Genomic DNA, 70,489 nt, shown 5'->3' with positions numbered 1-70,489 from the left:
GAATGAGTGTGAAAAATACGCTCCATTCTACACCACCGAGTGTGTCCAGTTTTGTGGTGGGACTGAGGAAGCACCGCGATTAAAAACGCTGGCTGTGTTCTTAAAGGGCATCGGCTCCAGTGTGGTCGTCATGGTGGCTGTCTGACAGTTCTGGGCTCTCGCCTCACCTCCACTGTCAGACAGGAGGCGTTGGTGCCGCGCGGCCACCTTCCAGTCACACGTGGCTGGGCACGCAGACAGGACTGCTGACCCATTCACACACTGGCATTACTCACGCGTCATTGACATGGTAGCAGAGTTCTCTCTCTCGGAAGCAAAATGGTAGTGGTGGTGGTGGTGAAGGGGCAGCAAACACAATGCAATACCATGGAAATATACAATGTGCCGTCATAATGACAGTAGTATTATATATACATATATATATATATATATATCTGCACGGCATGATGTCATGTGTCTAAATAATGCCTTTATATCATTTGAAAGTAGTCTGCATCTCCTCTGACAATGAAAATAAAGACCTATTCTAGTCTATTCTATTCTGATGCGCCTGTGTTGCTTGTTGCTTTCATTACCATTCCAAATATGGTTGCTGTACTCCTCTCCTGTGTGTCATCTGGTTAAGCACCATTGTGTGAGATGTTTGCAATGGTATAAAATGCATAGAGTGCATATACGGAGCTCTTGGATAATACATTGAGCTTTTGATTACATTGATTATGTTGATGGTTGATGGTTGATATTAGTGATAAAAGGGCCCTCTTGTGGAGCAACTGACACACTGACACAAGGAGTAAAAAGCCTCCCTGTCCAGCTAGATAAGGCTGGAATGTTCCAGATGGAGTCTTATCCAACGCGACTACCCATCTGCTCCTTTCCTCAGGCGTCCGTGGCGTGCTAGGGAACACCCTTTCCTTTCTGGGCTTTACACGTATCCTGCTCGCTCTGTGGGTGATGGACAGTAGCACGTAGTCTTCTACTGCAGGCTGATGTCATCGCTCCTGCCACCCACCCTCATCAGACTTGCAGAGGCACAGCACGGTAAACACCAGGGTGACAACGTGTCCTCCCCACCCGACAAGCAGCCCAAGCCAAGCGTATACGCAAGTTATCTGTCAAGTTTAGAGAGGAGAATATTGCTATGTGTAAATATATTCCTTCTCATGTCCAAGGAAAGAAGACAAGGGAGCTGCTTGACATGCCTTTTGTTGCAGTCACAGTGCATAAGGAACTACAATCCATGACAACTTGGGAGGAAAAAATGGGATCATAAATTTGTTTTATTGAAAATAAAACCAACAGACTGCTGCAGGATAGGAGTGGCATGGAAGATGAATGACTCTGGAGGAGAAGCTCTCCTGCGTCAGTTAAGTGAAGACAAACAAAACGTCAGCACAAGGCCATATGGGTAAACGTGACTAGTAGGTGCCATGTTTGCTCTTGGCCAAACTTAGCACCTAGACTCCCAACGGGTTTATGAAACCCAAACAATAGCATTTTGTTTGGACAAATGTTTGCCAGAGAACCTCAGACGTGGCCAGAAAAAGGTGTCGCAAAGTGCCACTTGAGCTCCTGTCTGTCCACAAGGCCTTCCTGGGCCATCTGTCAGAGGCGATAATGGAAGGCACTTAATTGCACCTCACGGCCCATTAGTCCCTCATAAAGCCAGGTGTGCAGTCTATAGATAGGTTTTACTGGACATCTAATGGCAGGCAAAACCAGGCAGATGTCACTTTTAACAGCCACCTTTTCCAAGGATTAATACAACTATGCTGTTGGCCTCCCAGAAATGGGGGCAACTCGGGGGGGTGTTGAAAAGCGGTCGGAAACACAGGGCACTCCACAGTGTCCAGTCTCAGCCTTGCTACCCGTGCACAGGCCTGGAATCTCAGGAAGGTCCAGCAGGCGCATGTCTCCGCTTTTCCCAGTGTCAGCAGGACAATGCGCACTCTGTGGCTGCATTTACATAGGGGCGCTCCCACAAAGTCTCGTTTGTCACTTTTGTTTTACGGCTGGGTAAACATTTGGAGTTGCGGAACGAATGTCAAAACGCACATGCACAAGATAGCCATAAAAAAACGTGGTCCAGGCGAGAGCCCTGGAGGAGTCTTTTTTTCCCCCCTGTTTGGTGACGCACACACTTTTTTCCCCCAGTCAATTCGAACGACTCGCCTCCAGTGCACTTCAGCAGTCCGCCTGGCTCAAATTAGGCAGCGAGCAATTTGATCTTGTCAGCAGTGGGAGCCGGAGTGAGGCGCAGGTGATTTGTCTGCTGCTGGTGTGGGGACGCTCGATGGCGTGGGCCCGGCGGAGGCCAAACGCCCCGCGTGATTGATGGCGCACTGGTGCGGGGCGAGAAAACACTCTCTTCCCACCATAAATCACAGACCCTCTCACAACACAACGACCACTCACAGGCTCTCTGCAGCACCGGACACTCGCTTGGAAGTCAGCAACTCGTCGCAACTGTCCTTGTCCTCTCTGTTGTCGCAAGCCTGATTCTGGACAGACACTCTGTTTGGTTGGACACTCCTGCTGTTTCTACTATTACACCTGTTCCGCCCTTGATAAACACCCTGAGGAACAGAAAACCAAACACACTCAAAAGGTCCATTTTCGGTTGTGTTATTAATATTCCTTTAATAAAGGTGTTTGCCATCATGGTTGGTTGAGTTCCAGTTGTACATAAGTGCACAGTCACTATATAAACATTAACATGGCATATTAATAAAAAATAAGATGTTATCAACATGTGAGTCCATACAATCGTACAATGTCATTGTCCTCAGCCCTCCAACAATCATTAACCAGTTGTGCCCTACATCAACAGATACTTGTGTTAACAAAGAGTATTAAAGATGGCTGAAGAATTTAAATCAGGCAGTTGAAACACTAATTTGGCAAAGACAGATGAAAACAATGATTTTTAGATGATTGTCAACACCAACTGTCAGTTAATGCACATCGAAGGAACATTTTTGAAAAATGTGCTTGATACAATTTCAAACTATTCTTAATTTTCTGTTACGGAACTAAAGCTTTTAGACAGTATGTACAGTTATTCATGTACCATTAACAGCAAGGATTGGATTCATTTTGGATTAATCAGACATTAAGCAATTGTTATGGTTAACATTATATTCTTCGATGAGATTAACGTCTTTTAACAATCTACATATTCATTGTGATGTTCATATGGAAACATGACAATGAGCCAAAAATACAGTCCATTTGACATTATTGGTATAGGTTTATTTTGCACAAAATATTATTGTATGCATAAGGATAGCATAAGGAATCAAGAGCTGAACACCTATTAATACAAACTGGCCTGGATCAGCAATAGCTTATTCTCTTTCTGAGAACCCTTACCTCAACTAACTCTTTCCATTAAAAACTATATTTCATTGACTTGGTTAGAAATGAATGACCTCATACAAAAATAATTAAAAAGAAACAATAGAGTAAATATATATAATAATAATATTTATACAATTTAACTGTATTTACAAAGACAGCCAGAGCTGTTGGCTAATGTATTATAGAAGACTTCTCTCTGAGATTTGGTCTCAGGTTTTTTGGGGAAAAAAAAAAACAGCATACAATTACTCTTTATAAAAGGTATGGTGATCTTTCAACTTGAGTCACTTATCGAATGCCAAGGGGAGGTCAATGCCTCCTTTGGTTCAATTCCTATTAGGCATGATGTCCTCTCTTTCATAACACCATTTCAAATGCCTTTCAGAGCCTCCATGTCAAATGCCTGCTTGAAAATGCACAGGTCCTTCTACAGTACAAGGCCAAAAAGATGAATGCGTTTAGAATGCAAAAGACGAAGCAACAATGTCAGCTGAATATGTAGTAGCTGTCTCTTCCAGCCTAAAGGCCTTGGGTCCTCCTCAGAACTGTGACAATTCCAGCCAAGAAATCCAGCTGCTTGTCCAGTCACTCGGTCACCATCAGTCATTCCTCACACAGCTGACATTGGCCAATTGTCCACAGTGAATGTGAATGGTCCGTCAGATGCGCACCCTTGTTGTCATGTGCTGGGGCGAGGTATTTGAACTGGAGAGAAGCTGCTCAGTGAAAGCAGTGAGCGAACCCTTCAGTTTGTTTTAAAAAATGTCTGATTTTCCCATGAGGCACTGCTCTAGAACACAAGTCTTTCCTCTGTATCAGATGGCAGGCCTGAGACTCTTGTCCATCTCTGCGACTCTGTGCGTTTAGCAAAAGGACACAGAGCCTTTGCCTGAAGATTAATGTGGAACCTGGGAGAAATGGGAAAATTCATTTGGCGTTCTCAGACGGGCCTTTAGTGCTTCCTGAAGGTCCGACTGGTGGTCTGGGAATGGGGAGCAGGAAGGCAGGGCTCTTCGACGCCGGCATCTTGGGAAAAGACTGAGTCCACCTCAGAAGAACACGTAGAACTACGGGTATCCAGGACGACCTGGGTGTAGGCATCCATATGCTCAGAGAGGTCCAGGTAATCCTACAAATGGAATCACAGACAAGGGCAACATTGCCTTAGTGAGACGGTGTGAAATTCAAACTGTCACTGGGGCTCCAATACCATGAAACATAAAGAGGGAGGGGAAATAATTTCCTGCCTTCTCTTTTGCCAGATGTAGGTTGACCATATGGTGTTGTCAGCATTTTTATTTATGGTAGCTAGGGTGTTTTTGTAAGACAACGATTCCAGTAAAACTAAAAGTCGGAGCCAAGATTTACAGAGCGAATGCCAATATCTATGACACCTGAGCCAATATCTACAACCGTGGGCGTGTGTAGACCCAGCATGCTCACCTGGTTGGCTGTCATAGACAGGATGCGGTCGAGGTCTTCCACAAGCTGTTTGAATGTGGGCCTGTAAGTAGGAACGGCGTGCCAGCAGTCTTTCATCATTAGGTACCTGAGGAGAAGAATGCCCCATTTATTCCAGCAGTAAAACGGAGCAGACCAGTACACAAACTCTTTTAGAAGCTGAGGTGGACGGTAGGAAAGAGTAAACAGTTGCTAATGGAAACACAAACAATGTCGGTAAAGACAGGAAAATAAACAAACAATCAAACAAAATACTGAACTAGACCAAATATACACACGCACAAATGACCAAATATTTATTGGCATATTTCTGAAGTGAAAGCTACAAAAATCAGCCTGAATGGTGTGTTGTGTGTGGGGACACCTACAGCTCCTGCGGGCAGGCAGACGGCCGGTCCATGCGATGGCCTTCCTTCAGGAGCTTGAAGAGCTCCTCCACGGGCACCCCTGGGTACGGAGACCCACCCAGGGTGAAGATCTCCCACAGTAGCACCCCGAAAGACCACCTGCGACAACAACCACGAGTAAGTAAGCGTTGGGGCAAAAAATCTATGGTGACATGACAGATTCAGACGTGGGTATATTAACCGCACGGGAAATAACGCGGAAGCACTTTCCGGACTAAGATTTATAGCAGTCGCCGAAGATTAATAAATTTGACTGTGAAAATAAACACTTCGTTTATCCCTCCCAGCCGACGCTGGCAAACGACCAGCTTGGTACACAGACCCAGGGAGGCATTAATTAATCACTTGAGCTTTAGTGATGACTCACACATCGCTCTGGTGCGTGTAGATCCGGTCAAACAAAGCTTCGGGTGCCATCCATTTTACAGGCAATCGGCCCTGGGAAGCAAAACAGAGCCTCTGTTAGCAATCGCTCACATCAACACAGCAGAGTACAGCGACCCCAAAGTGATGTATACTCTAAACAATATAAATGGCTAACCAAATCAAATATCATCCTAGCACACATAATGACTTACATCTGTAAAGGGATTGAACAATGATTTCATGCTCACATTTGTTGTCTTCTTGTAGTAGTCTATGTGATGAATGTCTCTGGCCAGGCCAAAGTCTGCTATCTTCATCACATTGTCTTCTGTGACCAAGACATTCCGGGCAGCGAGATCTCTGTGAATACACTAACAAACACAAACACACACACACACACATACACACACACACACACACACACAAAAAGTAAGCCCAGCTGCAAAACATCCACAAGCTTTTCAGTAAAAACATCCTTCACTTCCTTTACTTGAGGCAAAACTTCAGCGAAAAACAGGTCAAAACGTAAGCTAATTACAACAAGCCAGTCACAGCTCCAAGTGTGCTTGCCAGTCTCACCTTCTTGGATGCCAGGTACTCCATGCCCCGTGCCACCTGATAGGCACAGGAGACGAGGTCTTTGATGCACATGCTCTCCGATGGCACCTGGTCAGGGTTGTAGCAGTACTCCATGCCAGGAGGTCTACGGGCACGCAGGTACTCCCGCAGATTCCCTTTCGAGGCGTACTCCACAATCACGTACAGAGGCCCTGGGGACACAATTGGTAAGATGCCTACTTAGTGGAGACTCATTTTGAGGAGAACGCAAACCCTTCATAGGCCGTGGAAATGGGGTCCAGTGGAGGGGATTGTGTGGATGGACTGGATTCTCATTCACAGTGAAAGTCATTCTTATTCCTATTCTTAAAATCCTTCTTTTTATTCGTAGTCAAGTTCAGTTCTTCAAGCTCTCTCACCTTCTTGTGTGCAGGCTCCCAGCAGGTTGATGATGTTCTTGTGTTTCCCGATGATCTTCATCATCTCCATCTCAGAGATGAGATCCGAGAGGTCCTTCTCTGTGGCATCAGCTGAAATTAAAGTGACATAGTTACATATTATGGCAACCAGTGCTGGGCGGTTTGGTTGAGGGTTTGTTGTTTGAGTGATCGTAGACGCATCATTAAAATAACGTATTGTTGTTGTGGAATAAAAGAGCAACCAATCTTCTTACAAACAGACAAGTCCACTATTGTCTAAAACAATACAATAGAATAAAAGATTGTGGTAATACATTTTTCTGCTTGAGTCAAACTCCCCCTTAACTTACATTTGAGCATCTTGACAGCCACTTTGGTCACTCGGTTGGGCTTCTCCTTGTCCAGCCCCAGGGCCTCCCCCATAACCACTTGCCCAAAGCAGCCCTCTCCCAGGGGCTTCCCAAGGACCAGCCTGGGGACACAGCAACCCACACAGCAGTATGTTAGAGATCACGCAGCAGATTTTTCTTCTATCACACAGCGGATTATTTTCTATCACACAGCAGATTTTTCCTCTATCACACAGCAGATTTTTCTTCTATCACACCGCAGATTATTCCTCTATCACAGAGCAGTTTATTCTCTATCACAGAGCAGATTATTCCTCTATCACACAGCAGATTATCCCTCTATCACACAGCAGATTATTCCTCTAACACAGAGAAGTTGATTCTCCATCACACAGCAGTTTATTCTGCATCACACAGCAGATTTTGTCTCTATCACAGAGCAGAATTGTCTCAACCACACATCTGATTTCCCTCAGTCACACAACTGATCTGACTGTCACCCAGGTAAGTGGCGGTCAGGCCTTCACCTTTCCCTGAAGAACTCCCAGCGCGGGTCCTGCGGCAGCTCGTACTCGGTCACGCCGGGCAGCATGGGCGTCCCGCTGGACGAGAGGCGCGAGGGGCGCACCAGCATCGCCCCCGAGTGCAGAGAGGAGCTCGAGTCCACGGACACCTGCAGGCAGAGAGAGAGAGGTCAGACTCTGTGTGCCCAGTGACGCAGGGCAAACGCAGGGCGAACGCAAGCCAAAGCTGACAGAAAGAAAAGGAGAGAGTAAGCTGCATCCTGTTAGCTGTATTGACGCCATGCTTTAAGGCAGCTAGCAGAGGTTATTGTGATCGTATGATGGATGATGCAAAACCAGCTAAATAATCCAGATTTAAACCACAGGATGCTAAGGATGTTTACTTATTGCTTATTGTACATCCGCCTTCGTTAGCGCTTTTGCCTCAGCGTATTTGTCCAGAGCCTCAGCCTGAAGCGGTGCGGAGAGGAGAGAGCGGGTTAGTGAGTAAAGCTTCAAACCCCTTATCTACTTTCTGTTACCTGCTTGCGGAGGGGGATGCTCTTGGCCAGCTTGTGGACGGCCAGCTGGCCGTTGAACTCGCTCTTCTTGGAGGAGCTGCGGAGCTTGACGATGGTGGCCACGCCGGCCATGAGGGAGATGAGGAAGAAGCCCACGCAGTAGATCAGCACCTCCAGGTAGGTCTGAGTGGGCACGTCGGTCGGGGGCATGGCTGGGGGACAAGGGTTCAGTGAGGTCAAAGGTCAGACAGCTAGCCCCCACGTCAGGCACTCACAGAAGCAGCAGGTGTGACATCTCTGTTTACCCAGAGACAACTCCCAAGTTTATTTAGATCGTCGTGTCAACCATTCAGCTGCCACCCATTCATCGGAAGTGAACATGAACACACACACACACACACACACACATGCACACACACACAAACACACACACACACACACACACAGCAACAAGGGCCCCTGCTTTATTTTCAACCAGTGCATTTGACACTATTGGCATTGAGCAGGCAGCACAAACTCCTATTGTGGGCCCATAATGGCTCCTTTGTGGCATAGGATTTCGCCCCACATTCTCCGCCGGTGTGAGGCTGCAGCCGTTCCCTGCACAAGTATGAAACGGGCCCGTGTGCGCCAAAACACCCTGGGCGGCCACAATGGCTCCGGCCTCGCAGCGCATGGCTCCTTTATTTTACATCAAACGCAGGTCTACTGAGAGAGCTTTCAGATGTGCGGCGCAGAGGTAACCATGAAGGCTTAGATCAATTAAAGCTCTCGCTCGCTCTTTCTCTTGGGCACACACTCGTGCACACACACACACTCCTCACACACACACACACACTCTCTCACACACACACACACACACACACACACACACACACACACTCACATACTCATAAACACTTTGAACATTGGACATGTTTAAGACATTATGAATGAATATAAAAGTTGCATTTAGAGTTAATGGCACCTTGATAAATCAGAATTACATTTAGAGAAAGATCACACAAGTAATTTCACTTGTGCTTGGAAGAAGACAAGAAGCATGATCATTATGTTCATGTGTGGATCAACCAGGAGACTGACAACACATGCAAATGATCAGCTCAAACACCATACAATACTGTAATACTGATAGGACATTTCACAAAAAGAAATGCCATCAGCATTATAAGTAGATAGGAAAATAACACTTCAACTGCAATGCCAAAGTTGATGCTGATAAAAACAGTATCCATCATAGAAGTACTGATCTAACCAAATGTCTACTGAACTACTTTTGACATTTTAAATGATACCTTAGTATATATATCATTAAATATGTTGTTTCAGCCCAATATTGACAAGCAGTGAATGTGCAGACTTATGAGTCAAGTCTAAAATGACAAACAAAACAGAAAAATAAACAACGGTCAGACACAGGTGTCACTGTATAAGAGCCTAGTCTGTATGTTCAATTGATTGGTTTTAGAATATAAAATGTTTCCAGGTGTGCTTCATGCGACAGCCATAATGAAGTAATAATATAATGGGGAAAATGGGTAGGCTCGTAAATGAATAGCTATGAGATTCAGAACAGTTAGGTCCACCCAAATGTATTATATTTGTGTATGGCTGTGTTATCTTTAACACAATGAGTGTAACACATAAACTAGGCTCCACTGCAACACAAGTGTCCGACATGAGAAAACAATCACTGAGGTAAAGACCCAGAGTGGAAGAAAGGTAGAAAAGCAACAGAGGTCCAGAGGAACACAGGAAAGCACCGATACCTTTGACAACAGTCAACCATGCAGAGTGATGCGAGAGCCCGATAGAATTGCCTGCCAAGCAAGTATACTCCCCAGCGTCCTCGAAGGAGACGTTCCTCAGGAGCATAACCTCCATCTCCTTATCCGTGGTGTTGACGCCCGCCGCCTGCAGGAGAACAGAGAGGCAGAGCCCACAGACACCCACAATGTCAGGAAGAGCAGGAAAGAAGAGACCACAGAAAGAGAGGGGAACAGCACCTGGAGGAGACAGTGGAAAAAGGGCCACCCCATAGAGGGGGAGGAAGGGGCCCTTTCCCCCCCCAGCCCATCCTTGACCCGATCTCCAGTCCCAGTCCCCTCAGCTGAGAGGGGGACACATGAGTGGCATCAGAGAGCAGGAACAGAAGGAGCACCCACACCAAAACAATATGGCAACTCCCCAAAAAACACATAAGAGCACCTGCGTTGTCACGTCACCACCTAAAGAATGGAGGAAGCACACCTCCCCACCACCGAAAAAAACCCCACAACCACCTCCATCTCAACACACACGCGCCAGAGATGGACCACATGGAACTTTCCATCAGCAACCTAGAACATTCTGCTTGCTAGGTCTGCTGGGAGGTTCCATGGCACAGTCAAGAGTCGAAAGCGAACGCAAGGGTAAGGAACCGAGAGACAGGAAACATCAACCCATGCTCATGATCCAGGCCCACGAGCGGGCCGGCAACGGCCCATCTGAAAGGTTTACCTTGGGCCTTGTGCCTGAGGACCGTTAGCCAGGCCGACTGATTGGCCTCTCCTATATAATTGGACACTTTGCATATATACTCGCCCCCCTCCTCCTCAGTGATATTGTAGAGGGTCAGCACCTGGGTGTCCGAGCTATTGACCCCCGAGTGCTGGGGACAGCAAAACAAAAAGCAGCCATGAAAAACGGTGTTCTCCCATGACTCACATCTCTTCTTTTAAGAATCAGGAAAACATTAAATATCATTTAATATCTCATCTCTGTGATATGTCATGGTTCTATGATTATTTTAATGATTAACGCATTATCATCATCCATACTTCAGGTTAAAAATTAATACATAAAGACAGACTAACCTACTGTGCTACTCATAAAACATTTACTACTGAGGAATAATACTCTTATAACTTTCTGTTTACTGATGACTTGAAAAAAACTTTAACGCGTTTTACGAGCAAAAAAGGCAGTCCTTTGGCAAACAGAAGCGACCGGTTCTTACCTTGAGAATGCGGACGAAGGGCAGGCCGTCGGGGCCCACTCGACTCCCGTTCACCTCGATGTGCTTCAGCCACTGGATGTGCGGCTGCGGGTCGCTGAACACCTTGCACACGAACTCCACGTCGCTGCCCACCACGGCGGTGCGGTTAGCGGGCAGGCCCGCGTACAGGATGGGCCGGTGGGGCGAGCGCTCTGCGGGTGAGCACCGGAGAGAGGTCCACAGGTTAAGAGAGCGGAAACACAACCCAAACCCACTTAAAGAAATCCAATCGGACACCCTCCAACAAAGTTCACTTAAAGCGGACGGTGTACAGTTGTACAGCACTTTCCGCACACTCAATCGCAGAGATTGCTATGGCCAGAACATTAGTGGGACTCCAGTGAGAATTACTCACGAATTAATAACAACGAGAAAAAATACGTTTGAACTGACCTACTACGTCCAGTTGGTACGTATGGTTGATGCTGCCGTACTTGTTCTCCACCAAGCACGTGTAGTTGCCCTTATCTGAGGGCACCACTGACTCCATGATAATGGTCCACATATGCTCCCTCAGCTAGAGAGGTCAGTAAGGAAGAGAGAGAATTAGCACATGTGGAAAACTGAACGCTACATAGTAAACATTATATTTATGGTGGCTCTATGCGATAGTGGGTGAATGGACAGAGCCGCACTGTTGATACGTTTGTCTTTTTTTTCCAGCCTTGTTTATCTCAATCAAAATGCCCCTTTCAAAACATGCACACAGAGCTTGTTTCCTTTCAGAGAGGCAATCTATGATAACCTGTGACGGCTTTTCCTCGGTCGGCCAAAGGAAGAGAGTAACCCAAGCCTGCGGTGGGGTTTGTGTGTACATTCTAAACGAGGGGGGGGGGGGGGTGATGGCGGGGTGGGGGGACGGCTCAGGTGGCTTTCCCTGGGGGCATTCCCATTTAGCAGCTCACACCTGCCCATTGTGTGGCGAGGTGTCAACTTCTCGCCTCACAGTCAGGGTGTAAACCACCCCTCCCCCACCCCTTCTCCCAGACACACACACAACACACACACACAGAAACCCTGGCTGTAATTGAATGTTCAGCATAGGGATGATAAAATCGTATAACGTCTCTGTCAGGCCTGATCTGGTCAAGTGAAGAGAAGATTGGCATCTGTAAAGCTGTTGGTGGACGCACCTTGAAACCACCGATGCGATGGTCCCGTTTAAACTCCCTGCCGTTCTTCAGCCAGTGGAGAGTGGGCAAGGGGTTGCCGTTGGCCTGGCACCGGAACTTGACCGTTTTGCTGGCAGGGACGGCGTGCAGCTTCTTCTCCATCTTCTCGGGCTGAGCCCACCTAGGCGCCATTGCTGAAGAACCGGACAGGACGGGGAGGAGAGAGTCTAGAGATTAGTGGAGTTAACAGGAGGGTGCAAAAGTCACGAGCTACTCATGCCATGAGAGAAACAAGCTGCATAGATGGGATGACATTCACAGACGTGGATAATTTGTCCCACGCACAGAGATGCACATTGCACATGTGCATTTAGACTTACGCAGAAGCTTCTGGCTGCTTGACAGTTTGTTCTCTTCCGAGGAAGACTCATCATCATCCTCATCTTCAGACGAAGCCACTGCATCAGCTGCAGATAACGAGAAGAACATTTAGTGTTTAGTGAAAAGATAGTCAAGACTCATTACTACAATATATACACAAGATGCATACATTTGCAAGGGCAAAGCATCTGGACTAATGCCCATATTCATTTTCAACCACTAAATGTTTAAAAGACGTATTCTTCAGGAAACAGTAAAAAACAAACATTATGATCATTTTTCAATGAAATGTTTGCTTTGCAACACAGTGAAAAAAAAAGCCCTTTCAAACACTTCCTGCCTCCTCTCCCAGCTGTGCCCTCAGTGGAGAAAGGCCTGGCTCGGAGCACTGACCACTTGCGTCAGTGGCGTATACAAACTCAGACGGCGTGAGTCACCGCCGAGGCGTCTCTCCAAGACAAGTCCGAGGCTCACGCTCACACTCACGCTCACACGCTCGTGCTCATCACACTGCCTCACTGTGAGGCGATTCATAAGGAGGTGGCTGTCCAGGCGCTCAGAAGCTCAGAGGGGGTTCAGAGAGTACATCTCGGAGGGCTCCGCGGGCTCCCATGGTGCCTCCACACACGAGCAATCGGCGTGTTTCACAAACGCATTCCATGCAAAGGCTATTTAAGTAAAGTGAATTATGAAGAGCGACATCCAACCTTTTGTTGGCTGCTCTGGATAAAAACATCGGCTAAATGAATGAACCAAACATAGGACTCCTTACACACCCTTAAAGGGGCAAGCCAATACATGTCAGTGTTGTTTTTGAAATGCTTGTAGCCCATTCAAATAATTCCCTTTTTATCATTTCAATCCACCTGTGTCTAGATTTGGATGTGTTATGCCAACTTTGACATTATTTGTTTACCACTCATTCTCCTTTTAGCTGTTTACCATCCATACTCCTTATAGTTGGGGGAAGGGAACCTCTCCAAGTCTTTGTGCACTTTCACAGCCTTTGACCCCGTGACCTTGTTCATGGGCTTTCCTCCACGAGGGTCGTTCACACATACCTCCACCCGTGCGTGTGGCACATACCTGTGACGTTCACGGCGAAATAGGCGCTGTGGTTGCCCCGCGGGCCCTGGCTAAAGCAGCCGTACAGGCCGGAGTCTGCCGGCTCGGCGGCCTCGATCTCCAGCACGCGGCCCTCGCGAGCCAGCGGCGCCCCCTGCTTGGTCCACCTGACCTCCCGCTGCGCCTCCGCGGCCTCGAAGCATGCCAGCGCTAAACGCTCTCCCGGGAACAACGTGTACAGCTCCATTTTCACCTCCGACTGGACTGGTGGTGGACGAAACAACAAAAATGGCATGCATTTGGGTGTCTGGGGCTTTGGAGACAAAGAAAAAACGATTTTGTATTTTTTTCCCCTCCAAAGACCAGAGGGACAATGGCTGCTAAAGCGGGGGAAAGCCGAAAAGGGAAAAACCGCCACCAAATAAAACAGTGCACCCGCCAATGAAAAGCCACCGCTGACCAGAGACAGACCGAAGAATCCCCTAAACGCGACAGCAGAGGGTAAACCAACAAAGGCCGGAGAGGACAGGACACACACTTAGAAGCAGCCGCCACGTGAAATACATTCTAAAAATGCATCCATATTTACAACATTGAGGCCCATCTATGAATATTCCATCAAACTGTGCCACGGAGAGTTGCTGAGTTTAACGTGAAAAAGGAGGAAGACTTCAGAGGTGTATGCAAAAGTACCAAACAACTGTGGGCCACTGTGAATGGGGAAAGGAAACAGTTTAAAGATTAACTTCTCTTATTCATTAAAGGCATTTGAGATTGAAATGAAGTCGGCCTCTCTTCATGTAGACACAAAAGCCAGAGAAAGCTCTGATGCTATAGAGGGCCAAGCACACATGACTTTTGTTTCTCAAAATACTCATTCAAAACCAAAGCAGCCGCCCCCTGCTTAAGGTCATCGTAATTGTCAAACAAGCCAATCCCCTTCCTTTTGTCTCTGCAAAATGTCTAACAATGCAGGAGGGTCCCGTGGCAAGTGAGGGGGTTGGTGGGCTAGCCAGGGAGTGGAAGGTGGGGGGGGGGGGGGGGGGGGTACGTTTAAAGACATGCAGGGAGGCCTGTAGCAGCAGGTTACCCCTGCCAGTTGTCATGGAAACCCTACTTGAGCCAAGGGGAGGTATTTCCTGGATCACAGGCCCCTTAATCCCGGCAGGAAAAAGGGCTAAGGGGGGTAGGATCAGCTTTCTGCTTAAAAACCCAGCCCTGAGTGAAGTGCAGGAGGCTACGGAGGGAAGCGAGCTGCGTGAGGGCACGTCTAACCCCCAATACAAATTTAGATCTGATCTGAAAACAGCGGGACCCCCTCTACCCCTGACCAATCCTCCACTTTCCCCAGCTTAATCCCCCGTACGAACCCTCTCCCTGGGCTGATCTCGAGCCTGTTACCTTGTTTCCTCCAGACCTTCCTGCTGATAGAACCTCTGGTAAACATTCCAGCGACTTATCAGAGCAGAGAAATCAGTGACGGGAGTGCGCATGCTTGGGTCCACACAGTCCTAGTAGTTTTGATAAGCACAGTCAATAGTGCAGTCAAAAATCAATGTGCTTCAATGTGAACTTTTGTTCCGTTTTATTTACTTGGCTAAAACCTCTTCCGATTTTCTCTTTATCTGTGTGTCTAAGAGCCTGAGCAAACAGGACAAAACACACGCCCTAGTCCGGAGAATATAACAAATGCATCTTTTCACTCACAATGTTACACTGACTTTTTGGGTAGCAGACATCTAGAGCTATGGGGTCTGACCTTTAAGGAACCAAAGCCTCAGCCCCTCTTCATAAATTACAGACAAAGCATTGTAATTAAGGGTGTGAATGGGCAGCAACCCTCCCCGTCGGTCTGTGTAGGCCTGCATTCAGAGCATATCTCCGAACATAAGCACAGACCACTGGAGATTGGACCAAGACAAGAGCAGCCACGAACAAACACAAACTGTTCTCTCTTCAAAATTGGAACCAGTCAACAACACGCTGGGAAAGAGAGAATGGTGCAAAGGGAAGGGCATAAAATCTCGAGACGGGTGGCAGAGGGGTCGGAAATTTGTAGCAGCTTTTGTTTCTGGAGCCCTGCCATTACTTAAAAAAACCCAAGCCTAAGTTCAATTTAGATGTTTTTGTGCGCTGACATAAAACAGGACGTTGTGGGATGCAAAACAAAAAAAGGTATTATATACATGAGTTCTTTTGACAGAAAAAAGGCAACAAAAATTCAGCTGTAAAACAGATGGTTGCATGTGTGAACCAGGAAAAAAATGCTTTCATGGTAGGAAAAGGGGAACTCGGTCTGAAAGGAGTCAGGTTTTTATTTGGGCTGGCATGTCATTCCAGAGCCAGTCTGACCAACCAAAATATTCTGCTCAAATTCACAGACAAACATCACGTCATCCCTGCCCGAGGTTCATCCTAAAACTGCAGCAGGTCTCAACTAGTCAGGCCCTGAAAAGAGAGAGGATTGAGTTTCAGCCCCTATTCAGCAGGGATAATTCAGACCATCTGATTTCCTAAAACTCTTCTCACAAAAAACTCCCAGAGCTATGCCTGCCATGTTTTTTTTTTACGCTTTTGTTTTTTGTTGCTCACAGCCCCCCTTGTGAGACTTAACATTTTCGGACGACGCTGCACAAACTGCGCTCCGCTGCAAAATGCAGCTAGTCAAATCGTGTGTGACAGCGTAGTTAATCTACCAGATTTGGTGTTCGGCATCGAACTTGGCCCGAGATTCCACAGAGGAAGCAATGGGCCTAGTGGACTGCTGTTGGGATTTCCTGCCCGAGCAGTAAATAGTGCTGTGCACTGCCAGACTGCAGCGTCCAGGTCTCTCACTGAAAAAGTATTCCACATTGCACTAAGAGCAGGAAGGAGAAAGGACTGAGAGAGGGAGAGAGAGGGAGAGAGAGAGAGTGAGAGAGAGACTGAAAAAGAGACTGAAAAAGAGGAAAAGCTAACAAAAACAAATCAAAGGGGAAACATGTGGAAAGTCCGCGGCTGGGTTATTTCCCTGCCAACCCACGAGTCATGAAATTAGGGTGCTCTGTCACTCAAGCTGTGACCCAGTAAGTGCAAAGCACAGCATGGCATCTGTGCATGTGTGTGTGTGTGTGTGTGTGTGTGTGTGTGTGTGTGTGTGTGTGTGTGTAGGCTGACGTGCCACCACTGCAGTATATGTGCCAATACGTTGTGTGAATTAAAGCCACAAACACTCACATAACGACTGCAGCGTGGACAGGAGAGGTATCGGGCTCAGGTGATCCCAGAGAAAGACTACACTTCTTTACACTAACTAGTTTGACTACTCCCTGCGCCCTTGGAGGGGGGGGGGGGGGAAGATTCCCATGATAACTAGCCAGGCTGCTCCCATGGCCCAAGCCAACCATCAATCCCTGTCCCTTTGCTCATTCTGCCGAAGAGAACTCCCATGATTCCCAGAAACATGATCTCCAAGGTGAACATCGGCCTGAGGGTGGAGACCCAACCTTTTTTGTTTCGTTCTCTTTTTTTGGCCACTGGTACGTTAATTTATAGTTTCCCTGGCAGATAGCTCTTCCCTGCCTGACACCAAATACCTCGACAAAACAAAGGGAGGTGCAAAGGAGAAGACCCCCCCACACACACACAATCTTCCACAAAAGACGGCCAGATTCCTACACTTCCATATCACTGACTTATGATAAAGCCCTTCTTTCAGCTATCACACACACACACACACACACACACACACACACACACACACACACACACACACACACACACACAGGTGTGAGCGCATAAAGACATAGGCACCCTCCAAACCCAGACAGAGCGACCTGCCCCAGAGACGGATACTTAAGCGCAGGGTATAATTCTCTTGGGCTTTGTTTAGGCAATTGCACTCGCTTAAGTTTCTTAATTGCAAGCAATTTCAGCCACGCAGACCCTCGCTAGGCTGTGCTTACAGGCCCATCAGACATTCTTAGGAGTGATTAAACCCTCCCATTTGAATGAGAACACTACATTTGACTGAATGTGAGGACTCTGGGGGTATGGCCGCTTACCACCATACTGTGGAGCCAGTGTAATGCTAATCGTGTCTGCATTGCTCAGACAAAAAAAAAAACAGAGGGAGAGACATGGAAAAGGCATTACTGTAAAAATCTTGTAAAATGGGAAGAGCAGGGTGTACACTGTGTGTCCACACAAAAGAATCCGAGGCCTTATTTCATCTGAGACCCAGACGCTTTCGCATACTGAGCGTATCCTTTCAAGTCTGTCGTTCAAAGATTACACAGTCTCTGTAATTCATACATTACAGGAGGCAAACAGAGAACCTGTCCAACGTCTCGAGAAAAGCATGCACGACAACAAAAGCCAAGGAACGTGTGAGACAAAAAAAGAGAGGGAGAGAGAGAGAGAGAGAGCAGGAAGAAGAAAAAAAGGAAAACTGCAAGTCATTAGCATCTGGAACGTGAAAGCGTAAAGGGGCCTGATGAGTTCCAGCCATGCTAGTTAACTCCACATCAAAACAGAGCTGGCAACAGCCGAAGGAGCCAAGACGCCAAGATGGCTGCCTTGGGAGGCGGGGTCCTCTGTTCGCTTCACATCAAACGACCCCCATATCACTTTTGACCAAAGTCATTCCAAGTGAGAGCCAGGCCATCAATCACTCATGAGCCACTCCATGCTCAAAGTCAAAGATCTGGAGGCTATGTACTGTATATATACAGTATAAAAAAGACTGTTTATGTGACACAGCTTAGTATTAAACACCATATCTATTACGGGTCCTAATCTTGGCTTAACAAACAAATATCTGAGCATCATTGGCTTACTGGAGAAAATTAATGTTTGGATCAAATTTACTGAAAGAGCTGACAAAGATACTGTCATCGTATACAAGTGGAAAGACAAACAAGAGGCCCTGTGTGGAATAATGAAATCACGGCACCAATTCCAAGTTTCCAGCCGATTCTGATCCAGAAGGTTAAACCACACAGTGGATGTTAACCAAATCATGAAGTGGAATAATGATGCCAGGGAAGGCAAGGATAACAAAGACGTCATTTCTGAAGCGCCCGCAAACTCTTGTTATGCTGAATTGTGTGTGTGTGTGTGTGTGTGTGTGTGTGTGTGTGTGTGTGTGTGTGTGTGTGTGTGTGTGTGTGTGTGTGTGTGTGCGTGTGTGTGTCTGTGTGTGTGTGTGTGTGTGTGTGTTTATGCACTTGTTTTCAAAGAGACGGAATCCTACACATTCACATCTGGCTGATCCCATGGAAAACAAGAAGAAACTCCAGGCAAAAGGTAACAGACCAGCACCAGAAAAAAACCCCATCCTCCCTTGCTGTACTCTCTACAACACACCTTTAGCCCACACACACACACACACACACACACACACAGGCGGGCATGCAGGGATGCGTCAGCGGGTACCTTGATCGGTGACGGCCGGTCTCGCTCGCGCCCCCGTCGGCAGCTGGGTCAGCACGGCCCACAGGAGGAGCAGACTCCATGACAGCAGCATTCTGTGGGCGCCCATTCCGCTGGCAGAGGCAAGGCACGGGGCGACGCGTTCAGACAGCTGGGGGCATCAGCACAAGGCCATGTGCTCCGCTGCAGGTGAGCTTACCTGTCAGGAGGAGAGAATACGTAAGCATCAAACAGCCAAAGAGACCACATCATAACATCAGACTTTGGAGAAGAGTGGTTTGAGCCAAGCGACCGATTCTTTTTTTCCCCAACCATTGCTTCTCATGATGCATTGAATCCAGAATGCTTATATCGCAACTAACATTGAGTTCAGTGACCGTTTATTTTGAAGGGTTGTGTTCCCTCAGACAGCTGACCCACTGACCCTGGGATCAAGTCTGCTGGCTGATCTTAGGCTACAGTTTTCCATTTCCCATAACTCATAACTAGGGTGCAGTTCATGTCTGTCCAGCCACTCCTCGAGACAGCCGCAGTGAGCGTCTTCTCCTGACCACGTCCACTGACAACCAGCGGCCACAACAGCAACAGCAGCAGCAGCAGCAGCAGCAGCAGAATTCCCCTCGTCCATAAAGCTCTTGGTACAAAGACCAGATCCACCTGATTGGCTAAAACCATAAAGCCACCCCGTTATAAACTCCATCTGCTGGGCACTAATGCTTCCTCTGAAACCACAGACCCTTTCAGTGCTTATTAAAGCCGAAGAAGATTAATGAGTTTTTTACAGTGCATCTTTCCAAAACATACACACGAGGGCTGGACCCAGAAGTGAGTTCCATTCACTGTGTATAAAAACACTCTCACCGCTAATAGAAAAATAGACGTGGTTTCAGGCATACAACAACCGTTTTTTCCACAAAGAACACTTTTAAAGGAGTTATTTACATGTAGAAGTTTATTTCTATTCTGCCTGAAAGAGCTTATAGGAATAAGTAGACCTACTTGGGGGGAAAGCTCATAGTGAAATAGCTGTTAGCGGAATGGCTAGGAGCAGCTGTGAGGAGGTGTTGAGAGGTGGTCTAAGAAGTGTGAAGCACACATCTGTTAATGTTATCCCCCCCAGGGATTGCCACTTGTCACTTGTTTCCTCTCGGAGGCCAACAACGCCTCAGACCCAGCCAAACGTCCCACAACAAAGGGCTGGCCATCCCAGAGTTGTTTTTAATGCCACCCTCCTCCGACCATTAGGCAAATGACCATTTGCTCCCACTTGTTCCCTACCTCTCCCAACTCCCCTGAGAGAAAGCAACACACAGAACTCCAATTAGATCCATTTGTTATGCTTTCTAAAATAAGGGCAGGGCTGCTGACTGGCATCTGGGCCACTTGTATCACTTCCATAAGGTCTCCTCCAATACCTACGGTATATATATATTCTATATCTAAAACAATACTTTTCACATATCAAATTGTCATGCCTCTCAAATCCACGTGGAAGAAAATGAAATATCTTTAGGAAAATGAACATGAATGCAGAAGGTCTCTATATTTCCATGTTTTCTCCTCTATTTAGCTAAATATATGAGCTTGTCTCTTGATTCTGATGTCCTCTCACCAAGAGTATGCCCGTGGCCAGGGCTAAAACAGGCAGGCTCCTGTCAGTGCACTGCATGGCGCTTGGCTACTCAAAGTCTACGAGGCTGTAAAAAGATACAGGACCCTCAGGTCAGCTCTCTTTGGGGACGTGCTCCAATTGACATACGTCTTCATGTGCTATCAGGTTTTTTCCCTCAGTCCATCCCCTACTGCTTCTGGATGGCAAGAGAGAGGGGAAAAAACACACTTCCTCTTTCTCTGCTGTGATATCAAGACCGTGTTGAGATGGACTCATAAAAGTGATGAATGAAGCGTGTCCATACATTATTGGGGCCTGATTTTATGGCCTCAATGGCAAAAGTGTTCATCACGCTAAGGTCTTCGTCCTTCAGGGTTTTTCCTGCAAAGCGATAAAAAATGCCAATGCAGACTCCGACCCCAAATGAAAAATGCCAAGTGGCCACGTGCGTCAGGTTTATGAAGATATCATTAATGCAGTTCACTTCACCGAGGGAGACCATAACTCTCTCCCCAGCAGTAAACTTTAAAAATCTCTTAAATTAATGAGAGCCTCCACAAAGATTTATGAAAACAAAAGTTACTGCAGCAGTGACTTTCCTGAGAGAAATCTCAGCACCTTATATGCATTTCTGGCAACATGAGAAACATTAAAACAGACTCTACAAAAGTGAGACTGCGTTAAGCAAAGTTATGGGAATGGCAATAAATGATTTAGCCAACGAGCCTGAGGACAATCAGACATTACACTCTGTCTTGCCCTGATTTGTTTACCTCTCCCAAATGTACACTCAAATTATGTGTACATTTGCACACACACACAGTCCCTATGTTCTAACACCAATGTGACCTTGCACAATGGGCGTGTCAGCAGGAGAGAATGCGGAGATCTTTCTGGAAGATGATGAATTTCTCTATCATACACGAGGGATTAGCAGAGGAGTGCCTGTGCCCAGCATTTGCGAATAGGAATATTTTTTTCCCATTCGCGACTGGCCTTGTCCCATGAACCCCCACAGATGGCTGCCGTTTCTGGGAAGCAGATCCGATTTTTCGACCCAAAGGCCCTCAATGTTTTCTTCTCGGAATGAGATTCCGTCTTTCCTGAACTTCCTTTCCAGAGAGCCTCACCTACGCACCTACAGCTACAAACACACACGCAAACAGACAGAGACACACAAAGACACACACACACACACACACACACACACACACACACACACACGACTCAAAGTAGGCCTCCCACTCCTGCTGTCATAGTAACATAGTCAGCCCCACCTGTACAGCTCTCTGTCAAAGTCTATTACCTGTGAGGTGGAAAATACCACAGGAGCTACCTCACAGCTATGGATACAGAAAGGTTTACTGCTTCTTTTTACTACGGATCTCAAGCCAGAAGTGAATACTTATCTGTCCAGGACCTGAGGGACATTACACTGAGACAATGATTGCAATATTGAATAATCTAACAGACCAGAGGAGGAGAAATTCTGCAATGGAGAAAACTGAACTGCTTACACCACCAAAAGAAGCTTACAGCTTGACGAAACTTGTCAAGCACAAGTGAGAGGCTATAACACTGCACACCATGCGGTGTGCAAAACCCTAGTCCCTATATGAAAACAATAGGCATGTTAGGCCTGTATTTTGCCAAATATTGGCCACCCAGGCACACTGAATCCTCTTCTTCCTACCTAGGCTTTGGTGGGGGTAGCTGGCGGTAAAGCCAGTGAATAAGCCCTTTGTGATAATTAAAGGTTTGGGTCGACTCTCTACCCCCCTGTGAGCTGAGCCCTTGCTCTTAATTACTGAGCTCCTGCATCCATGCATGACATTCCTCGGCTCTGTGTTTGTTTTCCGAGACAGGGACCCTGTCTCTGCTCAGTCTCAGTCTTTCCTCGTCTCATCCATCCTCATCCTCCTCGCCTGTGATGATAATTCACCCAGGCGCCTTTCACCTGGAGCTGCTAAGATTCCCACGGAAGTTCCCTCAACCCATCCATTTTGTTTGGGAGTTGAACTCCTCAGAACAATCATGAAGAATGGCTCAAACAGGCTCGGCCTAAATGTCAATGCTAATGCATAAACAACTGACAATGTAGGCTATTTTATTCTACATTTGTGGACTGTTCTAGTAATCAACGACACTTGCTAATCTCTCTCTCTTTATCTCTCTCTGTATATCTCTATATTTATATATATATAATGCATGTAAGAATGTATAAACAGGTACATTTGTAAACATATGAATGGCAATTGATGCACATCATCTACAAAAACCCATTATAAACAATAACCATTGACTATTTGTGAGTGACCCAATGAGGTTAGAGACGTCTTCTCTCTCTCTCTCGGCAGGAGCAAGAGAGCCTTCTTGGAACTACACAGCCAGCTCCCTGAGCTTGCCCAGGAATGGCATCCCATTCCACTGCTCTTATCAGAGCCCAGAAAATGACACGGAGGCAGCATTAGCAGTCCCAGGAACCGGCAGAGGTAGTCACAGTGGCTGCTCTGGGGAAGGGGAAGAGGGGGGGTTGACGGAGAGATGGTGGAGAGCAACACAGCCTGACCAGGTGCAGAAACCGAGCGGGATCCTCTTTCAGCACAAGGCAAAGTTAGTCATTCAATTTGGCCTCCCTCCAGATGCCAAGGAAGGGTATGCCACTTAGCTATAACTCACAGACTGAGCAGTGCTGAAACGGCCTGGGGCTTGTGCCAACACTTTCACCTGAGGCTGCTAGAGCTCTGGAGACAAAGAAAGAACGCTGCCTACTAAATCACCAGTCCCAAATGATTAAGTCCACCAAAACTCAGCGTCATTACTATATTTAGAGACTTTAGTCCGTTCGCTGTGCAGCAACACTGGAAAATATCAATCAATGTGTGTCAGTGAGGAAAATACTCCTGACTAGAGGCAAGCATCCCAAATTAGTATATCAAACATTAAACACATAACCAATAGAGAGTTTAACTTAAGTTTGAGACCTCTGGAACACTGAACTGTGACCTCTGATACTGAACACCAACATTGTAGCCTGTGTGAACTGTGCCTGTATGACCACTGAGAGATACAAGATTTTACAGATACAGTATGCCTGCCAAAATAATGAAACTACATTCCAAACCATAGTTACCCTTCAGCTTTGCCCCCCCCCCCCAAAAAAAAAACATTAAGGCACCTAGACCTATATCGACAACCCTCGCATATTTAAAACGTCACGAAGGCCGAAGGGCCATTTTCATTTACATTGGTATGCAAAATAACCACACATGCCAAAACAATGAGGTATTCTTATGCCAGTCCTCAAACTGCGAGAGGACCTAATCTAGTTTAATCATTTATGTCGAACAACTGATTAAAGGAGAAAAACTCGGAGTATAGCTAAAATTAGAGTAATAACGTCAACTTCAAATCAAACTCTCCAAAGATGGGTTGACCCTCATGGCAAGTGGTGCAACTTGCGACAAAATGTGGCTAGAGGTTTTATTTACTAAAACTTTTATCAGAGCGCATTCTACAATCACCAGCTGTTTGAATTCATAAACCGCCTCTGTATGAATTTTGATGTTTATGTGGGGAAACCGCTGGGACCGCATGCAGCAGACATGCACACCCTAAAACTACCAGTGACCTAAATGGTTCATTATGCTATTTCATTACAACCTGAGAGAGTCAAAGCTATGAAACATATTCGGAAACAAACTGGGAGTTTGTGTAGGATACAATGTATCTCCATTAGCCCACTAATGTAATAGTAGTAGCCTACACTAGTTACATAGTAACTACAACGTTTATTTGCATTCACCGGGTAGGCTATATGGATGGATGAATCCAAGGGCGCATTGGGGAAAAAACAGCATACAGAGTAACATTGGATTTCTGATATTGATGAAATGTATATCTTCAGCGTAAGTTTTCATTCGAGGAAGAAAGGGCGATCAAATGCAAGACTGGTAGCCTACAACATATCACATCAGCTCTGATCCACCTTTTAAAGGTAGCCGCTATTAGAAAATAAATGTTTGCAACAGTAAACCCACAGCATGGTTGTAAGATGAACATAACAGCAGACAACTTACCCGATTATTCCACGTATATTTACTGACAGGAAAGTGGAGCGTTTTGATGAAGTGCTGCAGATCCTAAATCCTCCAATAGTTTGAGTGGCAGAAGCTGGGCGCCACAATGCGTCCAGGAATGTCCATAGAACGAAAATCGAGTTGAATCTAAAGTCACCGTTCAAACATCACTCGTGAATGCATGTTAGTGAGTAATCTAACAAAGCAAAATGGTTCCCTAACCAGATAATACAACAGCATAAATTAGCATTAAACCGCAACTATGCGTATTTCGACGAACCTGATCTTAACTAAACCGTGGGAAACTCTGCGTTATTGTCTCGGAAGGGGGATGGCGACGTGTTCCCCCTCTAAACAGACCAAAAAGTTATGTTTTTCTTAATAAGGCTAAGACCTGTCTCTTTCGCTGAACAACTCAACAGCACGCTTGCTTATATATTGGAAAATGAAAAGAGTACAGCCTGCTATTGCTTGTCTTCCAGCTTCACTCCGCTTTCAGTCTTTCGTAGTGTTTCTATCCTGCCTCATGCGCCTGGCTAACCGTGTGGTTGGTACACTGAAGAGCGCTGCTGTTAGCCTGCACGAAGAAACCTCCCACTTGAAAGAGTTGAAAAAGTTTTAACCTGGCCCCCTCTCGCCCCCATCCACCAACACCTCAGCGACAATAGGCCTACCCAGCCATCTGAGTATGTTGTCTCCAATGTAAACACACATATGCTTACAAAAAAAGACATAACGGATGCCATGATAACAATTCATTAATAGAAATGAAATAAGTTAAAATAACATTACATGTAAGCCATGTGTCGAATGCATAAGGCTTAACATTAATTTTCAGTTTCAGATCAGAACAGTCGGACAAGGATGGAATAATTTCCATCAAACACTGGAAGATCTGAGCCATAATGAAGTTGCCTGACCGCGTTTGGTTAATAAGTATCGATAAAACAATTAGACTGACCCACAGTTTCTAGTAAATGGATGCCGATGCCTTGCGGAGGTTAAAATTATGAACCGCAAAAACCACTAAAAGGTGCATTAAGGATAATTAGTAGACTGTGCTCTTATTAGATATAATTGGATTCATCAATATCCCTTAAGTGGCACATAACCCAATTGTTGACAATAATTGCGAGGCTCCTCTTTCCCTAAATAAAACAGTTCCCCTCAACATGGGTTTGAAACCCATAACCAGACTTGCATTTACTGAAAAAGAGGGTTTAACCCTGTAAATGATAGCCTGTTGTAGGAAAACAGCGATTCCATTGCTTTTGAAAGCATGTTGGAGTATTTTAAAACCATCCTGCAGGCTAATGCTAAAGTTTGTATTTTACTGAGAAGAATTCTACTAATGCCTAACACAGCATTTTACCACAACACTAAAATACATTAAGACAGACCTGCTCCTGCTAATTGAATATGGAAACTAATAAAGTGCATGGACAATGTTTTTTTCTAATACAATATTGTATATACATTGAATTCAGCAATCTTGAAGTAGATGTGCATTTTGCAGTTGCCAGTGTAAAAGGCATGCTTTTAGGATGTCTAATGTGTAGTCTTAAACCATCTTTTCTTATTGTCTATAATTTCAAAGAGAACAGAAAACGTGGTCCCCCCACAAATTGATGTGATCCAATGTTACAGAAAGATAGCTTAAAGCAAATGTATTGTTTCTGTGCATTACAGGCTTCCAGTGCAAGCCCTATCACCATGTCCTCGGACCACCATCTCCTATCTGAAAGCCGTAATGGGGGTCTGATACCCCCCCCCCCTCCTCCCTCCCCCTTCCGCCAACCTCCTGTATGAGTGTATTTGACTTCCTCCAGTTCCAACAGCTCATGTTTACAACTTGATACAGAGATACCTGAGGTGAGCCAACGCACGTGAAACCCAGGACAAATGGCGCAGCAAAGTCACCTGAACTTAAGGAAGGAGATATCAGGTGCCACAGAGTACCAGCCACCCTGGTTAATGACAGGGCAGCTAGCAAGATTGCATTGCTCTTAACTCAAGTCGCAATTTGAAAAGTAATTTATGGAAACATTAGTTAACACTGCCACGGCACTTGACAAGGTCTGATCATCTGGTAAAATAATCTATCCTAAAGGATCCACACCACACAATAAGTAAGCCACCTGTTTTTTTTTTGCTTTTTTCTTATGTCGAGTTTGATGTGGTAAATGGACGTCTTTGAAGGCAAAAAAGCTCCTAGTCGGCTGTTTTGGGAGACGCCAGTCGTTCACATCTGCAGATCAGCTTTGCTGTTGCTCTGACAGGCTGAGAATGTGGGGGTGGGGGTTATTGGGGGGCCCTCAGCATGATTTTGTGTTAATGGCATGAACATTTGAGAAATCTCTGGCCCCAATTACACTGTGTCCTGTGAGAAAAGTGTGCACGTGTGAGCTATTAATTGCATGTGAGAACGGATCGAGACTTGACAGAGAAGCAGCCACACCATGGCACAGTATATTGTGCTAAACTGCTGAATCTATACAAAAATAAAGTTACCTGCATTACTTAATAGGAATTCATAATAAAAAAAGAATACCTTTACGAATCAGCATAAGTATGACACTGTTGGCCGGACACAGTTAAGTCCAAGTTCTGGTTCTTATTGGTCATGCCCAGATGGTCAACAACAGTGGAGTAAGTGCTGGTTTGGAACAAGCTGGAAGCAATCTTGAAGGAAAGGGGTCAGAATATGAGCTTATTCAAAATGAAAATGAATGCAACATGCATATCTTCTACACTTATACTACTTACTTCAACAATAATCCCAAGCAAGGACACATTGTGTGAAAATAATAACCAAATTCCTGTGCATCTTGGCTACAAAGGCCCTTTATTTTCAGTTTATTTGCATTCCCATGTTAAGGAAGACACAGTGTAAAGCAATTATAAGGGCTTTTTCCTCTCGATTTCCTGAAATCAATAATGCCTGTAACTCTACAACTTTGGACAAGCTCCCACTCTCCATTTCAAGAGCAGCTCAGGGACATTTATTGGCTCGTGCAGCTGGGTTCAAATGCTGGTTAAAATATGTTGGCCTGCAACACTGATGTCCAAACAAGTATAATTCAGTTTCAAGGTAACAGTGACATTGACTACACATTTTATGCAAGACTATACTTGAGAGGTGATGATGTTATTTCAAAAAAACACCATAAACAGAGGTAATATAGCTGTGTCACATTGTTGAATAGTCTCTCATTCTCTACACTGAGACATTTATTTGCTCATAGCAATAAATCGGCACAAGTGTAAATGCACCTTCTTGGCATAAATATAAGGTCTTAAGTTCAAGACTGAAACCATAGCATGGGTGAAAGAGGCCTGGTATTCTGAAATAGAAATATGCCCCCAGGATTCTCCCAAGCCCCAGACAATGGCTTGGTGTCAGTCCACTGCACCTTCCATGGTATGGCCTTACGTGTGAGTGTCAAGACCGGTAATCTGTTTTTGGCTCGGGGCAGCCGTGGCTGTTTCAATGGGGGGTATTTTGTTGGCGGGATTCATTTCCCAGTCCACAGTGGTGTCACTACCTGTCTGTGCATCTTGAGTGTCAGGGTGTGGCGAGATTCGATCTGCGCCCTGACCGTCCACAAACTGGAGCGCCGCAGTGAGGGTCGGGTCGGACATCACCGTCGTCGTCATCCCGAACATCCAGCCTCTCCGACAGTGTCCATCCAGGTCCTCTAATTTACACTGACCACTGATGACATGACATTTTGGTGTGGTTCCCCTCCTCTGTCCCAGATGTTTAATTTGAGAGAATGAAATGTCTCTCTTGCTTTCCAACAACTTTGTTTTGCTCCTCTGGAGCCACCGGCACGCCATCGTTATGAGTTTAATTTCGATTTTTATAACAAGCTGTTTATTCATCTTGGCAAGCTAGTTATGCTTCTGAAATTAAATTATGTACTGTATATATAACCCATCCCACCCAGATGCAAGCCAAAATAAAATAACAAAACAATCACAGAAAAGTCTGATGCAATGTGGAGAAGTAACTGGAGGAATGGGAACATCCATACCAGAACACCACTCTGGACAGAGCACTTGCCCTTGCGACCACAAGCAGCAGCATTAGGGCTCTGGAAAGAGCAGAGAGGTGTTCATGTCGCCATCTGTCACCAAAATACATTTTCCTTAAGCGCAGGCTGAGTGCATTTAAGGGCATAATGGCTGACATGATGCCTTGATTGAAACCAGCACAATCTACCATCAGTTACAGTGCAAGAGCCGGGAAGTTCAAATCACTGTTGTGAAAATAGGGAACTCGGACTCTGACGGTGCTTCGGGGAAAAACTCACTTCAATTTGGGTTAGGTCATGTCTAAAAAAAAGAGAAAAGAAAACAAATTGAATTTATTTCATTATCCGAATGAAAAACTGCACTGGAGATCCATACAGAAGCCTGTGAATTAACTGCAGTGCAGTATGCATCATATATAAAAATGCTCACCCATCAGCTAGAAAGCTACAGTAAGGAGGGAGACATTTAGAATGTTCTTGAGAATCTTTGAAGCTAGATTAAGGGCTAAGAATATCAAAGACAGGACTAAATAGAGGGAAATTCCATTTTATAACAGCTGTTGACTCAGTATGAACACCAATGCATGGGCATGCATGTCCACACACTGTCCAGACCACATATGTTGTGCCACACAACTTTTATATACAATTGCTGGTCGCGTTTCGTGAGTGTGTGTCGAAATGTGACATGTAAACCCCTTAAAACTCTTTTTTTTCCAGCTCCACTATAATTCTCACAACTTTATTCCTTTGCCACAGACCAAGAGGAACATGTCGACCTCAGTGATTAATCGGTAAGGTTTCAAATGTGGAAAGTTTATTACACGTATCCTCCCATGACCCCTAGGCATATGAATGAGGTCTCTGGACGTCATCAGCATGCGGGCTAGCATGTGTGTGTGTGTGTGTGTGTGTGTGTGTGTGTGTGTGTGTGTGTGCGTGTGTGCGTGCGTGTGTGTGTGTGTGTGTGTGTGTGTGTGTGTGTGTGTGTGTGTGTGTGTGTGTGTGTGTGTGTGTGTGTGGCAGAGGACACGACAGGCCTTCAGCCTCACCCCTTCAGCTTTCTGGAGACAGACAACATCTGACAAATGTTAGCGTACTGTCCCCTCGAGACAGACGAGACAGGCATCAGCATACTATTGGAGTGAGGTGGAGGAGGACCACTAAGCCAATGCAGAAGCAGAAAGCCGCACAGACAGGGAGTGACAGAAGGTCATGACGGAGAAGACACCCAACACAAGGGTCTCCCCGTCCGTCACTGAAGTCATTGAACAGCATCTGTTTACAATCTGTCTCCAGCAGGAGAAAAAGAGCTCACACACAAAGTTTTGCATTTGATTTTTTCCTTGTGAAATACCAGCACGAGTCTATATCAGTGGGGGGAAAAAAAGCCGTCAGTGTGCGAGGTTTCCAGATGCCATGTTAAGATCGGCTTCACACCCAAGTCCCAGATCAAGAGTGCTCAGCATATGGTTCCAGTATTGATGATGGCGTGTTTATTTCTACCACACAAGCGGTGTTGTTTTGCTGGCTTTCTCTTTTTCTGTCTGACACATTTCTTCGGTTTTAATGCACGACGCCCACACTAAACCAGAAATGTGACCTCATGATCACAAGGGAACAACTTTCTCTCACTTGACACATGATTGGTATCTTTAACCGAAATGTATTCTGTAGCCAAATGTTTTTGTGTGTGCAGTGTCATAGAGAAAGTAACATTTACTATAAGATAAAGATGATCATAACCTTGTTGATATTCACTGTGATAACACAATCTAACATTAGAGCTTTTCATTTGGCAACAGCTTTTGGTTAAACCATTTCTTGCAGATTGTTGACAAATTATTATGCAAAACAGGCTGAAATCAGGTTAGCACTGTTAAGTGGACTGATGTAAACAGCCTATGTTGCAGTATTGTAATAGTTTGTATTTCTATGTATTACATGTACCATGCACAGCCCAAAATATTTACTTGCTAATCACCCTGAATTTGCACCTTCTTTGGCACATATACTGTACACTTAAATAGTGACAGCCTACTGAATAATGGGTTTAAAAATTATGTGCAAAATCTTGATGAGCAGGCACGCACATCCAGAGGCTAACAGACAGGTGTTGGATTCCAAAGGTTTAAAGCATTAAAAGAACAAAGCTGGGTCCGCACACTGGGCTCCTCCTTTATAATCAAGTAACGTTTCGGGCAAACGCCCCTCATCAGACTTTAATAATTATGTCCCCTGAAGAAAAGACATTAAGGGTCAACTTTTACCAGAATTATTAGTTCTAGTGGGTCAAGTGCTTACAGAACTAGACTAGTACGGCTTACAGGTCTAATTGAGAGGAAAATCCTGTGAGACTCTGGGACAGGACGGCCAAATTATAGCCTGTTGCCCTTTACTTACACCCAAGCCAAGGTGAACATTTCAGGACATAAATGAAGTCCCTTGCAATCTGTGTCTGGGTCTCCACCTATCTGGTTTCCCTGAAATGAGCAACCTCCTTGATGTCTTAATTCCTAGCTCTATATATAAACTCCCCTCTCTGCACCCTCTGCCCACTTTCTACCTTACACACGTATCTGGTTCCCTATTATTTCCCAGGACCTCCAGAGGTAAATCGTGTCCCAGGGTGCATTTGCATTAACAAAGAAAGAGTGACTTCTCTGCCACAGAAATGAAGCCCAGGGTGGGTAACATAAGGGCAGGGCTCGGTTTAATTTGAGTCTGAGTCCCCATATGAATATACCCTGAACAGACTGCCACTGGACAGGACAAGCATGTGTGCAAGATGTGTGCTTGGATTTGGTACAAAGGATACAGATCTTGTATGGCATCACAGACTAGATCTGCAATCTATATATTCCATGTCGGCCTGCATGTGAGTGACCCATCTCGTCAGAGACGGTTCTCTGTGAATCTTTCTATCTAGGCTTCATCAGACAATAATGTGCATGCATTACATGAAGGGAAAAAAAACAACCTCACAGGCCAGACCACAGCTTACAAAGTTGTTTTACCATGCCTGCCTTTCACAGAGAAGAAAATAAATATGTGCCCCGTCATTCATGGAAATCCTGACCTTGTGTAGGAAAACTGTTGAAATGTCCTTTCTATCCCTTGTGATGTAATGCCTACTGTCTGTGGGATTTGTTCAGCAATGTAGCTCAGGGCACATTAATAGTACAGAAATGAATGATAATGTGTTAAATAAATACCAATAAGTGTCTCTTCACAACGTTGACAAATAATGACGTCCAGATGGTCCCTTCATCTTTGTTCTTCACATCAAGCTACAGTTGATGTCTTCTGATCTTCATCGGTGAGGATAAGGCTTGGAGCCATTAAAATTCAGTAACCCAATCTGTTATTAATATTAATCTTCAGATTTAAATTGAAGATGGCGGTGTCAGTTGATATCATCAGGTCTTTTGATCATTTGTGAATAGAAACAGCAGGGATGGTCGTCTTGATTTGATTTTAATCTCACACCGGGAGTTCTCGTGTCACTACAAATATAGTCACTGGAGTGGCGAGTTCAGGGTTATGTAGGGCCAGATATGCCCACGTGTGACATCACGTCTGTGACCTGCATTGATCAGCTTGACATGGACTTAACATCTTCATCCAAAGAGCATATTTGATAAGGTCTAGAGCTCAACAAAAATGTCCAAGTAGCCAATACCAACCATTGCAAATAAAAGGTATGGTACATGAATTTTGTCGAATGAAATGAAAATGGCAAATGAAATAAAAGAACAGAATGAAGGCAACAGAATGCCTGAGCCCTATAATTACATCAATGGAAAAAGTGGAAAATGCCACGACAGGGCCCTGTGTTATGCAGTATAAAAATGAACAAACAACAACCACAACATCATCAACAACAACAACAACAACAACAACAACAATTCAGTCACGAAAGTGGCAACAAACAAGGCACTTTGCCGTTTTCAATTTCTTAGGATTTCCAAACATCCATACTTCAGGGCAGGCACATGTAATCAGCACATTTGCTCGACTCTAAATGTGACAATCGTTTAAAGATGTCTGCAGCGGAGCGCGCACCACCTCATCACACCATTCCTCCGCGCTGGCCAGGCTCGAGCTGTCTGACCACGGCTCGTTTTTCGGAGTGGCACAATATCCAGATGAGCCCTAACTAGAACTTCCTGAGAAGGAAGTGGGTTTTAGGGCCGTCTAAAGACTGGGAACATTCAGGCTTTTCTGTCCAAATAAAGTTTGCCAGATGAAATGGCATCAAGATTCCTCGGGCTTGTGGTGTCTCTAACGTGCTTTTTACACGGATGGACTGAACTCAGTTTGAAGGAGATGAGGATGAGGATTTTTTTTTTTTTTTTTTAAACCCGCCCCCCGTTGAGTTATTTCTTGATGCTATTTGAATGGAAACCGCTGTGTTTGTTCTCTTAGCAAATACTTTTTAATGCTCTGATTCACCATGAGGGATCATTCAGACAGTTCTAAAATAGACCTCTCTGCTCAAACACAGATGGCCACAATGGGCAAATAATAAAAGACAGAGGGTTGAGGTGATGGGCACACCACAGTCCCAATCCTCGCTTAATGTGTATGTTTTGAAAATCAGGGTATGACATGACAGGGTATGCGGAAACTCAATTATGAATGTGTCATGGAAAATGGTTTAGAGCAGCCTGTGCAGTGTTGAAATCAATTATAGTCTCAAGACATAGATTCCACCTAAAGCAAGAAATAGCCTTGTGGTAAATGTCATTGTGGTTGGTGATTGATTCAAGTTTGATATCCTTTCAAAAAGGTAAAGCCTAGTGCTTACTGTAAAAGGCCAAGGTATTCAAATGTCCTTTACTGTGACTATAGACCAAGAACATATAGCTGCAGGCAAAGATGGTGTCTCAGTGCTTATTTTGAAGGTCTCTATGCTGGCTAAGGCTAGGATCCAAAACTAACTTTCACAGACATTACTTGTGGATGAACCTGGGTGAGCCAGTTTGATGGTTTCCTCCCTGTCATTTTTATAACATGGCATGCCCTGGAGCAGTCGTGCTTTATTTAGGTATCGTTTGATGAGAATACCATCCTCTTCCAACCAACCCCTGTAGTCTTAGGATTTCAACTATCGAACAAGGAAATATGAAAGTGCAGGGAGTTAGGAATATTCAGAGGTTACATAGATTCAGTTACGCCGATATAATGTTCTGTTAGAGGCCTCTCATCACTGCAGGATCAATTGCTCTAAGCACCCTTTTGGGCAAAAGAGCCTGCAATATTTGCATGTGTAACCGGCAGAGTAACTGTTGTGTCCTCTTGTGCTCACCGTAGCTCTCCTTCCCTCAGTCACGCCCCCAGTTAGCTTGCCAGTGGCTAGTCACTCATTAGCGGCAAGGGCATTTGGTTTAAAACCGGCACATCGGGTGGACTAGTTAGTGATCCCTCTGCTCGTACGTCCTCCTCACACTGTTCGCTGCGCGGTCGCCTTGGAAAGGTGTTTGACTGTGTACCAGACGCTTCCGGGTAGCATATTGTAGATCTACCGAAGGTCTTGGCTGAAAGACGCCGTGCGAACGCTGTGCGAACGCTCTCACTGTCTCTTGGAAGACTCGTAAGGTTTGCGTACGGGGATGTAACCAGGGAGTCCCATTCCCATTTAGGTTGAGTGTTGTATTCGGAGAGAAAGATTGTCACTGCTGCTTTGCCTCCGGTGAATTTAATGTATGCGTAGCTCTTGCCTCATTTTGTTTTCTTTATTTTGTTATTTTGCTTGCTCATTTGATTCGGCCTAAACATAGGCGTGGCTCATGATTATATTATCTGCCCTCTTCTCTGTGTGTCAGTAATAGGTGTGGTATTGGCTGCCCCAGTAGTCTGCTGTGGTAATGTACGGTGTTAATGCTAACATCTAGTTTTGCTTATTCTTGACCCAACCAGTTAGGCTTAACTACAACACAAGTCTCTCCTTCTCCCTTCCAGAGAAACAGAGTGTTGAAGCTGTTCCGTGGGGCAGGTCGCTGATTCTGAGTCCTCCTCTTCGCGCATTTCACACAGTATTTGTAGTGGTAACGTGCACCTCACTATTTGCAGTGATCACTCTTTGTAGTACCTGTGCCTTTGAGTATGTGCGTGTGTATGTTTGTGTGAATAGGCAACAGCATCAGCAACACGGGTGGTGTGTCGGTCTCACTCCTCTTCCAGGACAGGTAACCTCTCCCTAACAGCTGATTCATTGGAACCATTGATTGCTCGTATTCTCATATATCTGGTGGCAGCCACTACCTCCCTCTTGCTGGCCTAATAGGCCCAATATGCGTATCCCTACGTATACTGAGAAATAAAACTCCATATTGCTTTTTACTGAACTCTTGTTAATAAATATTGTTTATTTTTATATTGAAATACCACGTCTCTGTCATTACTTCAGTATCTGTGTGTGGGAACCCTCTTGTCTAAATTAAGGTGTTGGAGGTCTAGCTTAAGTAAATCTTGGTGTGAGAGTCCCCAGGTGGCGTAGTCGAGCACCCTAGAGTCAAGACCTTTTGTCATATGACTGTGTAGGTCACAAACTGGCGTAGCCGGCAGGATTAGTATACAGAGACGTGTGTATTTTCAATTGTTTCGTTTTTGTTTCATGTGGTTATTTGTTGTATTTCTTTCTGAGCTACTGTTTAAGAGGCAATACACTTTCTAGTAGGTAATAGAGGCAAAGCAGCAGCTGGCACATCGGGGGACCCGACGACTGTACCAGGAGACGCCATATCGCCACACACTCTTGCTGCCAACCCAGAAGTAACCCATCCCTTCTGTTTCAGTTATGTCTGAAGAGTTACAGGAACTGAGGGAGCAGGTGCAGCAGCTTCAAGCGGACAAGGACCGATTGCTGTATCTCCCTAGGGAAAGGAAATGTCCTGTGTTCAGGGGCAGATCTGGTGTTGGTATTGATGAATGGGTGGAAGAAGTGAATGTGTGTGTGCGGGCAAGAAAGTTGGGTTCACGTGACGAAGCCTATTTTATGTTTGATCATTTAGATGGTGAAGCAAAAGATGAGATACGTTATAGGTCTAGGGAAGAGAGGGAAGACCCAAAGGAAATTATATCTATTCTTAAGGATCTTTATGGATGTTCAACCTCTTATGTTGCCCTACAAGAGAAGTTTTTCTCCAGGAAACAGCTTGATGGAGAGTCCCTGCAGGAGTATTCCCATGCTCTTCTCTCTTTAATGGATAAGGTGAAACAAACTTCTCCTGCTGAATCACTGCCCCAATCTGACTTACTGTTACGTGACCAGTTTGTAGAACATGTCATTGACTCTGACCTCCGTAGAGAATTAAAACGGTTGGTGCGCCAGACTCCAAGGATGTCCATGTTGGAGGTGAGGGCAGCAGCCATTCGGTGGGAGCGTGAAGGTAGGCCCAGTGATTTCAGTCGGGGTAGAAGTTATTCTGTCCCTTCCCTCTGCGCTATGCAGTCCTCTAGGAACCAGTATATTCCCCCTCCCCCTGTGAACCCAGCTAGTTCAGAAATGGCAGAGTTGAGAGCAATGTTGCTGAAACAACAGGAACAGATTAATGTGTTAACTAGCAGCTTGACTGCTTTACAGGGACCTACACGCTATGTCAGGTCTAGCCGCCCTTCCCCTGTCACCTGTAGGCGCTGTCAAAAACCCGGTCACTATGCAAGAGAATGTGACAATGAGCGAGTGGCCCCCTCTCCGACTTTAGATCCCCAAACCCATCGTCGGGCTGACTCCACTTCTCAGACGTCGGAAAACTAGCTCCCTCCAATGTGCAGAGCCACACGTTGGGTGGGGGCAGTATGGGCTCTCAGAGACAAACCCCGGCACGCCATACTGTGTCATCTCTTGTGGGACAGTGCCCCCAGGTAGCTGTCAGGGTAGGGGGAGTAATAGTTAACTGTTTATTGGATACAGGGTCCATGGTGTCCACTATGGTGGAAAGTTTCTTTTTAAACAATTTTCAAGACCAGCTCCAGCATTGTCATTGGTTGCAGCTTCGTGCTGCAAATGGTTTAGCGATACCCTACACAGGCTATGCAGAGTTAACTGTTGAGTTGCTAGGAAGAGTAATCCCTCATCGTGGCTGGTTAGTAGTGAAAGATCCCCCAGGTCAGCCTCTTCCATCTGCAGTGCCTGGTGTACTGGGAATGAATATAATTCGAGAATGTTATGATGAGCTGTTTGGCCAGCATGGCCCTGCCCTTTTTGACCTTCCACCAGTGGTTCACGCTTCACCTCCATGGCAGAGAGCTCTGCAACATTGCCACTTAGCCCAGTTCAATTTCCCTGGAACTAAGACCGGGGTGGTTAAAGTTCGGGGTCGGAGGCCCATCCACATTCCTGGCGGCACTGTCAAGTTGGTGCCAGCCACCTGTTCTCCCCAGTTCTGTAGCGCCCCTGCTGTTCTTTTTGAACCGGTTACCACTTCGTTACCTGAGGGCCTTCTTGTTTCACCTGCCCTAGTTCAGGTAGAGCAAGGTACAGCTTTTATTCCCATTGTTAATGTTGGATTTACCCGTGCTACAATTTACCCCCGTAGTTCAATAGGTGTAGTGGCCCATGTCACAGTTGAAAGTCTTCCTTCAGGCATTACGGAGGTTGCTCAGGGAGCTAATACTGTCACCGCCACCCTCAAGGCTCACACTGGGCAGGTAAACGGTGTGAAGGAGAAGATTCAGGCCATTGACCTGTCCGTGCTCTCAGAGCCTGACCAAGAGCGTGTGAGGGCCTTCCTGTTGAGGCATGAGTCTGTTTTCTCAGCGTTTGAGGGTGATCTTGGCTGTACCAACCTGCTGTCACACGACATTCCCCTGTTAGACGATCAGCCTGTTAGGCAGAGGTATAGGCGTCTCCCCCCTTCTGACTATGAGGCTGTGAAGGCCCACTTACAGCAGCTTTTAGACAGCCAGGTTATCCGGGAAAGTAGTAGCCCCTATGCCTCTCCCATTGTTCTGGTGAGGAAGAAGGATGGCAGCCTCCGCATGTGTGTGGATTACCGACAACTCAATCGCAAGACACGGAGGGATGCCTTTCCCCTTCCTCGCATAGAAGAGTCCCTAGATGCATTGTCTGGGGCACAGTGGTTTTCTACGCTGGATTTAGCTAGCGGCTATAACCAGGTACCAGTGACCGAGGAAGACCGCCCAAAGACTGCCTTTTGCACGCCCTTTGGGCTATTCGAGTTCAATCGAATGCCCTTTGGGCTATGCAATGCTCCAGGCACCTTCCAGCGTTTAATGGAGAGGATGTTTGGAGCCCAAAATTGTCAGTCCCTCCTACTGTACCTGGACGACATCATAGTGTTTTCGTCTAACGTCAATGACCACATGACCCGCCTAGACTTAGTGTTGAGCCGACTCCAGAGAGAGGGTTTAAAGGCTAAACTGGAGAAATGTTGTTTCTTTAGGAAAGAGGTCCAGTATCTGGGCCATTTGATCTCCTGTGAAGGCGTGTCTACGGACCCAGCCAAGGTGTCTGCCGTCGCCAACTGGCCCCACCCTACCAATGTCTCGGAGTTGAGATCTTTTCTTGGATTTGCTAGTTACTATAGACGATTTGTTGAGGGATTTTCAAAACTAGCTGCCCCGTTACATCGTCTGGTAGCTGAGCTGGCAGGGACTAAGACAAGGAAGGGCCACGGACCACGGCTAGACGGATCCTGGACCGACTCCTCCGAGCAGAGTTTCCAGGAGTTGAAGAGGAGGTTAGTGAATTCACCCACTCTGGCTTTTGCTAACTTCACTCTCCCCTTCATCCTTGAGGTGGACGCCAGCCATATTGGTCTTGGAGCGGTGCTCTCGCAAGAGCAGGATGGAAAAGTTCGCCCAATTGCCTACGCCAGCCGTAGTCTTAGTCCTCCTGAGAAAAACTATAGTTCCATGAAGCTGGAGTTCCTAGGCATGAAATGGGCAATGACGGAGAAGTTCCGGGAGTATTTGTGGGGCCAACAGTGTACAGTCTGGACAGATAACAACCCTTTGAGCCATCTTGATGCTGCGAAGTTGGGTGCAACTGAGCAGCGATGGGTAGCTGAGTTGTCTGCTTACAACTACACAATTCGCTACCGTTCAGGTCGGTCGAATAAGAATGCAGACTCTCTGTCCAGACAACCCGCTGCAGGGACTGCTCTACCTGTGCCCGTGCAGCAAGCTGCCCAACGAGAGGGGTGTCTTCAGGTAACCCAAGCGGCCATGTCTGTCTTTCCTGCTCGTACCACTGATGACCTAAAGTCTCTGCAAGCAGCAGATCCAACTATCAGTGCCTTCCTCCCATTCTGGCGGGTGCGGAAGTCCCCTACCACTACAGCCCGGGAACGTCTACCTGGACCAACCAAGGTACTATTCCGCCACTGGGATCGCATGGTGGAAACTGCTGGTCTGCTGTACCGCCGGATTCACCGGCCTGACGGAGGTGAGGAGGTTTACCAACTCCTGCTGCCAGGATGCCTAAGGGGTGAAGTTCTTAAACAGCTCCACGATGATCACGGCCATCAGGGCATCGAACGCACCACTGAGCTAGTGCGGCAGAGGTGCTATTGGCCAGGGATGAGGGACGACATCAAACAGTGGTGCCTAGATTGTGTGCGATGTACCCTCGCTAAGGCCGGTCACCTCAAGCCCCATGCACCCATGGGACATCTGATGGCAGCCCGTCCTAACCAGATCCTAGCAGTGGACTTCACCTTTCTGGAGCCTTCCAGAGATGGTAAGGAGCAGGTGTTAATAATAACTGATGTGTTTTCTAAGTTCACACAGGCGGTGCCTACCCGGGACCAGAAGGCGGCGACAGTGGCCAATGTGCTGGTCCGGGAGTGGTTCTTCCGGTACGGGGTCCCTGCTCGCCTCCACTCCGACCAAGGCCGCTGTTTTGAGGGTGCTGTCATCTCTCAGCTGTGCAGCCTCTATGGAATCCAAAAGACCCGGACAACACCCTACCATCCGCAGGGCAATGGACAGTGCGAGCGGTTTAACCGCACAATGCACGACCTGTTGCGCACCCTCTCGGCTGAGCAGAAGAGTCGCTGGCCTGAGTATCTGCCTCAGCTGGTGTTCAGCTACAACACCACCATCCATCAGTCAACTGGTGAGTCTCCACATCTCATTATGTTTGGTCAGGAGCCTCAACTACCTGTTGATTTCCTTTTGGGCAGGGTACCAGAACCAGAAGATGGCAGAGTGAGTGAGTGGGTGCAGGAACATCAGAGACGTCTAACTGTGGCTTTCCATGGGGCTAGAGAACGGTTACAGGCGGCTGCAGCACGGAGGAAGGAACGGCATGACCAAGGAGCGCAGAGTGTTCCATTGGAGGTAGGACAGTTTGTCTTTCTCAGAGACCATGGAGTGAGAGGGCGCACCAAGATCCAAGATGCCTGGAGCCCAACCCTACATCAAGTGGTCCGAGCACCACCTCCTGGTGGTGTGGTATACTCAGTAGCCCCCGTGCATGACCTCAACAGGAGTCGGCAAGTACATCGGACGATGCTGAAGCTTGCTCGTCCACCTCACTGCCCAGAGCCTCCCGGTGTACCCATGGAGCACCCGACAGCAGTCGCTCAAGAGACTGAAGATGATCACACCGGTCAGTGGGTCCTTGTAAGGGCACCCGGAGCCCAGATACCGCCTGCCCATCTTGACCCAGTTGCCCCACCTCCTGAATCGTCTGGTCCGGCCAGCCCCGTGGTGCAAGTCGAACTGCCCGCTCCGGTTCCATTGACCCCTACAGCAGCTAGCCCCGACCACGGCATCCTAGCTCCACGAAAGACCTCCCGGACCAATGCCGGAACACATGGAAATCTCCATCACCTTCCAGTGTCAGTGGTGAGTAGGGCAGACGGGGCTATGAACTCCCAGGTACCTAGTTCTAGTAGTGGGGTAACAGCAGTTTTCAGACCCTGGTGTTAACATGGCGATTTGGTTGTTGTTTTTCTTGTCACACTTTTGTCCGCTTTATTTTATTTCTTTTTCTTTGTATCTGCGGGACGCCGACAAAGAACGGGGGGGTAGAATGTAACCGGCAGAGTAACTGTTGTGTCCTCTTGTGCTCACCGTAGCTCTCCTTCCCTCAGTCACGCCCCCAGTTAGCTTGCCAGTGGCTAGTCACTCATTAGCGGCAAGGGCATTTGGTTTAAAACCGGCACATCGGGTGGACTAGTTAGTGATCCCTCTGCTCGTACGTCCTCCTCACACTGTTCGCTGCGCGGTCGCCTTGGAAAGGTGTTTGACTGTGTACCAGACGCTTCCGGGTAGCATATTGTAGATCTACCGAAGGTCTTGGCTGAAAGACGCCGTGCGAACGCTGTGCGAACGCTCTCACTGTCTCTTGGAAGACTCGTAAGGTTTGCGTACGGGGATGTAACCAGGGAGTCCCATTCCCATTTAGGTTGAGTGTTGTATTCGGAGAGAAAGATTGTCACTGCTGCTTTGCCTCCGGTGAATTTAATGTATGCGTAGCTCTTGCCTCATTTTGTTTTCTTTATTTTGTTATTTTGCTTGCTCATTTGATTCGGCCTAAACATAGGCGTGGCTCATGATTATATTATCTGCCCTCTTCTCTGTGTGTCAGTAATAGGTGTGGTATTGGCTGCCCCAGTAGTCTGCTGTGGTAATGTACGGTGTTAATGCTAACATCTAGTTTTGCTTATTCTTGACCCAACCAGTTAGGCTTAACTACAACACAAGTCTCTCCTTCTCCCTTCCAGAGAAACAGAGTGTTGAAGCTGTTCCGTGGGGCAGGTCGCTGATTCTGAGTCCTCCTCTTCGCGCATTTCACACAGTATTTGTAGTGGTAACGTGCACCTCACTATTTGCAGTGATCACTCTTTGTAGTACCTGTGCCTTTGAGTATGTGCGTGTGTATGTTTGTGTGAATAGGCAACAGCATCAGCAACACGGGTGGTGTGTCGGTCTCACTCCTCTTCCAGGACAGGTAACCTCTCCCTAACAGCTGATTCATTGGAACCATTGATTGCTCGTATTCTCATATATCTGGTGGCAGCCACTACCTCCCTCTTGCTGGCCTAATAGGCCCAATATGCGTATCCCTACGTATACTGAGAAATAAAACTCCATATTGCTTTTTACTGAACTCTTGTTAATAAATATTGTTTATTTTTATATTGAAATACCACGTCTCTGTCATTACTTCAGTATCTGTGTGTGGGAACCCTCTTGTCTAAATTAAGGTGTTGGAGGTCTAGCTTAAGTAAATCTTGGTGTGAGAGTCCCCAGGTGGCGTAGTCGAGCACCCTAGAGTCAAGACCTTTTGTCATATGACTGTGTAGGTCACACATGTAAATATTTTTTTGTTGTTGGGAAGGCTCAATGGAGCACTCAATGCAGGCAGTGTTGGTGTTTGGGCAAGATTGAGGATGACCAGTGAAGCACCGGAATGTGGAAAACAGGATGGAAGCGACAGAAGGCTTGAGTGAAGAGTTGCAGGGAGAAGTGTGTATGTATGTGTGTGTATGTGTGTGTGTGTGTGTGTGTGTGTGTGTGTGTGTGTGTGCGTGTGCGTGTGCGTGTGCGTGTGCGTGTGCGTGTGCGTGTGCGTGTGCGTGTGCGTGTGCGTGTGCGTGCGTGTGTGTGTGTGTCTGCACAAGGTTACCATGAGGTGACCCCTTTTCTTTAACTGATTATCAGTGTTGCAATATAATGGAATGTCAAGCGACTGGAGATATTCCTTGTTCCATTTTCCATCTTTATTTTGTAACTTTTCTCTCCTCTAGTCTCCAGTGCAATGGTCTCCTCCAATTAATTCCCTCACAAATGTGGTATGCACGCTTTTACACATTGTCAAGAAATGACGCCACCGATGTCAGTTTGCAGTCTAAGTGAGCCTAAGCTTTCCATGTGCTCAGCACTCTCAGAGTAGTCCTCTAGATTCAAGGGAAAGTCTAAGGAGACTCCACTCCAAGCATGTCGAACCACTAACATCGACTATCATCTTGGTTATCCAACCCATACCACACACAGAGAGAGAGAGAGATGCACACTGTGCACTGGCAGATCATATGAGAATGCATCGCCACCGCATTCAGGGTCTCCCTTTAAATAGCAAGCACTGCCATGTATTTTCTGCTCGATTCTCCATCAAGAGTCTATCATTACCCTGAAAAGTTCAGCGGGGTCGCAAATCTCCTGGAAATAACGCGCTTTCCCCCATCGCACATTGCTGCGCATTCATAATCGCCATGTGGTTCACCAGTAAACAAAATGACGACCTTAGAGAACAAAGGTAGGCATGTCGGTCTGAGGTCGCATGCAGCGCTTAGCTGAGATCAGACTGAAGACACGACTGCAACTTGGAGGATCTCGTTTGGTCCTGTCTCACAGTAGGCTAAGTCAGGGCCTTGAGCCGTGCCGAGGTCAAGTGCTGTGCGCTCATGCCGCTATGGGAGCATTTCCGGCAGTTTTGCCAAAAAATCATTCCAAACTGGCACGCAAAGTTGCTGACTGAGTGTTTTCCGTTTTCAGACACCGTGTCATTCAAATACATCGGTGCCTCCGTGGGACCCGAGCAGTGGACGACACCTCGCCTGACACTACTGGTCGGCAGCACTGTCTTCATTCCTTGTGGCTGGGTGGGGGGGGGGGGGTGTGAGGGGGGTTGGGGGGGGGGGGGGGGGTGTATTGCGGCACCCGCTCTAATTGCTCTGTTATTCTCTCTCTTTCGAACGAGCCGGAGGCATGAGATGGGGCTGCTTGGGTTTGAGGTCTTGCCCTGCCTGCCACGTTCAGGGTGGGGAGGCTCACACACGGCCAGCGTTTGAGGGCTGAGGGCTGAGGCCTCTGTGCAAGGGCTGGGCTGGGCTGGGCTGGGCAGGGCCGGGTCAGCCTCAGGGTCTGGGTCTGCGGTTGCTGGACGTGCAACACTTGAAGCGCAGCTGGAGGAGCGGAGCGGCATGGCCGTGGAGCTGTCGTCCGTGAGTCCGTATTTTTAACTCAGCCCTGCGGCGAGCAGCGTCGGTTGGATCCTGCTGGGGCCGGTATTCAAACCATCAGCCGCTGACAGGAGCACAGCGTGTCCATCTGTCCCGGTCTGGGGGCAGCGGGGCTTCAGCAGACAGCTGCTGCTGAAAACTCATTATATTTTTATACTGAAAACAGAAAGTACATTCAGAACTCTAGAAGCAGTCTATGTAAACTCTAGTATATAGCGCTAACACAGCAGGAGGTGCCTGATGAACCTTGCAGCTCACAAACAAATACAGCGACTGAACATGCTCTTGAACTCATGAAGACGATGACACAAAGTCACTCTGCAATATGTGCCATGTGTGTGTGGGTGCAATCATAAACTATTGTTTAGAGTGGTCACATTGCTCTTTCCTACACATCCTGTTGCATGCAAACGCATACACACAACTGCTCTGACCACTGACGATGTGCCGTACGGCCTCGTCCTGTGATCTATCATGTCCAGTGTATGACAGATCAATAATGCATAACATCAGTGAAAACCACAGCTCTTAATCAAGTGTTGCAAATTGTTCATCATAATACCATAATAGTCCATATACCAAGATAAAAAAAAAAGCTTATGAGTAGTTGGGATTAAAGGGCCACTGCGCAAAATCCCCGTTTAGCTTCAGGAACAGATTGCAGCATGGCCTTGTGGGCACATGGGCAGACCGCTGGGCACCTCCAAATTGCTGGGGCTGGGGGACCAGGGCCCCCGGTTTTTACAGGCAATCAACAATGTTTATTGTTCAAGGAGGGGACCCGCTTCACCGAGGGAGCCTGAGACAAACAAATAGGCCACAGTCCTTCCTGGGCATAAACAGCCACTATATCCTCTCGCCCCTCAGCCCCACACCCCAAAGGGGAACAAGCGGAAGTTCCTATGGCTGCTGACAGTTGCTTTAAATGATTCAAACGCACTTAGAGCTTAATCTATAATCTATGCATAGTGGTGATACAACTGAGTATACATCTAGTACCGTAAATACTCGAGTGATGGTGATGAAACTATCTAATTGCTGAGCTTAAAGACTTAAAAATAGAAAGATGTTATTCTGTGCAGATATAGTGGCATAGTGGCAGGGCAAAGATAGTGTCTGTGTGCTGGGAAGCAAGCAGCGGTTTGATCTTAAATGCCGTGAACCCACAGTAGTTCACTTGTTTGCTGGGCTATCGCAGTTCACTTCTGTAACAGCCAAATGCAAAAATCAGTCCTTGCTATGATATCCCCTCATTATGCACAAGATAGAGATGAAATAAACATGCTGGTCCCCACATCAATAACCCCCATTGCTTCTACTGAGGCAGATCTGTTATGGGTATAAATGATAGAGGCAGCGTGCCGGTCTGTTGCACGTAGAGGCTTTGCAGTGGGATGTTGGGAGATGGCTCGACAACAAGGCCTGTCAGATGAGAAGATTTGTGTATTTACAAAGAGGCTCCTCTACGCCCCAGCAAATGAAACAAGAAGGAGGAAATGTGAGCGGGGGGCAACGGGATTGAATATTTCATGCAAGCTTAGCACCACAGAGACTAAAACACCCCAACGTATTGGAGCATCCATGTTTCTCTTGAGTGTAATTGACCACCCACCACCCCAAATCTGTGATCTACCCCTCCTCACCCCCACCCCATCCGTGTGTGCTGTGGTGTCTGGTGCCACAAGCTCCAGATGTGGCTAAGCCCCCCCCGCCCCACCAACCCTCTCCCCCCTCGTGCTCTGGAGAAGCTGGAAGGGCTCCAGGCGGCACCAGGGAGAAAGCCAGCCAGCTCCCCGACACACCTCGGCGCCTGCTGCTCGCCACCGGCCTCCTCCCGGCCCCCGGGAACACACACACGTGTGCGGCTTTGTGGGCGAGTCTGATTAGACGCCAACCGAGCTGAGCGCGGCACATACGTCTAAGGCACTAACTCACAAAAAGACACTCTCACTGGTTCATGGCTGCATGCCATGACGAAAAACCCGTGCAGAGAAGATGAATAATGCTGGCAGAGAGTAGTATGTTCTTTGACATGCTTTGCAGAGAGCATCGTAGGGCCAGAACACACAGATATGGTACTTTTATTTTTCAGAAATGAATGGGATCCAGCACCAGGCTTTCTTTTTTTTTTCATCCACAGTAATTTATTGGTCTGGGGAGAAGAAAAAACTAGTTTGTGTTAAATTTAGCAAATCATAAAACTGCAGCCACAATAAGAGAGACTCAGGGTGGGTTTATGGCGTGTTTTCATGAAAGCTGGGGCCTGGTTAAATTTCCCCAGAGTGGCTCAGGGCGAGTGAGTGAGCGTGCCGCTGTGTGTGTGTGTGTGTGTGTGTGTGTGTGTGTGCCTGTGCCTGTGTGTGTATGTGTGTGTGTGTGTGTGTGTGTGTGTGTGCCTGTACCAGTGTGTATGTGTGTGTGTGTGTGTGTGTGTGTGTCTGTGTCTGTGTCTGTGTCTGTGTGTCTGTGTGTGGCTGTGTGTGTGTGTGTTTGTGTGTGTGCATGTGTCACAATGAATTTCTCAGAGTGTGTGGCAAAGCCAGCCAGGAGACAGGCAGGCAGGCAGGCAGGCAGGCAGGCTGCAAGCGTGAAACAGGCCACTTTATTGAAAGCTTCTCTGACAGCCATTATCACAAAGAGATGAGGCAGTGGCGCTGGGCTCGCCGCTGCCATGGAACAAGCCCGCCATTGTTGAGCTCCATTGTGATGCTGTCAAGCCTGGGGAGATTCGCTAATGCTCAGGTGTTCGTCTGGTGGTGGAATGTTTATGGACAAGTGAAATAGTACACCGTCAATTCACAGTCTTGTTTACAGTGCATGGTGGTGGAAGTGGTGGTGGGGTGTGTGTGTGTGTGGGGGCTTATGAACAGACTGATGGACATGATTTAAACTGTCAATAGTGCATGCAAGTATGCAGTTCTTTTGTTTCCCTGCACACATTTTATGTTTGCTCCGAACCTATTTGTTCCTTACGATGGGCAATTCTAATGTAAAGAGTGGCCAACATTATCTATTCACCAACAAGGCATCATAGAGGTCCAGGGGCAACAACTGGATGCACCTCAAGTCTCTGTTAGAGGGATTGCTTCCATACACGTTGGACAAATTTCACTTCTCCTACAAACATTGGCTTTGCATTTTTCCATTTTTGGGACCGAAATGAGTAACACCACGATGACTGCTGAGCATGGCTGACACCGACTAATTATGGGCCCGCCCTGGGGTTTCCATGGGTTCACAAGGTGGTGCATCTGTTTAACACACTATGTCATAGCTCTTAATTGATAGCTTAGCATTTTAGTATAACAGCCTTCCATCTTCTTTTTTAGGGTGTTTAAGAAAACATTCAACTTCACTACATTCGCTATATTCGTCGAAGCCTGACAGAACTCTTCTCAAAGCCAACCTGCTTACAGTTTTAAACCTGTAAAGTAATTATTTCCAGATTTCACTTCTCCCTGGACAGGACAAAAAAGGCTTCTATACTTAACTGGTCTCATGATAAATCATTTGAAGTACCACTATGCTACCATCTGCTACTTTCTAAGGCATGGTTTTTAAAGGTAGCTACATTTGAGTATAATCTTCATGTGAGCGTATACTTCTGGTCTAGTTCTGGGACCTGGGACAGAATACTCTGTGGACACATAAAGGTTTTCACAGCACAACACCACGGCCCATCACCGATAGTAACGCCATAAACCACCAGTTAGCATGTTCCACAGGAGAACACAAAGTACAATGTGTGGCTGTGTGTGACAGGCTCAGCAACAAACACAAAACAAGCCTGCTCACGTGGATAATCACCCCATTTCTCTGTCTCTTCCTCCCTCTCTCTCACTCTATCCCTCGTTCTCCTTTAAGACATGTCTGCATCTCCATCTTTGCTCCGCGGCCACTGTAGCCCGTGGAGCATTTTAACCAGGGCCAGATGGCCATTAGGCCTAATAACACTGCGGTGGAGCGCGCCGCGTCCCACAGGAAAGGAGTGGAGTGTTCCTGGGGCAGTTGCGTCCCCGGGCCGGACGCTGGCAGGCCCGTGGGTGGAGGAAGGAGGAGGAGGAGGGCCACGTGCGCGCCGGGGCCGGGCGGGGGTGGAGAGAAGCAGGGGTGGACTGAGCTGTGCTGGGATGGGATGGGATGGGATGGGATGGGATGGGGTGCGTGCTCGTTGCATGCGCCGGGGAAATGTGACTGAGGCTCTTCCCGTGCTCCGAGAAAGAGAGAGAGATAGAGAGAGGGAGAGGGAAAGAGAGTGAGAGGGAGAAGGGAAGAGAGCGAGAGAGAGAGGGAGAGAGAGAGAGGGGAAGAGAGAGAGGGAGAGAGGGAGGGAGAGAGAGAGAGTGAGAGGGAGAAGGGAAGAGAGCGAGAGAGAGAGAGGGGAAGAGAGAGAGAGAGCAAGGGAGAGGGAGAGAGAGAGTTCCCCACACTGCGGTGACTCAGGGAGCCGAGGAAATGAGAGAGGGAGCGTGGGTGGAAGTGTGGGTGATTTCTTTCCCCTCATCTTTTTTCTTCAACAGAGGAAAATGTTAGGTTTATAAACTCTGAGACATTGACAAATACAAAATGATTTCACAACCCCATGATCAACTTTAGAAAATTGGATGTTACCACCAATCATCTTGAGTAGACTCAATATCTTTTAGGTCACCGCTGTCTCCTATCTCATGATCTCTTGAATATACCTTTGAGTTCAAGCATTCACTTTTATACACATTTATAGGCTTTGAAAAGCATCTTTGGAAAAGTTGGGAGTGGTTAGTTAGACTTGGAGTATAGACAAAGCCTATAAGAAGTTTGATGCACATGATCTAAAATGAGCCATTTGCGTTGGTGATTTGATCAACAAGGTGTACACCGTCACTATTCTTAGAATACTTCCATGTTGCATGACAGTATGCATTTACGAAGGGAATGTGTAAAACCACACATCCACAGACAATCACTCTCTCACCCACTCAAATGTCCATTAGAGCTCAAGCCACCAAACCCCCAAATCAACACCTTATCTTGTCAAAACAAACTTGGTGTCACTGCAATCACCCCACTGTGGCAACCACCTGAAATAACAAGTGCCTTGCTACACTGACCAACCTTGCGGTATCCTGGGGATGGGGGCAGAGTTAGTTAGAGCACCAGCCGTCAGAGAGTGGGAGAGAGAGGGAGGGGGGGCATTGAGAGAGAGGGAGGTGGAGAGAGACAGAGAGATAGAAATGATAGATGGAAAGGAGGAGGAGAGAGATAGAAACAGAGAGAGAGGGGGACATTGAGAGAGAGAGAAAGACAGAAAGATAGAGGGAAAGGTGAAGAGAGATAGAGAGGGGGGGTATTTAAAAGAGAGAGAGAGAGAGAGAGAGAGAGAGAGAGAGAGAGAGAGAGAGAGAGAGAGAGAGAGAGAGAGAGGCAGAGCCACAGTGGCTTCCTCTGGCCGGAGTCCCAGTGCCGGGGAGGCAGATGTGGTGGGCTGCAGCAGCAGCAGCAGCAGTACATCTCTCAGGGCTGGCCAGGCCCGGCACAGGAAACGGTAATAAATGATTCAGATGAAGTGCTCCGAGGAGATGGTCCGCAGCGCGCCAACGGCAGCGCGTCCAAAACAAATAGGCCTGTAAAAATGATTCAGCCGCGGGGAAGGCGGGCGGATGAGCAGGCAGGCAGGCAGGCAGACGGGCGGGCGGGCGGGCGGGCGGGCAGCTGCCGTAGGTGCAGCCGGAGGAGGAAGTGGCCTCAGGGAGGAGGCGTCGGAGGGAAAACATGGGGGCCTGCTGTTCCGACACCCGCAGATCTGTTTGCGATGGCTGTTAACGCCACCAAAAACAGACACCGCCACGGTGTTTTATGAGTTGTGTGACAGAGTACCCCCCTCCCCTCACACACACAACCCACACACTCACTCTCCCAGTGCGCGCACACACACACACACACACTTGCACAAACAGTGTCGCCTTAACCGTCTTCTAGCAACACAAACACCATGCTATTCATCACAAATGTTTTCAGAATATCCATTACATGTCCAAGCAAAGTGCCACTTATGCTGTTGGATGGGATGTGCTTTTCAACCACTGAGATGAAGGCTTTCCCAATACTTTCCCTTTTCCCTATCCTCTAGTCTAGTCGTCCGTCCAAGCCTCTTTTCGAAGTGGTCATCTGTCCACCTAGATCTTTTCTGCATGCGGTCTGGCCAATCAATCACCCTTGGCAAGCACATCCTGGCAAACAGGGTTCACGGTCTGCTACAGTAGTTATCGTCCATGTTGAACTAGTGACCCGGATGCCTTTGACAGATCCTACACCCAAGGTGTCCTCCACATCTGCTTTTCAGATAGAACCTGGCTGCCTGCTGCTGCTGCTCCAGCAGAAAACACAGATTCTGCTGCCCCCTGCTGGACATACGTGCAGATATTTCCACCTACCGGCCAGTACAAATAAGTGTGAGATAAGAACAAGTCTGCTATAAATGAGGAACTCCATAACACTAAAGAGGATGTAGGGTGTAGGCTACAGCAAAATGGGCGTAGCTGAGAGTTAAATGTGGCTGATGTTACACTTTGGACCCACTGATGAAATGACCGAACGTGCCACTAATGTTGCTGTTTGCTGCTTAGTTCACCACTTAGTTGTCATTTATGGTAAACCACTTCTCAAGCGTGAGAAATACACAATCGTTCGTTGAGTCTCGGCTTAAGTCAAACATCTACTGTGAAAAACGTATGTTTAAATGTGCCTTTATTTCTCTCTGAAACATTCATTGTAATAAAGTACAAAATACAGTATGTTTGCACCTATACCCATTTTTGGTTTGTCTACATAAAAACACAGAAAATATAATACACCTGAACACTAAAATAGCAAGACAATGCACAAAAAAGGCTGATTCATTACCAAGGAGACAGAGTACATGATTATTCACTACTATCACAATCCTGCAGTGATATTTATAAAAGCTTTGAATACCTCAACACGGGACAAAGTGAAAAGCTTTTTAGACAGCTGCATATATAATACAACTTCACATTCAGGTACAAGCTTATGACACAAGCTCCTTTGTTTGTGGAATTATCTGGAGATCAGTATTCCACAAATGTACAGTATTCTGATCTCATTTTAGAAGGACAACATGCAATGACAATCTAGACATAACCATTCAGATCAGTGCAAAAACTAGAGCGGTAATAACGGCAGTCATCAAGGACACGTTCTTAAGCAGAATCAGTAGACGTTTGTTCTAGGAGTAGACTGTGCACATCATGAACAGCAGAGTAACAGTCAGTCAGCAGTGCTCTGGATAAGCGACCTAGCCCAGTGTACAGTCCAGTTTCACTCACCTCTGCGAGAGAAAGAAAAAGAAAGAAAGAGAGAAAGAAAGAAAGAAAGAAAGAAAGAAAGAGAGAAAAAAGAGAGAGAGAGAGAGGGGGGGAACTGTCTATCGGACACTCTGGGACATGTGCAGTGGAGTCAGCATCTCCTCAAAGATGGCCCCCTTCACGTTGGAGCCCCGCAGATTAGCCTCCTGAAGGTCACAGCCGGACAGGTCACAGTTCTGTCAGAGGGACGGAGGGAGGAACGTGTGAAAAGCAGAAGAAAAAAAATCAGTCCCCAAAGCCTGCACAGAAAAATCTGCATAATATAAGATACAAGCATAACAGATACACACTTGAAGTTCAGCCTATAATGAATGCATTTTTGCACTATATACTGTATATCTCACGCTGTACAAATGAAGAGACTAATATTTTCTTATTATTACATACTAGTGTTTTATAAACTACCGTAACTTTAACATGCATCGTCAGAGCCAAGTTGCAAAGAACTACACAGAATTGTGAATGTATTGTTCCTTAATTACATAAAACTATCCGACTCTCAGTTTTCATACAAAAACAGTGTTGGCACAGCCATAACCACTCTAAGGTTTTGGACATGGGGGGGGGACAACTGAGGGACCACACACTAAAGCAGACTAATCCAGTCGCATGCAATCCAGATTCCTCTGCTTACCACCAATTTATGGCAAAAACGTTGGTCAGAATTTTGATTAATGACTGTAATTTGACATCAAACCATCTGAGCCTCATATCAACTCCAGATGTGCAAATAACCCATAAAATATGTCTCCAAGATGTGTACATATGGTATCAATGTTTTATGATAATAAAAGTTGGCCATTTACATGCACGCACAGGGATACCTGCCCAACTATTCCGCTTCCTGTTCTCCAATTCTTTTCCGCTCCAAATTCAGATTAAATTCTGATTTGAGTCACTGACCAGTACATAATAACCATTCATGTTTTCTTAAAAGAAGCATTTAAGAGTATTTCAACTCCCAAACCTCAAGGTCTGTCCCTGCAAGTGTGGCCCCTCGTAGGTTACAGTTCTTCAGCTTGGCGTTCTTCAGGGTGGCCACCCGGAGATTGATGCCAGTCATCTGACTGCCCTCCATGTCGACTCCTTTCAAGTTGGCACCTGAAAGAACATCAGTTACAGCGTCACCACACATTACCGACCATGTTTGGCATCATAATGTTTTGGAAATATAGGTCAGCTTGCTTTATAAGATTCAGGCTACATGTGAATGAGTTTTACTTCTCTCACACACACACACACCTTCCAAGTTGGCCTTGAGCCCAGCTGGATCCTCAAAATTGCAGCCTTTCAAGGTGGCACCCTCTGCATTGGTGCACAACATCTTCACACCCTGCAAATTGGCACCCTGGAAACGTGCGAAACCAGCCATTAACATTGCTTACAGCCAAAAATAAATAATGCTATCAAATGTCTCAAGAACTCACAGAATGGAAATTCTGCAGAGAACACCTTCTTTGAATATACACCTGTCTGATTCACAGTATGATGATATCTTTGATAAGCATTGTGTCGCCATTAGGTTTCTAAACATTGATCTAGGATATGAGCTTACCTCTAGGTTGGAGTAGGATAGGTCTGCCCTCTCCAGGTTGGAACCACAGAGGTTGGAGTGTGTGAGGTTGCAGCGACTGAGGTTGGCCATCTTGAAATTAATGTAACGCAGATCAAGACGAGAGAGGTCTGCACCACTGAAATTCAAACCCTGAACAAAGAATGGAAGAGTTAAAGGTAATGCTTTTATTACAGTTTAGTAGCGTTTAATCTCCGATGCTTACACAGTATAGGGATGAGCAGTGGAGGGGGATAACTCTTGACAATTGTACAGTTGATCAGCTCCCACAGAGCAAAGTTTGTATGCTTAGAAAGAGATGTCAGATGTGACATTTGGGAAACGTAAGCATGTTTATGGAGCTAAACACAAGGCTATCTTCACTAATGAGCAGCTCCTAAATCTTTCAAACTGATGCAAACTGAAGTTTTTTTGTGTAATTTAAATTCAGTTTTTTATTTTTTTTCCCCCCAAAACTTCAATGTAGTTATAACACTAAAATGTAACAATCCCATTTGCCAGTGAAATTAACTTGTGCCATATTTAGACTCCAAACAAACTAGACTGGGTAATGTTCTTCCCCATCATGTCAATTTCTGTCATAAGTGTATGACAGCATGTCATATGACCGTCAAATGTCTTTGACTAACTCTATGGCTTCATTCACATTACAAGCCACATTCTTCAAATCCTTTTTTTTTTCTTAGATCAGATTTGCCCAATTTGATGGTCCACACTTGCATTTAATTCTAATGAGAATGCATCAATCTTCCAAAACGTCACACACACCCACATTAGTGCAAACACATATGTGTCAACAGCAAAATGATGCTGCATTCCAAACAGGAAGGTTGTCAGAAATGTATACAAACTAAGTTGTTAGATATTAAAAAAAAAATAATTAAAAAGTAGATCATGACGAAAAGAATCTCCATTAAATCAACATCCCAATGCAAATTCTCTGTACCTGACAGCGTAGCTCAGATTTAGTGGGTGTGGCCAACAGGAAGCGCACCAGCTCTTTGCGGGAGATTGGCGAGTGATCATCAGGTGGCTGGGAATTCTGGGAGAATTCACATAGCAGATCAAAATGAGTGCTACTGAGTCAACAAGACATCATGTTCGGGCAGTTTAGGCCTTTTTCTTACCCTTATTAAGCCCTCCAGCTGTTCAGCCAGCTGCTCCATTCCGAAAAAGCGTGCCTCCTCCAACACACCTAATAACAGCCAGTTACAGTCAGTCAAACAGCTACTGTTTGGGGTTTTGTCACAGGGACATATTGAGTGTGGGCACATATCTGCGAACAATACCCAAATAACTGGCACACTTACCCCGGAGATTGATCCCCTCATTGATAATTAACTGGCCGTGTCTGAGGTAGTTGAGGATGGGCTCAAAGTAGTCTGGACTGCGATCAATGAGGTATGCACCTTGGTCATCTTGCTTGTTTCCCCAAACATCTAGCGCGAACAGACATAAAGGACCAAAACCACAGACTCTCGCCTTTAATTATGTTGAGGATCAAAAACAAGCAAAATGGCTTCATTGGAATGCTATGGGCCACTTATGTCTTACCTTTTTCTCGAAACATATGAGCCAACATACTGTCTGGCTCCTTGCTTACCAAAGTGCTCCTGAAACAAAAAAAGAGATATATTCGGTGTTTTCAGTGTGCACTGTGCAGGGTGTTAAATATGAAGTTACTTTGTTACAGTGTTAGTTATGGAATGGAAGGCAAGTGGGTAGGTGTCTGCCTGGGCTCTAACCAGTTAGGCTACTGTTGGCAGTGAAATACCTTTACCTGGTGGTGGTGAAACAACGTCCACCAACATTCAGGGTCAACCAGTCAGTGTGCGCCTGGATGGGGAAATCTCCATGATCCTCAAAATCTTCTTGTGGATCTAGACACAGATGACAGAAGGTCTACTAGGTACACTCTTCAAGTTTCTATTTAAACATGCTTTAAAAACCAAGTTAGGGAAAATACACAAAAGTATAAGTCTCACCAACAAAACTATCTCCCTCTGACACATAAAGGACATCATCATCCCTGAAAAAAAGGATCAATATATGAAAAATGAGGAACACTTTAAAAACTATGTAACCAACAGAGATGGAAGTAGCCGAATACAATGTTACTTCACCTTACTAGGGCTATGTCGTCAATGAGGCCTCCCTTCCCGTTATAAATGTTCGAAGCTTTGATACCAAGTTTGCTGCTTGCTACTGAGAGTAGGTCGACTAAAGTCCCATACACAGCCACAACCTGACAATGAACCATTGAAATGTATCAAAATTAGTATTTCCAGGAAACGTTTCATAATGAAAGCAGCTCTATATCACAACATGATTCTTAATTGGTGAAAGATATGATGAAGACAGCCTGCTGGTGTTTGGCTTCCTCTATTTCCCCTCTTGTATAATAGCATGAGCAAATACTTAACAATAACTTGTTTATAAACATATATTATGTTGAAAACACGAAGACATGTTTATTATGCATGTTTTGATAGCCTGGTGTTAAATGCAACTTCAACGGATTATCTACGGCTAGTTTGTATTTCGAATGAAGAACAGGAAACGGTAAAAATTACACACCTTGCCATTGCTGGAAGTTCCATTTACAAAGAGCGTCACTCTCCGCATCACTTGTGGATTTTCAGTGTTAAATGGGCTACAAGAGTCGGCAGAAGCTGAGACCTTTAACATTAATTAAAGGCGTAGGTTTACCATTCATAACCAGAAATCACCTAATACTAATGTTTTCCAAGAATACCTAGCAAGCTAGCACTATTTGCTACTGGGAGGCCCAGACTATGGTTACCACCCACTCACACCAGCAACTGAACGAAACACAAAAAGGACGTGTTCACAGCGATCACGACTGCGCAGATATTTTCGCCCTCCTAGCTGCTGCTGCTGTTCTGTTCCTAGATAGGCACAGACTCATTCAACTTCATGAAGCGCTGCGCAGCTGGCTGAACGCGATGCATGCTGAATAATAGGCCTAATTAAAAAAAAAAAAGGCTATGGAATCTTATAACATTTTGGGATATACTCAATATACAATACTCTTGTGTAATATAGCCTATTGGAAATAATTCATAATTCATCATTCATAATTCATCATTCATAACAGTGACCTTAGCCTATGAAGAGGTATTAGGCTACATATTGTTACATTGAGGGTAGGCTAGAGGCATTATTGAACATCAGAAGTAGGCTTGCATACCATATACATCACTTTTCAGTAAGGGATGGTGAATTCATGGTTTCTGGGAATAATCTGCGAAACATTTTTCTCAGTGGAAAGGTTCATGTGAATGCCACTTCCTCAGTGTGGGAAAACAGGGAACTTGCTTCAATTGTAGCCCTTGTGAATTTTCATGTAACTTGACACTTGAGAGCAGCATTTCCTTCTTTCACAAGCACCTCGAGGTATATTGTTTTTGCGCAAGTTTCTTTATTTATTATTAATGTGCATGCTTCAATCTTGCAGTGCCTTTCCCACATTCTGATTGCAAAGCAGGTAGTGCTTGTAGTTGGAAGGACATCATTACTGGGGGAATTCTCATTATTCCCAGATGCCAGAATGCAACATGAATCATGATCACAATGCATCAATGCATGCTGGTTAGAAATGTTGTCCAACTTTGGCAGGATGCCACCAGGATGTCACCATATCACATGACCAAGATGTTGAGGGAACAAGTGGCCTGCAGTCAACTTGCTCACCTTTGGTCACACCTATGGAACAACTTCAGTAGCAATTGTCGACTTTTTCTTATTTATAGGGGTGCTCAAGCAATTAATTTCAGCATCCCTGAAAAATAAAATAAAACAGTGTTTCGACTTCTTCGGCAACAAAGAACAAACGCCACAAGATTGGCCATTGTTTTTACTGATACAGGAGGTTATTTACATCCAATTCCGTTATATGCTCTCCAATTGTTGGAAACTAGTGTTCTGCAAATTATCATCATTAAATATTGCAAAAAGCAAATATCATGGCTTGATCCAATTTTTTCAAACATTTATTTATTTAAACATTTACATGAACAATCTTTCATTCTGACTGAAATCATTCTGATTGAACATTTAGGTGCAAGGGTTTACATGATGTGACCTAACAAAAATCTGATTTTTACGTGGGCTGACACACTTAATTGAAACAGCTGTGTGACATGTTATGCACACGTCATGCATTTCATACAGGCATGCAGGAGGATGTTCATTGGTAGCAGAGAGCCTGTTTGGCATGTGCATGTACTACTTGCAGATACAGTATACACATAATTTGTAAGCTACAGCACAGTTGACACCGAAAAATATCAAGTTGGCAATACGTGTCAAGCGATGAAAAGTGTTTTACTCATTTTGTGGGTAATGTTGCACAAAACGGCATATTGAAGAGTATAGGTAGCAAGTTGGGAAAGTGCTTTTGTCTCACCTTGACATGACACCAAGTGAATGAAGTGAATGTTAGGTTTGTAAAGATATTCAGTTACATAAAAAAATGTTATACTTGCTTGTATTAATTGGACTGTGAACACTGCTAACCTGTGCAGGTGAAAGGCAATTCAAAAAAATCTCTCACGCTAGTCACTCAAAAAGGGAAAAAAGTTCTGCTACTAAATAGTTTTCATTCATTATTTTGTTAAGATTTGAGATTAAGCAATTGATTGCAATGTCATAGGTTTCTTAGCATTATGTTTTTTTAAACTCATTTATTTCAACACGCCAACCTACAAATTCAACCGCGTATTGTGATAATCTATGTAAAAGGAGATATACATTTAAGTAAATTCGAGATAATCAATTGGTCTGTCACGCCATTTACAGATGTCTCTTGTCCATGGAAGACAGTACAGATTAATTCAGACAGCAGTCATTAATTTATTTATTATATTGAATTTACAAAATGAAAAGTAAAAGCAACAGTTGAAGAAACAGTTTTGTACATTTTAGTCCTTTTGTGACTTTTTTTTCTCTTTTTTGAATAGCAATCCACTGTACACAAGGCTGATGAACAGTTTACCTTTTTAAAAAAACAACAAAGCATTTTCTGATGTTCCAATGCAGACACCAGAGTAAGGCGAATCTAATTATCGGACAGAATGGGACTGTAAATAACCTTCTGCTGCACCCCAACGGAAAGCAACCCACATCTGCCAAACATTTTATTTTTTTTACCCAAGCCTGAGCAGGGCTCAGACACTGAATTGGAAACTCACTACATTGTGCTTCCGCATACTTCCAACATGGTGCACCACCTTACAGCACGTCAACTGTCTTCTTAGTGTGATTCCATCTTCTGCACGTGTGTTTCAGTGATGAATTCAGTGAACAGTGAACATGTGGTCATACAACCCTGACTGGGCCTACTGTAAAGGATGCGAGTGGACAAGTAAAATATGGAAACACTGTAATAACCATTCAAAGGCAGTTTGACAATTTCAATCTCACATCAAGCCAATGATGAGGGGGGTGACCAATCACAAATGAGAAAATAAGGTTGAATTCTCTAAAAGATAATCTTAAAGCCCAGTGGAGCATTGTGGCCAGTTGTTGTTGCCAACTATGCCAATATTTGAACATTCAGACAAAAAAAATGGATAATTTCATGGTTCATCCTTTTTATCGCCGATTGCTCAGTCTGAGTTGCTGACATCTAATACATGAGAATCTTCATATACCCAATTCTGGGACACCTTAAAACCATCAGTGCATCACTGAGGTGAAACCATTACAAGTTCAAACTTTTACAACAGCATGCTCTGCTATGGTAGACAGTACATCTGCTCAAGTTTCTAGAAGAGTCAACGCTACCTACCAACTATGTTATTTCTCTTCTCATGCTATTCAGATGTTCTCAACTGGAGTGGTATCAGCCTTGATACAGTCAAAGAGAGAAACATGGAGAGACACAAGACCACATAGCCTCAATAGTGTCCTTTACAGAAAACTGGAGCAGTGGTAAACAATTGTTTCTTACTGCAGATTTCTCATTGTTCGCGCACAGTAACCATTTTGACAAGCAAAGAGAAAAGACAAATTTAAACTGATTTCTACTTTCGACATCCACAGGGTGTCATCAAACTGATGACTGGGGAAGGATACACTGAGAATCCTCTATATTTTGGAATGAAATTATAATAAGAGCATAAAATATTTGCCTTCATGTTCATTAGACTGGATGATATGATCCTATCTCACAGGGCACAGTAAATAGTGTGTAATAAATACCTTTTGCGTAACGCATAAGCACTGCCCTTTGATAAATGGACAAAACAAAAACAGTTACCAATATTCACTGATGCCCCTTGAAAGCCTTTTTTCTTAAGTTTGATGGTCGTGGATGGGGTGCAGACCTGTCTGAGAATGCAATGCCTGCCCATATCCTTTTCCCAGTCCTGGCAGGAGTCCCAATAAGAGGGGTCAGAGATGGGGCAACAGAAGGCATGCCTAGCTGCGATGAGGGGTCCAGCAAACTCCCCGACCAGAAGGACAAGAGGGGGAGAGTCTGGGAGTTTAAAGCTAGGATGGAGGGTGGGGTGGGGTGGAGTGGGGGGTGAAACTATAGGCATGAGGGGTAGCTGGGGACTTAGTGCAATTTTTCCACATTAAAAGGTCTTCCTATGGATGGCACGGGCACGGTCTTCTTCATACTCCTTCTTGGACACCCACATTTTCTTGAAAGTATCCAATGAAGCAAGGATGGATCCCCTGAAGAAAAGAAACAGCACAATATTAGATTGTCTGTCATATGAGCTTTTATGTGCAATGCAGATACATGTGTCATCTTGCCACTCCCAACATGTACTTGCAGTGTAAGTACTTTACTTTATCTTGCAAATAAATAACACCTCCTCCCATTGGGAAATACAGTATATGAGCCATAAACTACAGAGGATATTACACAAAGCCAGTGGCTTTAACTGTCATTTTCAACTGCGACAAAATCCACGGTGAATCATGGCAAACACCATAAAATTAGACCCCTTGACAAGTGGGGATACACATGGAATCTTACCCTATCCATGTGGAATACAGTCTCTCCTGTGGCGCAGAAATCTGTTGTAAACACATTAGTTCACATTAAGAACCAAAAGATAAAACACACAAAATACAGTTGCCATTGATCATTGCATAAAGCAGTTACAAGTAACCTTCTCAATTGAGTTACTTTACCTTTATTTTAACATCTTTGGGTGCAAGCTTTTTCACCTCACTCAACAACCGGTCCCCAAAACCTGTTGAAACAAGAGAGAAAATAAATGGCCATAATTACACCAAGAGGCTACTTATACATAATAGATGTTGATTGAATATGACTAAAAACCTACTTATCGGCATGTGCTCAAATTGTCAGAGCTGAGTTATTTACCTTTCAGGAGTGTTGAACCTCCAGACAGGACTATGTTGGAAAAGAGTGTGCGTCTCAGGTCCATGTCTGATTTCTGGATAGCAAATGCCAGCACTTCATGGATGCCCTCACTTTCATCTCCAATCAGGTCGGGTCGGAACAGGAGCTCAGGAGCACGGAACCGTGCAGGCCCAATCTGGAAAAAACAGAACAGATTAGAGTTCTGATCCATGACATTATAGTGTCATTTTTAAGATGTAAAAAACAGTGGGTGGTTTTGGTGTAAGGGGAGAGCTTTTGTCTCTCAGTATAAATGTATGTTTGTCATGTATGTTTTTCTTGAGGCCTCCTTGAAAATGAAAGGTCACATCTCAAGGGGTTTTTCTCTTAATAAATTACAATTAAATTACAAGAAGTGCTGAAGAGTGCTGCCAAATCAATTGATCAATCGTTACCAAAAGATGACAAAGACACCATTACTCACATCCAAAGTGCTCCCATCAGGAAGGGTATATTGTGCTTTCTCTGTCTCAAGTGTTTCATCCTTCTGGGGGTTCAGGGACAGGTAACAAGCTCTCTGCAATCACAAACGTGCATTTTTTAAATATATATATATAACACACTCTTTTAGAAGCTGTTAAGAAACTCAAAATTCATGTGGAAGAAAATCGATAGGACAAATACACAGCTGGCAAAGGTCTTCTGTACCTCTTTGATGGTGCGCACCACCTCAAACTCAGCTGAGGTGTGGAAGTCATAACCTTCCTTGCGCAGGAGCAGACGCAGATAGCGGGAGACATCACGCCCAGCGATATCTACCCGCATGATGGAATGCGGGATAGCAAAACCCTCATAAATGGGCACAGCATGTGTCACTCCATCCCCTGCATCTAACACCACACCAGTTGTACGGCCTGTGGCATACCTATAAAAATCAGCATGAATTTAACAAATGAAAATGTAACTACTTAACGGTTGAATAATACAATATATAATTCTTTTAGAAACATTACTCACAAGCTAAGAACTGCCTGCATAGAGATGAAAAGGGCTGGAACATTGAAGGTCTCGAAGAACACCTCAGCTGCGCGCTCACGGTTTTTGCTGGGGTTCAGCGGTGCCTCAGTAAGCAGTACAGGATGCTAAGAAAGTAGGTTAAAAGCAACAGCATCATCACCACCTTCCAATAAGCACAGGATATAGTGATAGACAAATCTGTAGACATTGAGACATTCTGAAATCCAAACCTCTTCAGAGAAGGTCTGCAATTGCTCCTTGGAGTAGACATATTGCCAGATGCGCTCCATGTCATTCCAGTCCTTCACAATGCCATGCTCCATAGGATATCGCACAGACAACAAACCTCTGTGCTCCTGTAATATCACACAATTAAGGGTCACCTTATTTTCTGCACAAACATCAGTGGCTACCATACTCACTAACATGACTGGAATGCACACAATTAGGAATGCATACAATTAGGTAGTGATAATACAGATCAGCTATTCAGTAGGATTCAGTACAGTTACCTCAGCTTTAGGTCCGATAAATATATCCCCTTCCAGGGCACCAGCCATAACTCGAACATGCTTTGGACGTCCCACACTGGATTTAAACAAGAAAGAGCAGAAACGTTATGTTGTGTGAGGGCAGGAGAGAGAGAGCGATTATATAATAGACCCTGGCTAACAACACTGTGTGCATAATATGCATATAACTTACTAATTTGGGAAGCAGTATTTGGGGATCTGGTCTCCTGCAAAGCCAGCTTTGACGACACCAGAGCCCTGTAAAAACAGAATAAGAATTCAGGGGAAGCACAGGACTGGGATGTGACAAAAAGCAAGCTGAAAGGAAGTCACTGTGCAGCAGATATCCTCTTGAGTTAACACACTTGGACTCTTTAAGCCATCAAGCACTCCCCTCTCACATTCAAGTCATGAGACAGAGCCTGAGGAAAGAGTACACACAACGCCTTTGCCTGGTCAAATGGCAACAGACCTGGTTGCTTTCTCCGACTGACAAAAATAGAAAACTAAGATTATTTTGACGCGTTTAACTTCTTAATTTTCTGCACGAGAAACGGTGTTCAATTAAATCTTCCAAACGAGGGAAAATAACACTTGTTTTGCAGAAAAGTTTGATCATAGTGACCCTGCAACATACTATTTCTTTGCCTATTTCTTCAAAGGATACATGACAGAAAAGATACAGGCCTATATTAAAATGTCACAGAACAGAAGAGCATCCATCTGGGCGAGCTGATTTGATCAGATATCGAATTCATTTGACAAAATTGTGTACTAAATGTTATATTTGCAAGATGACTCTAATGTTATGCAGTTCTTTGACAAGAGGGAATGTGACTTGTATCTTGGCTTTAACCAAGACAGACAAACGCCTGACTGGCAAGGCGGGGTTCAGACAGCTAAGGACTTGCTAGCCATTTTAGCTAGCAACAATAACAGTATGATAATCACTGTTAGCTGGAAGGCTACAGAAAAGCACTAGGCTAGTCGGCTTGCTTGCTGACGTTAACGTAAGCTATCCAGTTCATATTAGCTGCAGGAGGCTAATGTCCCAGCTACTGAGAAAACACCCACTGTTCCTTCACACCACTGCAGAATCGTTGATGCTATTACGTTATATAACGTTTTATGCCGATGTTAACAGTTGACTACTGATTGTTAAGACTATAATGACAACCGGCTCGTTTGCAGAAAAGGGCAATGCTCCCCACTACACCAGTCAGATACCTAAATATGTTAACTAGCCTGCAAAAAAAGCGCCTGTCACAGTTTGGCTAGTTGGCTTAGCAAGCTAACGGCTTTCCTCGAACAAATACCATACGCCGGATGACATGGAACTACAAGAGAACGTAATTGTTGATTAAGCCGATTTCAAATGGCAGGACACATTACTAATTATTGTCGATGCACACACTCCACACGTCCAGTAACGATGATTTAGTGAACTAGCATGGTATCCTATCCTTGCTTTTTTGAAACAATGATCGACACAATACAATGGTTATTCAGCATGCTAGCCTCGGCTACTTCGGTTGCTAGTAAGGGTGTGGATGGGTGACATCATACTTACATTATCAATCACAACCGGCTGGTTAGCTATAATGTCATAAGACTCCATGATAGTCCAACTGGTTTGTATATTCCTCGGTGAACGTTGTATGCTCAACCAGATTAACGGTTTTATTCATGAAAATGTCGCCAACTCTGTTGGACTCGGGCTAGCGGCCAGCGGCTGTCTGGCTGTGTTGTCAACCTAACTACAAGCGAATAGCAAAGGTAGGCGAACCAGGGTTGACAGACAGTCAACACACCCAATCGGCTTGCTAGAAAATAATCCTCACTGTGGAGCACCAATCATCGGGTGGGCAGAGATAGATGATGTTTCTGTGCGTTTTTAAAATCATAAATTTGACTGTCTGTCTGTGGTAAAAATAAGAAGGCACAATATACAACAATAATATTATTGATAATAATAATGATTATAATAATAACAATTATTATTGTTATTATAAAGATCCCCATCTACTTATGGCCCACAAATCAAAATGCACCTGCGGCCTTTTCGACCTCTAACGTTAGACATTCTCTGCCTAAGAATAGTTAGCTTATTAATAATGTATTGGTGGTTATCATTGGATCTTGGACTGGACTAGAAAACGATAAATTGGCTGATACCACCAGCAAACAAAACGGGCTGCTTCTCCTTTAAGAGAGTGCTAAACCGGAAACAAAACTGTTTGCAGTGGTGTAACGTCAGCTCTGGTAACGTTATGAACAAGTTGACAAGTCAAAGGATCGGTTTACTTCGATGTGCTTAAAATTAATCTTTATAAACAACATCGCTCTGAGGACACGTACTGCTCGTAGGTAGCACTAACATCCTTTATTAGTCGCTGAATCAACCTTTGGTTGTAGCAATATACTGAAGGGCAGATTGACAAACCTTTCAATTTGGGCCATTCGCTGGTAAACATTAGCTGGCTAGTTGTCTGCTGTCTGTCAAATGGGCTGTCAAGCAGTCTTTAGCAATAAAATTATGTCACCTTCCATTTCAGACTTTGTAACCTAAGCTGAATGTAATTATATCGACATTTTGTGTACAGATGGCTGTCACAAGCTCAGGAAAGGAACTATGTATCGATAGCATTATCTAACGTTAGCAATGTTAGAGAGAAAGTTCATGTGTAATCAACTATTTTTTTTTATACTTACAGAAATTAGACGTCCAATAATAATTCAATCAATTAGTTGCCATCAATTTCAACTGTTATGTTAGACTCATATCCTAATGGACCCAACATTATTAAATGTACGTTACTTTAGGCTTGATACATGCCTAAGTCGACATTTAACGAGAATTTTGCTGATGGTTCTAGCAGCTATAGGCTAGTCATACCCTTAATGAAGACATTCAACAATATTAGTGTTGCCTAAAGTTAGCTCTGGAATAGTTGGATCACTAGGATGTGTTTTTATTTCTCCTCAGACGAGTAAAGCTTAAGCTGACTGACTCATGTGTCAACCCAAACACCCAAGCTGACACAATATGGCCTGTACAGAGGAACCCCCAGAGAAGTAAGATATTGCACAACCCCTCGTGTGAAGATATGTATCACAATATTGTTAAAGGATGTATGAAAAATACATGTTTAAATATAGCAAAGAACATTGTTTTTAGTAGTGGTATATAGCAGTAGTAGTAATAGTAGTACCAGCCTTGTAGTAGTTGTAAAGTTGACCTAGGTGTTGGTAGTCCAGTCGTGTTGGTCGTGGTGGTGTTGGTGGTGGCAATAAAATTGTATTTTATATAGAAAACTAGAGGGAAACTTAGAGGGAAGAGTGCAGACCTCCGCAAAAACAACAACAACAACAAAAAAACAAATGCGCTGGGATTATCTCCCGATGTTAATATAAATAATGAATGATTCTGTTCTAAAATGTAATGGGTTCTTCCTTCACCCAAGCTACCCCTCCACAAAGTTCCATGAATGTCGGCCCAGTAGTTTTTGCGTAGTCCTGCAAAGAAATGGCACTGAAAATATAACCTCCTTGGCGGAGGTAATAATCACTCTTGTTTACATGATTTTTATATACTGAACTTTTTTAAAAAATATATTTTTTTAGTTATTGTTTCTTCTCTTTTTCAGTTTTTGTATTGACCACTATTGACAGCATTGAGCGCTTGTCCACTTGCCTTTGGCTGAATAACCCAGTCTTCCCATTCCACCTGCAGGCACTGCTGGGTATGCTTTGCCACAGAGCGGGAGGACCGGGTGGCAGAGTGGGTGAGCCCCTGTCGGTGTAGAGGCTGCACCAAGTGGATCCATCAGAACTGTCTGCAGCGCTGGCTGGATGAGAAGCAGAAGGGCAATGGCGGTGGTGCTGTCAGCTGTCCACAGTGTGGCACTGAGTACCGCATTGTCTTTCCCAAAATGGGTACGTATGTCAAGTTAATTATATTTGGGCAGTGCATTTGGCTGGCGACTACGCCGCTCCGTCTAGCATCTTTTGTTTTATGTTTCTTGTTTGTCTGTCTGTTTGTTTTACAGCACTTTGGTCAACTGTTGTTGTTTTTTAAATGTGCTATACAAATAAATTGACATTGACTTTGACATTGAAATAATGAAGGTACTTTTATTTAGAAACACTGAAAAAACAGTATTAGTATTCATTTGTTTGTAAATGTGCTTCTGTGCTTGCAGCAGGTCGCCAATAAGTTTGGCATCTGTTTTTGTTTTCCGTAGGCCCATTAGTGTACTTCCTGCAGCAGGCTGACAGAGCTCTGTCCAGAGCCAGTCCATTTGCCGCTGCAGGCGTGGTGGTTGGCACCGTCTACTGGTCAGCCGTCACCTATGGAGCTGTCACTGTGATGCAGGTACATGTGCGCATGTCTCGATGATTGTGTGTTTGCTTGTCTGCTTTTGCTGTCTTCTGTATACCTGGAATCAAATGTTTGAAGACCCAGCGCATCAGAGAGAGTATCTTCCCTCCTAGCTCTTCCAACAACTGAACATGCTTAATCTAAACTTGACTATCTCTCTTCTGGAACTGTCTCTCGATTATATGCCAGTAGTATTTATGGCTAAACTAACATGTCCTTGTCACATTGTACCTTGATAGTCAGTTTGGATTAAAAAAAGCATCAGCTACATGACTTAACGCAATGTAATGTAAATGTAACCTCTCTGAGACTTTTCAGCTTTTTGCTCTGCAGGTAGTAGGCCATAAAAAGGGCTTGGACGTGATGGAGCGTGCCGACCCGCTGTTCCTGCTCATGGGTTTGCCCACCATTCCAGTCATGCTGGTCCTAGGGAAGATGATTCGCTGGGAGGACTATGTGGTGCGGCTCTGGCAGCGACACTCTGCCAAGCTTAATGGCCTTGTCCCTGGTATGGCTTCACTCAACAATGCACCAAGTCAATGAAAGATCTATACAGAGTTTATACAGCTTTAGTATAATAGTATGAGTAGTCAAGTATATGGATATTTCTATTGTTGTGCTATTGTTTGCATGATCATTCTGTCCATATTCATTTTTCATGGGTGACCCGAGGACTTTGTTTTATACGTAAGGGATAACATAATGAATGCTGCCTCCACTTTACATTGGGGTCTTGTTTTCCCTGTTGGGACTTATTTTCCGATAATGACCAGTGGACAATACATTGTCCCAACCTTCGAAGGCTGAGAAGTTCCATTCATCTGAATAGAACTTTCTGCAGCACTCTGAAGAGCCGTATAATAACTTATAATACTTACATGTTTTTTTTTTTACTTTGTTGTATCACAGGGTGACAAATGTAACATATTCATGTATGCATTGTCTTGAGGTGAGCTACAAGTATAGACAAGCATATAAACTGAACTAACTCAAAGCAAGACTCATAGGAAGACCTAGTTCCAATTAGGCAGTGTTTTCCTATTGTGTAAGGAGCAGGGTCATTCAATGGCATCAATTCCGAGACAACAGTAATAGATCAAATGGAAAGACAAATTGTAGGCATTAGACTGTTCTCATTGAAAGGCTGAATATAGATATTGATCTATTTTCTTCAAAGAAGTGGGTGTGGAATATAGCAGAGTTTCAGTCAAAGTCGGCTGATTGATGACTGCCAACTGAAAAATCTATGTAAAATATGGAAAGAAAGTGTCGACTTAATGAAGGACCACGTCTAATGTGATGGTGTACCTAGACATCTCTAAACAGTCTGATGAATAGAAGATTAATAGCAGGCCTCTGGTAGGCTGGGTGAACCCTGGGGAGTTTGAATTTCGCCCGGCAGCTCAGGCTGGAAACCAGCAGATCTAGATCCTCTGCTTACTGCCAGAACCTTTGGCTCCGATCAGAAATGGCCATACCCTAGTCCTGGCACGCTATTGGCCGGTGACGTGACGATAACGAAATAAGCAGTAATGAAACGAAAGCAGCAGCCGCTGTCGCTTCTGTTTTGGAAGATGTTAAAGGCAAGTTTTCTTTTAAAACAGAACAAAAACTTGCCCTGGAACAGTTCATACAGCAGAAGGACGTGTTTGCGGCTTTGGTAGGCTAAACGTTTAATATACCAACTAGCCCCGCTCGTGGCAATTGCGTACGGAGTCATTTGAACGATGCCCATTGATCACGCCTCTTTTGCAGTAGAATCAAAGTGCAGCCTCCCCAGACTAATGTTCAATCTTAAAAGATTGAGCTTAGTATGGTGAAAACCAGACTAGGCCTCTGGTGCTTAAAATAGGCATTTATTTTCTGACTGACAGTAAGGTCATTTTTAAAATGGCTTTGCAGTTGCCTGTAGTAGCATATGGACAGTTTTGGAAATCATGGTTTGAAAGGGTTGACCGTTATGTCAACAGAACTATTAATTGGTCCATATTACTTGCTATTGGTACATTGGTCTTGCTCCTGTCCACTCTCCTCAGGAAGCCCTGTGGTATGTGTTTTGTTTTCACATCTCTAATGTACCTTTGTGTGTGTATGCAGGTCTCGGGCGGACTCTGCCCCGTATGCCAGCAGATGGGGGCTACGGAGGAGACCATGTGTCCGTGTCGCGCACCCTGTGTGGAGCCCTCATCTTCCCCTCCATCGCCAACCTGGTGGGCAGGCTCATGTTCCGCAGGGTCACCTCCAACCTCCAGCGCACAATCCTAGTGAGTAGAGGGGGGAGGGAGACATGTCATGCCATTTCCCCAGGCTGTCTATCTGTCTGTCTGTCTAGCTGTCGGCCTGTCAGGGTTTTTGTTGTGCTTTTGACGCCCAGGTTCTGAAGCTGTCAATGCTCTTGCCTACAGGGAGGCATTGCCTTTGTTGTGATTAAAGGGATGCTGAAGGTGTATTTCAAACAACAGCAGTACCTCATCCAGGCCAACCGTCACATCCTTGACTACCCTGCTCGGGAGGAGCGGGCAGATGATCACAGCGAGGAAGACAATGAGGACAGTGGAAACGAGTAGAGACAAGAAGGCCTCTTCACTGCAGTCTCCATCTGTTTCCCTGGGTTCTACTGTAAAAACTCCATAACCATCATAAACAGAAGCAATCATGGAACTGTTTCAGTTGCAGTAACATTATTATTATTCATTGTAAAAGCCCATCAGAAATTGTTGCCTATGGCCATTTATGTAGACTGTAGAGATAGTAGATTATTTGATTTTATTTTGAGATTTCATTTAATAAACTTATATGATTGTTGAGTGCCTTTTTGTCTCATAATTTCCACACAGTTTTCTGTGCATGCTGAATTCATGACATCACATGTCACATTACTGTCTCGCAATTAAAGCAATTCAACTCACTCTCTTAACGCAAAAACTTACTCCAGAGTAGTCATTTTATGAAATTATTTTCTATCATATGCTCACTCTGAAAAATGTGAGATTAGTCGAGTCTACACATTACTCAAAAATGCAATGCTGTGAAAAAGTATTTGCCCTCTTCTTGATTTCTTCTATTTTTGCATATTTGCTATGCTTAAATATTTTAGATCATGCAACTAATTTTAATAAAAGATAACGTGTGAGTACACAAACAGCGAGAACACAAAATACAGCTTTTAAATTATAATTTCATTTATCATACAAATACATTGAAAATAGATGCATTTATTTTTACTGTAACTCACCTAAGGATTACTTGCACTTATCCCTTTACTAATGTTTGAAACTTGGTATCCACTCCAGCACGTGCAGGTGTAGTCTCCAATGGTGTTGTTGCAGACTGAGTTTGGACTGCAGACTGACGGGGTCTGAAGGCATTCATCTATATCTAAAACAATTGGATTGAGTCGTTAAGCAAACAATGGCTAAAGTCTAAACAACAGTGCTCACATGAATAGTTCATAACTGTTTGATTGCTTGGTCATACTGCCATTTGCTAAGTATCCTATTTATGGTCCCTATATTGGAAATTGCCTGCATTTCTTTTCTTTTTCCTTTGAATTGTTGTTTTTTCTATCTTTACCTCCGCCAAGGAGGTTATGTTTTCATCGGTACCGGCGTCTGTCTGTCTGCTTGTTAGCAAGATAACTCAAAAAGTAATGGATGGATATCGATGACATTTTCAGGGAAGGTCAAAAATGGCCTAAGGAAGAAACAATTACATTTTGGGAGTGATCCCAAAAACTCAAAATAATAATTTGAGTTTTCATATATATACACAGTCAAGGCAGAATTTAAAACAAGGACCTATTTAATGTTAATATAGAATATGTTAGAGTGATTACAAACATTGATTGTAAACACTTATTGGTAGATCTTCACTGTTGACACTATATCCACTCAAGCATGTACAGCTGTAGTCTCCAACAGTGTTGATGCAGACTGAGTTTGGACCACAGATTGATGGAAACAGAAGACATTCATCCATATCTAAAAAAGGGAGGAGAAAAAACACACTTTTGAAATGAATATTTCAGACAGATATAATGAGACACTTTGCTGCCTTTAGAATTTTTTTTACCATAGCACTGGTTATTACCAATTAGGGACTGATTTACAGAGCTTTCTTGATATCCTATCTGACAGCAACAGTTGTAGCTTCCATTGTTATTGGTACAGTTTGAGTTGGGACCACAAAGGTTTTGGATCTCCATACAATCATTTATATCTGAGAAGGTTCTCAACATCAAAGTACATGGAGAATGAAACCAACACTTCAGCATGATGAAAGATTCCAAATACCATTGTGTTGAAGTAGTTTCCAATAGTGTTGTTGCACATAGAGTTGAGCAGTTTAAGACTTTTTACCATTTTTTACCATTTTTTAACAGCCCAAAACAGATCACTTCAAAATGTTTAAACTGCCAGATTGTCATATTGGAATCCTGCAATCAGATGCCAATCAGATTGCTGGATTCCAACAGCCAATCAGATTGCAGGATTCCAAAAGCCAATCAGACTGCTGGATTCCAACAGTTAATCAAATTACAGGATTCTGGAAGCCAACCAGACTGCAGGATTCCAAAAGCCAAGCAGATTGATGGATTCCAGCAGCCAATCAAATTGCAGGATTCTGGGAGCCAATCAGATTGCTGGATTCTCATAGCCAATCAGATTGCAGGATT

At 45.0% G+C, this 70,489-nt stretch overlaps 4 protein-coding genes across 10 annotated transcripts; 1 reads left to right on the top strand and 3 right to left on the bottom strand.

Annotated features, from left to right (window-relative positions):
• Window positions 1-2,633: 2,633 nt before the first annotated feature.
• Window positions 2,634-25,163, bottom strand: fgfr1b (fibroblast growth factor receptor 1b). Of its 5 annotated transcripts, none has more exons than XM_062553909.1 (18): window positions 24,640-25,163; window positions 18,956-19,146; window positions 13,562-13,804; window positions 12,475-12,561; window positions 12,116-12,288; window positions 11,376-11,499; window positions 10,944-11,134; window positions 10,445-10,595; window positions 7,967-8,157; window positions 7,449-7,594; window positions 6,922-7,043; window positions 6,572-6,682; window positions 6,174-6,364; window positions 5,843-5,965; window positions 5,596-5,666; window positions 5,190-5,327; window positions 4,804-4,909; window positions 2,634-4,489 (listed from the first exon to the last, which is right to left on the bottom strand). In XM_062553909.1, exons 2-18 carry the CDS (start codon window positions 19,059-19,061, stop codon window positions 4,313-4,315), a joined length of 2,451 nt encoding a protein of 816 aa, XP_062409893.1. In that variant the 5' UTR covers window positions 19,062-19,146; window positions 24,640-25,163; the 3' UTR covers window positions 2,634-4,312. The 5 variants fall into 5 exon arrangements, with proteins under 5 accessions (XP_062409893.1, XP_062409892.1, XP_062409894.1 ...); XM_062553908.1 differs by having other exon boundaries at window positions 18,956-19,151; window positions 24,644-25,163; XM_062553910.1 differs by lacking the exon at window positions 10,445-10,595 and adding an exon at window positions 9,715-9,859 and having other exon boundaries at window positions 18,956-19,151; window positions 24,644-25,163.
• Window positions 25,164-50,331: 25,168 nt separating this feature from the next.
• kctd9b (potassium channel tetramerization domain containing 9b) lies at window positions 50,332-55,363 on the bottom strand. Its single transcript, XM_062554678.1, has 12 exons — window positions 55,137-55,363; window positions 54,683-54,804; window positions 54,545-54,588; window positions 54,340-54,439; window positions 54,114-54,172; window positions 53,870-53,998; window positions 53,687-53,754; window positions 53,506-53,601; window positions 52,542-52,691; window positions 52,229-52,334; window positions 51,954-52,087; window positions 50,332-51,162 (listed from the first exon to the last, which is right to left on the bottom strand). Exons 1-12 carry the CDS (start codon window positions 55,245-55,247, stop codon window positions 51,046-51,048), a joined length of 1,236 nt encoding a protein of 411 aa, XP_062410662.1. The 5' UTR covers window positions 55,248-55,363; the 3' UTR covers window positions 50,332-51,045.
• A 2,051-nt stretch (window positions 55,364-57,414) lies between these two features.
• Window positions 57,415-63,183, bottom strand: actr1b (actin related protein 1B). Its single transcript, XM_062554677.1, has 11 exons — window positions 63,004-63,183; window positions 61,627-61,691; window positions 61,434-61,509; window positions 61,152-61,277; window positions 60,922-61,046; window positions 60,613-60,829; window positions 60,389-60,481; window positions 59,926-60,100; window positions 59,730-59,791; window positions 59,572-59,612; window positions 57,415-59,264 (listed from the first exon to the last, which is right to left on the bottom strand). The coding sequence occupies exons 1-11, from the start codon at window positions 63,049-63,051 to the stop codon at window positions 59,162-59,164; spliced, it is 1,131 nt and encodes a 376-aa protein (XP_062410661.1). The 5' UTR covers window positions 63,052-63,183; the 3' UTR covers window positions 57,415-59,161.
• A 471-nt stretch (window positions 63,184-63,654) lies between these two features.
• On the top strand, window positions 63,655-68,619 carry marchf5l (membrane-associated ring finger (C3HC4) 5, like). 3 transcript variants are annotated; one of them, XM_062554743.1, is made up of 7 exons: window positions 63,655-63,796; window positions 64,420-64,508; window positions 65,167-65,369; window positions 65,678-65,808; window positions 66,148-66,322; window positions 67,912-68,078; window positions 68,220-68,619. In XM_062554743.1, exons 2-7 carry the CDS (start codon window positions 64,480-64,482, stop codon window positions 68,379-68,381), a joined length of 867 nt encoding a protein of 288 aa, XP_062410727.1. In that variant the 5' UTR covers window positions 63,655-63,796; window positions 64,420-64,479; the 3' UTR covers window positions 68,382-68,619. The 3 variants fall into 3 exon arrangements, with proteins under 3 accessions (XP_062410727.1, XP_062410725.1, XP_062410726.1); XM_062554741.1 differs by having other exon boundaries at window positions 66,133-66,322; XM_062554742.1 differs by having other exon boundaries at window positions 63,669-63,800; window positions 66,133-66,322.
• Window positions 68,620-70,489: the final 1,870 nt, after the last annotated feature.

The sequence above is a fragment of the Sardina pilchardus genome, chromosome 14, assembly GCF_963854185.1.
Source record: "Sardina pilchardus chromosome 14, fSarPil1.1, whole genome shotgun sequence".
NCBI lineage: Eukaryota > Metazoa > Chordata > Actinopteri > Clupeiformes > Clupeidae > Sardina > Sardina pilchardus.
Note: the sequence above shows the minus strand (reverse complement) of the source record. Positions and strands in the feature narration are given on the sequence as shown.

What these genes read in the sequence shown, in the direction of transcription:
- kctd9b (XM_062554678.1), bottom strand. Translation starts at nt 55,247, where the DNA reads ATGTTAAAGGTCTCAGCTTCTGCCGACTCTTGTAGCCCATTTAACACT. An exon ending in AATCTGAGCTACGCTGTCAG is followed by an intron (nt 52,692 to 53,505) that starts GTACAGAGAATT and finishes TTCTTTGTTCAG; the next exon opens with GGTTTGAATTTCAGTGGTGC. An exon ending in TTGCAGGGACAGACCTTGAG is followed by an intron (nt 51,163 to 51,953) that starts GTTTGGGAGTTG and finishes TCCCTCTGACAG; the next exon opens with AACTGTGACCTGTCCGGCTG.
- marchf5l (XM_062554741.1), top strand. Translation starts at nt 64,480, where the DNA reads ATGGCCTGTACAGAGGAACCCCCAGAGAA. An exon ending in ACAGAGGAACCCCCAGAGAA is followed by an intron (nt 64,509 to 65,166) that starts GTAAGATATTGC and finishes TTCCACCTGCAG; the next exon opens with GCACTGCTGGGTATGCTTTG. An exon ending in GCTTAATGGCCTTGTCCCTG is followed by an intron (nt 66,323 to 67,911) that starts GTATGGCTTCAC and finishes GTGTGTATGCAG; the next exon opens with GTCTCGGGCGGACTCTGCCC.
- actr1b (XM_062554677.1), bottom strand. Translation starts at nt 63,051, where the DNA reads ATGGAGTCTTATGACATTATAGCTAACCAGCCGGTTGTGATTGATAAT. An exon ending in TTATCGGACCTAAAGCTGAG is followed by an intron (nt 61,278 to 61,433) that starts GTAACTGTACTG and finishes GTGATATTACAG; the next exon opens with GAGCACAGAGGTTTGTTGTC. An exon ending in CTGATGGGAGCACTTTGGAT is followed by an intron (nt 60,101 to 60,388) that starts GTGAGTAATGGT and finishes TGTTTTTTCCAG; the next exon opens with ATTGGGCCTGCACGGTTCCG.
- fgfr1b (XM_062553909.1), bottom strand. Translation starts at nt 19,061, where the DNA reads ATGGGCGCCCACAGAATGCTGCTGTCATGGAGTCTGCTCCTCCTGTGG. An exon ending in TGGGAGTTCTTCAGGGAAAG is followed by an intron (nt 7,044 to 7,448) that starts GTGAAGGCCTGA and finishes CTGTGTCCCCAG; the next exon opens with GCTGGTCCTTGGGAAGCCCC. An exon ending in TACACGCACCAGAGCGATGT is followed by an intron (nt 5,328 to 5,595) that starts GTGAGTCATCAC and finishes TTGTTGTCGCAG; the next exon opens with GTGGTCTTTCGGGGTGCTAC.